The sequence below is a fragment of a genome, unplaced genomic scaffold (assembly GCF_019419815.1).
Source record: "Pyrus x bretschneideri cultivar Hongxiangsu unplaced genomic scaffold, Pyrus_bretschneideri_v1 Contig20, whole genome shotgun sequence".
Taxonomy (NCBI): Eukaryota; Viridiplantae; Streptophyta; class Magnoliopsida; order Rosales; family Rosaceae; genus Pyrus; species Pyrus x bretschneideri.
In genome coordinates this window covers 5,821,676-5,886,231 of record NW_025999502.1, presented here as the reverse complement: position 1 = coordinate 5,886,231, position 64,556 = coordinate 5,821,676, and the positions used below count along the sequence as shown (strand labels likewise).

Below are 64,556 nucleotides of genomic sequence, written 5' to 3'. Positions count from 1 at the left end.
GGATAGAAGGACGAAGGTGAAGAGGTTGCCAATGAACGACGTCGTGGCTTGTCATAGCACATCTAGTATTATACATTTTTGGTCATTTCACACAATCATAGCTGTTTTACATAAAAGTTTACCAAACATTATCATACTACTTTTTTTTTTCCAAAAGCACTTTTACAAAAACGTTTACCAAACATTCTGTTGCTTTATTTCGCAGATGCTTATTCTCACAGCACAGCAGAAGCAGCTTTTTTTCAAAGCACAGCAGTACCAAACCAGCCTTAACAGCAAGGCCAACAATTGTGGGCATGTTTGGTAATAAACTTGTAATAGTTTATTTGAACTTTAGAGCCATTTGATAATCATTTCGTTTTCAATTTTTAATTTTTTTTAAACTAAAACCCAAAATGTAAAAACCAAAAATAAAAAAATTGAAAATGAAATAGTTATCAAACAACTCCTTAGATTTATATAGAATGTTTAAATACAATGTGGTGATATCCACATGCCTATTGTCATCTTCCATACCCCTTGTTAATTTATGTCAATTGATATTATTCAATTCATTTGACTCGACGCTCAGAAATTGAGAGAGATGTTTAAAAGGTAAAAAAGAGTGTGTAGATAGTACCACCCTAAATATATATAAGTAGATTTATGTTTAAACTATAAGGGTTTATCTCTTACAAACCCTCACATTTTATGACAGCCGACATGTATAAAGTACGTAACATGGGAATACGTAGATTAACAAACCCTCAGATCTCTTTTGAAAAGCTTGAAGTTATCCCTCGGAAAGCTTATTAATGGGGGCAACAACTTGCCTCTAAAATCCAAAATATACAAAGAATACTTCATACATATAAACAAATAATTTTATCATGCCGGGGCGGCCGCAAATTTTAAATAAGTCATGGATAATACAGTACTTGATTTGTTGTTTATCTTAACCATAAAGGTTTATAGCAAGGGCGTGGCTCCACGTAATTAGGCCTTCTCTCCAGATTTATTCAGTCTAGTGCGGTTCACGTGCAACACCAAAAGAACAAAAAGGAAAGTTCACGTGTCATCCCAAAAAGGAAAGAAAACAAAATTGACCACTCAAATTATTAGTAGGAGTTTTTACTCAAAATTTTTTGTAGTCAGTTTGAAATTTTATATTTATGTTCAAAACTATCCATATTATAGATGATTTTATATAGATTGTCTTTACAAAAAAAGAATTAAAGCTAAGGTCGTTTACTTGTCGAACTGTATATGAATAAATAGTTAGAATTGGTAAAAGCATTTCTATCCGGGTATTTGCTATAGTAGAGTGACTAAACGACCTTAGTTTATTCATTTTTTTACAGAAATGATCTTTACAAAGTTATTTATAATATGAACAATTCTGATCATAAAGACAAAACTTTGTGATTCGAATATGAAATTTTTTTAATAGGAGTCCCTATTCGTTAGTTGTTTGGGAAAAAAAAGTTAGACGTTCAAGTGGATTTATGGTTCATAATCTGCTTTTCTTTAAAATAAAATTAAAAGATTAATTAGAAAGAAAGTAAAGAAAAAGAAACAAACGCAAACGCAAACGGCACAAAACCTCTTGCGATCATCAAGTTCTTTTTATATGACCAAAAGAAGATAAAAAGACTGGGAGCATCTATTGGTTGAGCAAAAAAGAAAAGCAGCAAGTTGAATTTAGCTCAAACGAAATAAAAATTTAGAAAAATAAATTAATTTACATGAAGTGTGCTGATAATGTGTTGAAAATATGTGACATCCCACATCGTCCAGGGGAGTGATCCTTAAATGTATATTCCCATCCCTACCTAGCACGAGGCCTTTTGGGAGCTCACTGGCTTCGGGTTCCATCGGAACTCCGAAAGTTAAGCGAGAAGGGGGTTAGAGCAATCCTGTGATGGGTGACCCACTAGGAAGTTGCTCATGAGTTCCCAAAAACAAAACCGTGAGGGAATGGTAAGCCCAAAGCGGACAATATCGTGCTACGGTGGTGGAGCGGGCCCGGGAAGTGATCCGCCTCGGGCCGGGATGTGACATTTGGTATTAGAGCCTAACCCTGGTCGTGGTGTGCCAACGAGGACGTCGGGCCCCTAAGGGGGGTGGATTGTGACATCCCACATCGCCCAGGGGAGTGATCCTTAAATGTATATTCTCATCCCTACCTAGCACGAGGCCTTTTGGGAGCTCACTGGCTTCGGGTTCCATCGGAACTCCGAAGTTAAGCGAGAAGGGGGCTAGAGCAATCCCATGATGGGTGACCCACTGGGAAGTTGCTCGTGAGTTCCCAAAAACAAAACCGTGAGGGAATGGTAAGCCCAAAGCGGACAATATCGTGCTACGGTGGTGGAGCGGACCCGGGAAGTGATCCGCCTCGGACCGGGATGTGACAAAATATATTAGTAAGAACAACAGAAAAATTGGGAGAAAATCTAACCGTTCATAGGCTTAGGGTTTATATGGGGCCAAAGCTCAACTTTCCTTATTTACATTGTAAGAAATTTAACTATTAATATGTTAGATAACGATCCAAGTGGATGGTCACATAATGAACACCTAAAAACATAGTGGAACTTAGAGACGAGAAACCCTATGAGAAGTAGGATTTATGAGCAACCAATAACAAACAGCATTAGAGTAGTAGATCTAAAGTACTAACTTAGGGATGAAACTTAGTCCTATGAGAAGTAGGATTTATGAGCAACCACTAACAAAAAGAATTAGAGCAGTAGGTCTAAAATATCAATTTAGAAATAATACTTATGTACGTACTTATACTAACTTTTTGATTTGGCTCAATCAAAAGATGTTACATGTTTCTTTTTTTTTTTAACTCAAGAAAAAAGGCGAGTATATAGAATACTCACCAGTGAATACCTGATTATTATCCTTAATTTAAGACTAATATTAGACCGTACTACTAAAGTGTCGAACTAATTGAGTTTTTATCAATAATAGCCAAAATTTAACACTAAATTTTATATATGTCACATTTTATAAAATCGTACAAAAATATTAGCAAATTCATTTAAATAGACTTAAATACCCTCAAAATTAAAACCAAATAAACATAAACTAAATTCAATGAATTAAACCCTCAAAATTAAAACCAAATAAACATAAACCTAAGAATTTTAATTCAGTTTGCATGATTCTTTGGGTTGTTTGGTCGGAAAAAATTCTAGTATGTGGAAAGGCAGGATCAGTCACCCACTTGATGTTGTTCAGCGGGCTATTGCATGATTACAGGAATTTATGGTAGCTGTCTCTTGCTCGATGTCGTCGCGGCACCCGTCGCGGCATTGGTAGAAGACTCTTAGAGAGGGTTGGGTTAAGGTGAACGTGGATGGAGCTACACGGTTAGAGAATAGTCTGGAAGGAAATCGACAACGAAACTGCATATATCCACCATGTTCGATTATTCACTTGATCTTTTAGAAATTGATCAATAGGTCTCCATGAATTTCCACTCCAAACAACCTGCACAAGTTTGATATTACCAATTTCGCTAGCGGCCTTGCACTTTGAACAACAATGCCAAAGAGAACTATTCAAGTGTTGGGTTTTGGATTTTAAGGGTATTTATGTCTATTCACGTGAGTTTTCTGCTATATTTGAAAGTTTTTATAAAAAAATGACATTTATGAAATTAGGTGTTAAATTTTGATTATTAATGATAAATACCCGAAGTAATTAATACTTAAATACAGCATATAAGATAGGCAGGGGAACTCACTTGTAAAACAAAATGTAAAACAGCAGACATCAAGTAGAAAGTCGACACAGAAAGGGGTAGAAAAGTTATGGACATTTAATAATATCTTCATATACATTATATATATTGTTGGGATTGTATTTTAGGATTACAGTAATATTATATATGAATGGTTTCCAATTCCATCACAATGGGAGATCCAAACAATGACGAGGCCTTCTGTGTTTGAACAGTCTAGTCATATCGTTTGTCTTAATGCGTAAATTGGGACGGTGGTCAGAGACAAATAAATTAAAGGGACATCTTCCATACAGATTTGTCTAATTGTCTCTCGCACTCACAATCCCATGTTGAAGAATATTTGTTTGTTACGCGTCGCCTCGTACCAAATTTGACCTTCCATATCATGATTTAGACAAAACATATGCACATGGAGTACAAAGATCAAACAAAATGTAGATGCAAATTTTTTCCTCTTGTTCTTAGATAAAATTGTACCTACAAAACAAATAGCACATTAGGTCAAGGTTAAAAGCTTCACGCGCCCACGATGAATGGGAGGGTTTTGGCCGAAGAACCTTCGATGCCAAAATTAGATTTAGAGAGAAAAAGTGTTTGGAAAATTTTGAGTATTTAGCAAGAGTGTAGACCTAGGTTTTTAGAGAAAATGGGGTGGTATATATGGGGCATGGGGGGAGAAGGTGGCCGGCCCTTTGTGGTGTTTTTGAGTGTATTTTGTAGTTAATTGGTAGTTTAATTAGCCATTAATAGATTAATTAGGTAATAAATCTATTAATTAGCTAATTAACATAATTTAAAAGGAATGTTTTGGGGGTTACCTTGTGGAGAAGATGGATGAAATAGGTTTTGAATAAATACCTATTTTGGGCACTTTTAACTTGATTGTGAGATGATTGTCCACTGCTCGCGTGTGGGAATTCCAGTGCTCCTCAAGGGTAATTTTGTCTTTTCTGCCCAAAAATCCACATGTCGTCTCTTGATTATTTTTGGCTCCACACAAAACATATACATATCTATTAACAATGATGCAGCTGATAACTAAATTTTGTAGAGTTAAGATCACATTGTTATATAAAGAATTAGAATAAAAAATAAGGATCACCAAATTAATATCAAGAACAATAGGCCTTCCATGTCGATCATTGGTTGTTGCTGTTCAACTATTTCTTAGACCTAGCAAATCATCGATCCATGCATGAGGAGTCTTAAGTGGCCTCGGCGCCGCGGCTCAATACCCTACCTCCCATCCGCAATTGAACGCAACAAATTCTGCTTTCTTATCTACCAGATTATTGACTAAAAAACCCTAGCAGATTTTCTACTTCTTATTTTTACGGCCCTAGCAAATTTTAAACTTCTTTTTTCCTTTATCCAGCTCCAAATGCTTAATTAAGTTGTCTATTAGTTTTAGTTTTTCTATTTTTTGACAAGCAACAATAGAGTGATATCATAAATAAGAACCAAACAAATGCATTTCAACGATTGAATGAAAAAACTACTGCAAGCAAAGTATAATTCATTTGGAGATCGATCGAGCAGCATTGGCTGCAAGTATACACACACACTCAACAAATCATTAATTTGTCTAAAATTATATCAATCTTTTAATTTTAAAGGTATAAGGATCAGCCCTAATACATGAGAATCGTCGTGGAGATTTGTATCTAAAGCTACAACCAAGGTAGAGCATACCTTTGTTTCAAATTAAAATGATAAAAGAAGAAGCAAATGTTAGATATATATAAGCTGCATCTAAAGCGACAAATGAAGATTTGATTTCTTTCCTTTATAGGATTTGACTTTTGAGATTAAAAAGTAGACAAAGTACGCAGCTTTTTTTTTCAGATTTGACACTTGAATCTTCCCTGACCACTTGGGTTGGTTTGGAATTGGATATAGAAGGTGGAAATTAAAGTAAAACTTTTGTTGCCTCACCCTGCCAGTCGGCATTTTAAATTTATTTTAAACGAGTATAAAAAGTACTCAAAGCATTAGGTATTCCTTGTAGGAGCTTTGTTTTTATTTCATGATGATAATTTAAACACGAGTTTTTCGAACATTGAAACGAGAAGTGTTACTAGACTATAAGCTAGTTGAGACTTTCTAAAAACTTATAATAGCCAATTTCTGCTCTCAAATAAAAATTAAAAAAATTAAAAACAAACACTCCCATTTTTTTAGTTATCATAAAACACCACCATATATTGGATCGATCAATATATTAGTGATGCTGAGAATCTGGTCCTCCTGGTACGCGTCTATCAGTACTAGAATCCAATTGCACTCTTCCATGATAATGCGCAACCAACTGCTGCAAAAGACGTCGGCTGTCTAGCAGGCCTTGTGGTCGTGCATGCAAGGCTTGCTGCTGCCCTTCAACAATTTGCCGGCCGTCGGCAGCGATCAGTAAACCTAAGAAGATCACCAAGACGAGTATCAGTAATGTGAGACGTGCCATTTGCTCTGCTAGGTATAGAGCTGCTGTTATAATGGGGATAATTAGCAAATGAAAATTAGTAGAGGAAATTAAGGGAGGGACTGAATGATCGAGAGTAGCTCAAATGGTATTGAGTAGCCCTAATTTATAGGGAGATTAAGTATAGTGGGTCGAGGATAAAACATATTATGGTTGTATTAATTGAACGACAAATTGGCATCACCACTTGGTCATCTAGTCATACATGGTGTAGCTTTTAGCTGTGGATTATCGGTGTTTTTCTTCTTTTGACTCTCCCTTTAGCTTTTGTTTTGTCCTCTCTGTATCCTAATTTTACAATGCCCCTTCTCGTTCTCGGCCTCCCCTCCCCAAAACGATCGACAGGACAAGGTGCAGCTTAGTCATCATCTGCTATTATTTATTTCCACGCTTGTACATTATTGATTTAAAATTGAGACAGAAAAAAATAAGCAATAAATCCAACAAGATTACTGTATAAATACGATCCCCCATAATCCAAAACTGCAAAAGATTTGCTACCTAGTTTTTTTTTTTTTACTTGCAGGATATCATTTTTATATTTTAATATGCTCATTGCCACATGGGTCCGATTACTGATTTGGAATAAATCTCAAATCTCATGGATTATGAAAAATAATTCCAACGGTTTCAGTTTGTTGTATGGATTCTTACTCAGTGATTCATAAAACTTCTTTTTTTGTCGTTTATATTCATTAGTTTAATTTTGTCGGCTATTTTTTTTATCGAGGTGTATATTCTAGTTAATGTATTAGACCCTTTTTGATTTGTTGATTTATATCTCTCTCTGCGCACAAAATATAACATGATAACAATCATCAGAGATAATCATTTCAAAGAAAAAGATGACCACTTTGCTTGTCTTCATATGAGTATTTGATTAGATTACAATTCCTTATGAACTAGTTTGATTATTCTGGTCTTATCACCGATTGTCTCATAAAATTATTTTCATTGGTTAAAGTTATTAATTACATTGAGAAAGAATCAAAGAGCAATAAGGATTGTAGGAAAATGAAGAATTTGAGGGAGAAACAATTGAGAGAGAGAGAGAAAATAAGTAAACTGTATGAATTGTAGTTCAAACATAATGAATTGGATCCTCACAATTACAAAACTTTTATCCACACGTATATTTCACTTAAAACTTTCAACAAACTAACTAATCTTTTTAACAACCTAACAACTTTAGTATGACATGACACCCTCACTAATTAACCAATGCTGAAATGTCGTTTATTGATACTCAATAAAAGTGTTTCAAACCCGACTAAATTTTAATGGAATCAACAAAAACCCTTTTAACCGACCACCTGATAGCACTAAGTCGAACGTCGATCTCCATTGGAGGAGCCACTTTCACGGTGGAGCAGCACACAGTTGAGCTCTTAGAGGAAATTTCAAATAGGGCCCGCAGTCAAATCGTTTAAAGTGTACCAATCTTGGCACATTGATATCCATATTGTACGATTATAATATAGCATCATCACGCACATTGACATCCACCATTTGAAACCAAAATCTAAAGGTCTAGGCCTTTGGAACTTGATGGCATGTTTCTCTTTTTTTTTTTTTTTTTTTTCTTTTTTTAATATTGAACAGTGAGAAATTTCCAAGTATTGTTCAATCAACCATATGAAGTTTTGACCGCAAACGGCACATACAAATTTGAACTCCAAACTAGCTAATGCAACAACGACAGGCTCCAGTAAACGCTACTAGACTCACTTCATTGTCTTATTTTCCCACTTACGTTATATTTACACCCATTGTAAAAAGTTAAAAAAAATTAAAATATTATTTTCCCACGCACTATTATTCCTAAAATATCTCTTAATAGATATATATAATTATAAACTTGTCTCTTTAAAAAAAGAACATAAACAAATAATATATAAAACTAAGGATATGGTCATGATAGAATTTCATCTGCTTCATCTAACATAAGAAAAATACATTATTGTTTTATATTAAGACAAATCGTCTAAACAAAGTGTGAGAGTTATCACACCAAAACTAAACTAAGTTTATTCTTTTTGCTTTCTCTGAATGAAAGGAGATGAGACGATGAGTTAGGGTTTGAGGGAGACAAATCGTTTAAACAAGAGAGTTATTACGCCCGAACTTTTGTTTTTAGAAAAAAAAAAAAAAAAACGCAAAAGGAGGTAACTAAGGTCCTTGTTAGTTATTTTACAAATGAACAAATTTGTGATTAAAAAATGGGAGTTTTAACAAAACACTCCCGATGCTGTTCACTTTTAACAAAAAACCACATTTATACCTTTCACTGGTACTATTCACTGTACCTTTATAAAGGGCTTTTCATTAAAAGGGAAGTTTTTTTGGATTTTTCGTTAGTTTTCCTTTAAAAAAATTATTAAAAGGTAGGTTGGAATATAAGACATTGAGGTGGGAATAACAACGCTCATAAAATAAAATATAATTTAGTTTGAAAATAATATAACAGCAGATCATTTTTAAGTTAAGCAAATTTATTACTTCGCTTGTAAGCAAGAATACAACCATTAGATAATACACCTGCGATACTAAAATATTAGAATTTTAAAATAAAATAAAAAAACTAGTTGAAATTGAAGGATAAAGTGTTCATCCAAGTTAAACGTACTGGGAACGAAAGTTAACAGAAAACCCAAGATAAGAAAAATACCGAACTACAGGAAAATAGCCGACAAGATTACTAGTGTTAATTAGCACCTCGTAATTTCAATCCAATTTGTCTAAACTATTGTGGACAGCAATTTTGTAGTGGTAAGCATCCCGTCTTCGATCTCACACGAAGTAAAGCCTTGCCAAGAGAAGACACATCCTGATCATCATTAGGATTTGATAACCCAGTAATCCAATCAAGAAAATTGGAAGGTACATAGAGGATCTGCATGATGAACAATTGAGCTATTCTAGCTTTTATTTTTGAGTCTGCATGTTAACAACATAAGTTTTCAAATGATTCTCTAATTTCACATAAGTTTTCCTTCACCATCTATAGTATATTCAAGTTTATGCTATTTCAATCTAGGATGATCGAAGTGATTCAATTCGCCTATAGCAAGAATCGAACCTAAGATCTCTCACTTACAAGTAAACAAATGCACCTTTAACATGAAGTTATGATATATATATATATTCTTTTAGTACTTGCTAAAAAAATTGTATGATTCAATATCTTGAAAGTGAGAGCCTTGAATTCCACACAAGAGTAGCCCCTTGTGGACCGCCTAAATCCTACAAATGAATAAAAAGTTAGAGCTACATTGAATCTCACCTGAATAGCCTCATCTATCATGGCTTCTCTACAACCAAGAAAGAAAAGACAAGTGAGACGTCGCACCGATGTAGTGTGAGCCAAATGTTCTCCGATGCTTAAATTAGATTAATCGTAGTAACAATGAATCTCAAGCTATGAGTTTCTTGGTTAGGCATGATCTTGGAGATAATTCATTACTGTACACGTTGAGATCCCAGAGTGGTTCATTTGAACTATATGTAATCACACCCATGTAGCCAAACCTGGCCATCGCTAACCCCCGTCTATTCCGAAGCTCCTAATTTTGTCGCTCTCTCTCATGAGCGCAATAGCCAAACTTGGAAATCAATTTCCCATTCACATGATAATGATAGATCTCACAATTTCATGTACAACTCATTAACACGACACAAAAATAATAGATTTTGGATCAAGACATGACATGTTAAAATAACAGATTTGACACAAACACGAAAAATACAACTTAGTTGATTTATTTAATCCGACGGCTAAAGAGAGTTATGTGAAAAAATATAAAAGGTGTGGGAATATCACCCTCGTTCTCAAATCCAAATACTTGGACGGTTTCTTCAACCCGATTGTGCAATCACCAACATCGAAACTGGTCCGTAAACCCCACCCCTACCCCTCCCTCTCACCGTAGCCTCCCTGAATAATCCAAGGGGCAAAATTTGGTCGACTACTGAGCTAGCCAGCCTCACAAGAGAAATACCAATTTCCAAATGACAACCAAATCAACCAGAAAATCACACACACAAGTATGAAGCTTGTTTAAGCCCTGTAATATTGCTACACCATGAACAATTCATCCGCGGACGAACCAAAAGAAAAATTAAAAACGACTTCCGGTTCTTTCCAACACTAACAAAGCATTAAAGAAGAGAGAAAGAAAGAGTGTAGCAGTTATTCGGAGTCTTACTCCTGATATTGGTGAGATTCTACAACTGCAAAGTGCATACAAATCTACCAAACATAGCAATCTCATGGGAATACAAGAGAATTCATATGAATGAAGTTGGTTTACAGGCTATCTAATTTTGTATCCACCAAAGCATCCTCAATCTGTCAGCACCAAACCAAAAAACAAGTCATCCAAATTTAGACGGGTCGCAGACTCGCAGTACTTAGCAATGTACATGTGCTATGCAAAACAGACCCAACTGTATCTATTTATCACCACATTCTACCAATATTATACAAATTCTAACAAGACCAACGGATGAGAGAGAAGAGAACCCCATTCTATACTTGCACGATGGTTGGAGGCCTTGGAGAAAATTTCCACTATACACCAATCGCAGATTCAATTCGAAAATTTGTCTGAAAAGCTTCCAATCACCATCTACCCTAATTTTCAGAGATCTGCCATTTAAGATAATCGTCATTAGTAATTCAGTTACATAGTTGCTTCCATCAACCATTACAAATAGCAATCATTTGTAATCCAAATTAATAAGATGCCAGATCATATATTAACAAGGTTGCATCTATTCTCTTCACCGCAAAAATTACACTGCATGCCCAACCATCCATCAAAGTCCAAACAAAAAGCAGGAGAGAACTCATTTCAAGTTTCACCTAATATACGACATGAAAAGATTTACTTTTTAAGTATGTATGTGCTATAAAACTATAGAGTATATGAAAGCCCAAGGGCACAAATAAGAACAAACAAAACTGATGTAAAAAAGGGCTGAGTAAGGTCACACATGGCCTGTAAAGCAAAAAAATCTATGAAACATGCACTTATGCAAAGCTTAAATGTGATCAAATTACTCGAACCCTGACTTGCTCACTTAACTGATCTAGTGTTGACACCCTCTCCCAGGAGAAAGGCAGGGTATTCCCTTATAGCTTGCCTTGTAATTGTTGCATAGACTTGCGCTATACAAAAACAGGGAAAGCAGAAATATGCAACAAACAAAAGTCAAGCATGACTTGCTCGGTACTGCAAGCTCATGACCCAATACACAAACAAAAATGATCCATCTTACTAACTTCTTTGAAATAATCCTTCCCTACCAGGAAAACAGTAGATAACCACCATACTATGGTGACTGGAATAGAAACGACAAAAACAACCAAGACATTTCAGACCCATTTCCAGTGGACACATTCTCACTGGTGAGATACACAGCATCTATTAGTTAAAGGGCTAGTTGAGCTCAGTAGTAACTTGTTTGGCAGTCTTGCTGGGATCCCCAGATCAAATATCTGGTTTACAGGACACTCTTAGGGAGTCATGTCTTCTAGGATTCCAGCTTTTTATTTCTTACAAAAATCTTTGACCTTACTCCCTAAACAGAAATGAACGCTGTATACAGGTAGTGGGCTGATGTACACTGAAGGGACTCTGTACGCTGAACCTTTCTTTTTAAATAAAACAGCCTTAGAATGTACTAGAAAATTTGGCGGGAAAAGGACCAAAGAGCAGAAACACAATCTCCCATTGAGCAACATCAAGATTTTTATTCTGGGGACAAGGACAGTTGGAGTGGTGATACATTCCTTAAAATTTCTAGAGAGGGAGAGTCACTGGGTGAAAATATGAGATGATATTTGATACCAGATGTGATTGTTACAACAAAAACTAATAGTAAGTGGTAAACTTGAACAGCACTTTCTAACTCAAGAAGATAGAACTACTTTGACATGGCAGGCTTTACAAGCAACACATGTATACAGCCGGTATATACGCAACCCTCAACTTCATGTTTAACAAGAATGCATATGGTAATGCAAAGACTATTAAAAGGATTAATCTAAATTGGAATCAACAATTAAATCTGTCATTAATGTTTTGGTTTCCACTCAGTAAAACCTCAGTCGAAAATTAAAAAGAGAATTTTAATTTCACTCTCAGTAAAAACTGTGTGATTTCCTGCTCCCACACGCCAACTCCATCTCCTTCTCTCTTCTCACCCCCTTCCTCTCTCCAAATTCTGTTCTATGAGCAATTTCCACGCACCATTTTTCTTCTCCTACAGACCCCTGTTTATTTATGGCCTTCCATTGAAGAACCTAAGGAAGAATCAATGAACATAGATAAACAGGTGTGTGCAACCATTTCCCTATTTTTGTTATAAAACTCTCTTCATATTTGAAACAAGCTGGAAAGTGAAAGAAAATTCCGAAAATGTTGACCCTGGCAGTAATTTAAATTGCTACACATCTATATAGCAATTGAAAACAAAGAGTTTGAGTTTTATTTATATAGATGTCATTCAAAAATCTTAAACGTCAACGACTAAAGGTGGGGGTGAACAAGTAAGCAGGCAAGGGGGTACAACACGTAGGAATATACTTGCTCCTCATCTTCTTCAATGACAAGTGATTGAAGAAGAAACGTTATCTTCAAAAGGAAAAAAATTTGAATTTTGAGAAATGTTTTGGAGAGAAATTTAAAGCACACTGACCGTTTTAAGTACTAATACTTCCAATGTATATAATACTTATTGCAATTACGCACACACACACACACATATATATATATAACAGCTTCACCCTGTAGCAAGAAAAAGTAAGCAACCCCTCATGAATGACACATTTTGTGCTATCATCTAGAGTTCTTTTACAACATATTCCACCATTCACAGCTCCAAGGTGAATCATGCATCAATACTAATAAATAGTCTGGTCCATACATAACATAAGAACCTACACATCTGCTTCCAAACCAATAAAAATTAAAATAATGGGGCAGCTACTGCAAAATGTTGGTCAAGTTTAATGTCATTGATAATATCACTTCAGTCAAATGATGTAGTTTACAACCCCAACTAAACACTATAAACGCACTTGATTACATAACAAGGAAGAACAAAAACTGCAAAATGCTTGGAACAAGAATCAAGTTGATAGAATCTTACCTCAAAAGAAAATAGTTAAGTCCTAGGCGAACCTGCATCTGATCCAGATGCTGACGAACTATCACTATCTGAGTCTGCAGCAACACGGCAAGAAAAAGAAACTACTTTACTAAACAAGAACTTGCATAATTGCACACCATATGCTCAGCAATCTGTGAAATAACTTTACATCTACGAGCACAAAAATGTATTATAGTACCACTTGAGGAAGATCCAGAATCACTGCTAGAGCTGCTTGAACTACTCGACCTACTTCTATTATCACCCTGGTTATCCCCTTGAATGGGTGTTGAAGAGGAAATAATCCTTCCATCTGCTCAAAAAAGGAACGAGTTTCAATTTATCAGTTTCTCCAAGGAAATCACCGATTCCAATGCCATGAAACATCGCATTCTGAAATATTTTACCTGTCTTGGGTTGTTTCAAAACCTCTGCTGCAACTGGGGCCTGGGTCTGTAAAATACAAAGAAAATTAATCATTTACCAACGGCCGTTACCACAAGAATCAGAGGTTAGAATGTAGCATGAGTCAAGACATACCTGCTGCTGGACATTCTGCTCAGCTTCTGCTCTGGCTTGCATTTCAGCTTTTCGCTTGTGTTTGCTCAAACTCTTCTTGTAATTGGTTACAAACCTGTCCAGCTCCCACAGGGTCTCGGTATCAACGCTATCTATGTCCACTTCAATTTCATCATCATGATGGAAAAGTGCCGAATTCCTCCTCTTTATAATCTGTATAATGGCATCCAGCTTCTCTGAAGGTAAACTCTGGAGTTGTGTGCTGAGCTTTTGCTTTTCTTCATAAGTCATGTCCCTTTTATGAGGATCTTTAGCTTTAGGCTTCTTAGGAGCGGGGGTCCTAGGAGTAATAGTCATGGATTTAGGCTTCGGATCAGCGTGACGAGAAATGGACTCAGACCTGTCCAAAATCCTTCGCATATCAAGATGAGGTGGTAGCAGTGGAGGTGCCTTTCTTGGTGTAGGAGTTGGAAGATTAACCCCATAATCATATCCAAACCTCAGCTCACGATTGTAATCTGACTCTATGATGGCCCACCTGTCCTCAAATATTCTGGATAACTGCTCTGCCATTACATGAACATCCTGCCCTGGGGGGTTATAGGTCATGGCATTGTGAAATGTAAGTCTCACATCCTCCGCAAATTCTTTCGGAGACTTGTACCAATTCTTGTTCAGCCTCGACTTGATGGTACCCAAGGTCCATTGGATGCTTGATAATGATATGATAATCGTGCAAACCAAGCTTGGCAGCATCAACAGGTTCATTAAACACCCAACCATGCTTGTGCTTCATCAATTTCTCAAGCAAAGAACTGCAACTCTTGAAAAACTTGCTTCCCATCCCACCGAACCCTTGCCACAATTCTCCTCCACCATGTCTCTTCCCATTCGATTTCGACTTCTTGTTACTCTCAGCAGGTGGAATCTTATCCTTGGCAAGCAAAAACTCAGAATTACGATAGAACTGGTTCGCCTTGGGGTTCTCTTCTCTTTCTCCACAATATCACTCATTCCCTGACTATTCTCCAACACGGATATACTCAGCTGATGCAAAGGCCTGGTAGCCTCTCGAGGAACACCTACAGAAGCAACCTCAGAGTGAACCAGCCTCAGCCCTCCACCTGCACTATTCGCCCCATCATTCACTGAAACATGGGAGTGACTAAACCCACCAATCTGCCCCTGTTTAGCCTCAATTCTCTTCACCAAACTCCGCACCAAATCGAGCTCACTCTCAAGCTTCCTTCGAAGCTCCCGCTTCTCCTGCTTCGACCTTGAAGCCAAATTAATCTTAGTTCGGCTATCCAAAGCCGGCTTGACCACCCCATTCTCTTCAGGTGAATTCCGACTTTCCCGCTCAATAGTTGCCTCAACCACTGCCTCTGCTGCTGTCGCCGCAGGTTCTTGCCGGTTCAGGCTCAAGGAGTCATCAGAGGCAGCAGCACCAGACTGTGAAATGAGCGGCTGAGTGGAATTTCCATCCTCAGACAGAATAGTCTGAGCCGGAGGCCGAGTGGAATTCTCATCATTCCCGTTATCCTTGTTCTGACTCTTTCTGTCCTTCTCGTTTTCGTTGTTGCTGTTGTCCTTCTGTTTCTGGTTGTGGTTGCTGTCCTTCTGGTTCTCTTTGATGTTGTTGTCCTTCTCGTTCTCGTTGATGCTGTTGTTCTTCTCACTAATGCTGCTGTCCTTCCCGTTGATACTGTTGTCGATCCCGTTGATGTTGCCGCTGGTGGTGGTTGGGATAGCGGCAGAGGCAGGGGCGGGGGCGGGGGCGGAGGGGGCAGCTAAGGCGGTGGTGGTTGTGGCGGTTGCGTTGGTATTTGTGTTTGCGTCGGTGTTGGCGGTGGTGTTGACGATGTTGTTCTTCTTGAGGCCTTTGAAAGCTTTTCGAGTATAGACCTTGCTCTCCGTGAACCTCTGTTTCTCTCTGGCTCCATCACCTTCTCCTACTGTAGGCCCCGAAGCCATACATGTACCTCCCAAAACCCTAATTCCCGTTTTTCCCTTTCACAAAGATCCAAGATGCTTAGGGTTTTTTACCGCTATCCGCCCAAACAAAAGAAATATTAACAAAACCCTAATTCTCCCCCCAAATCTCACAAACAATTCACAAAATCCTAGGGTTTCTTTCCCCTAATCGCCCAACCAAAACAGAGATCACCAAAACCCAATTTTCCGCCCAAATCTCACACATAAATCAAGAAAATCAAATTAGGGCTTCCTTACAACAAACCAGTGAGAGAGAGTTAGGGCTTACAAGTTACAACATCGACAACCATATGGGTAGAGCTTCGAGCTTCGTTAGCCTTTCTCTCCGATCAGATCTCGCTCCTTCGCTTTCTCTCTCTAAAACGTTTCACAGTCTCACAGTTTCTCTCTCTTCCGTCTCCCACTCTCTCTCTGTATCCTTATCTTACAAGTGTACGGCGAGGGAGGGGTTCGTGAGGGAGCGGTGGGTGACGAAACGTGTGGGAGCACCAAAAGAGTAGTGACCGGAAAGTATCATAGCACGGGTGGGGGGTTTGACTCACGCGACATACGAGGGAGTGACATGCAACGGACCAATGGGAGAGCGGGAGAGTAGGGCGTGAGCATCACGTTGAGCTTGAGTTTATTGGGGGATTATGTGGCGGGGGACTTGCTTTGTGGAATAATTGGAAGTGATTCCCCACGCGACAAGAAGGCGCGTGTAATTCAGTTTCGGCAATTGTAAAATGTGATTTGGTGATGATGACAGTCTCCGGCCGGGTTTATTATATGCCCCGATGATGCGCTCATTGCTGCCGTTTGCCTGGTGGTGGTTGTGGTTGAGGAGAGTGTCAACTTCCAAGTTCTTTGTTTGAGGCCAGATTTGAGCCCAAATACAATGCTCTTCCAAAAGGCTTTATTATTTGGTAAATTTTGTTTATGCTAGGGGATGGCTTCGATTTTATTCAGTTCGGTTTTTTTTTAAAATTAAAAATCAAATTGAAATTACTATTTGATTTCGCTTTTCTTCGGGTTTTTTTTTGTGTGGTTTAGTTCAATTCATTTTTCTTATTTTTTAATAAATTTGTAAATTAGTTTGAAAATAAAATAAATAAGTATTCATTTATGTATTATTTGGTTTCGGGTCCTCTAAAATCAAAATCGAACCTCGGTTTAATTGGGTTCTTTTCGGTCTCTGAGCCATAATCAACCAGAAAATCTCATGATAATAGTTTTAAGTCATGACATTAAATTTTTGTCTGTTTCTAAATGTTTTAATTTATTTATTTTGTATCAAAACTCGTAAACAAATTTTGTTCTTATGTTATAATCAGCTTAATATTGAATTTTTCATACAAAATTTAAAGCTTTACCACTCTTGTTTGATTAAAATTTGAACTTTTAATTTTTCTCATGTTAATCATATTGCAATATTTTGTCTAATTTCTTTCATACGACTTAAAGGCCCTTTTAACCTGAATTTCGGACTTCGCCACTGATTATTTCTCTTCCTTCTATCATGAGTTTTGTTCTTGCTTTCCTTCTCTTATTTGTTATTTGATTGTTTATTATTTATTTCATACCGTAAAACTATGAGATTTAGTAGAGGAGCTGATGAGCAGAGGGTGGACAAAATATGACATTGACGAGCGAAGGCAGTGCCAAGTACACAGCGACGAAGAATGTTGCGAATAGTTGAGATGAACGGGCTGGAGAAAAAGAAAAATCATTATAAATGTGGCACAGTATTAACTGTTTAGATTTCTTGAGTTAAGAATAGAAAGTGTTTGAAAATCCTTCAAAATCTACAAACAAAATTGGACTCGTTGGATCATTAGTCTCCTTAGTAATAGGATAGTTAAAGATAGCCTATGTAGTGAAAAAATTAGGACAAAACAAACTTTCTGTTAATTATTAGCACGTAAAGTTTACATGTGAAATTAACTATCTTTTTAGTCTCACATGCGAGCCTTATATGCTAACAATTAACGGAGAGTTAGCAAAACTTTCAAATTTTGGGCCTAAATCTCAATAAACTTTACTAGAGAGACTTACATCCTAATTTTTTTACCATAGGGGCAATTTTTTGACTACCTTATCATCACAGGACTATTGTGACATCCCACATCGTCCAGGGGTGATCCTTATATGTATATTCCTATCCCTACCTAGCACGAGGCCTTTTGGGAGCTCACTGGCTTCGGGTTCCATGGGAACTCCAAAGTTAAGCGAGTAGCGCGCGAGAGCATTCCCAGGATAAGTGACCCATCGGGAAGTTCTCGTGTGAGTTCCCAAAAACAAAACCATGAGGGCGTGGTGGGGGCCCAAAGCGGACAATATCGTGCTACGGTGGTGGAGCGGGCCCGGGAAGTGGTGCGTCCCGGGCCGGGATGTGACAACTATTAATCCTATTAAGCCAACAAAATTTATAAGAATTCTCCGCTTTCCATATAAAAGTTGTTGGATTTTACAAATGTCATCAAATTCATTATTTCAAAAGTATTTTAAAATTCTCGTTAATCTTAATTTGTAAAGGTAGTGTTAAGGAGATCAAATTTCTAAATTAAATTTTATAAATCAAATGATGTAGTTATTGATGATTAGATTATTAGTCGAGTGATTAACGTGCTTATTTTTTATTGGTAACACATCATTTGATTTGTAAATTTTGTTCAAATATTTGGTATAAGGAAAAATTGTAAAAAGTAAATATTATAATTAGAGAGACGCCAAAGGAAAGCGGGGAGTATTTATCATTAATAGTCAAAATTTAACACTCAATTTCATGAATATCACTTTTTATAAAAACTTTTAAATATAACAGAAAACTCACATGAAAAGACCTAAATACCCTTAAAATCCAAAACCACCTACATAGAAGTGCTTCACTGCTTCCCGAGAATTCTTAGGTCATCATTGTTGTAACCTTCAATTGTGAAACTTCATAAACCCTAATGTCGTCAGTGACAATCCCCACAACCACAGGATTCTTGTTATCCTTTCCTTGCATGTACTTAATCAACCTCGAGAGAGAAAGTGGTGCTTTGTTGACTTTGCTCATGAACAAACATTTAAGAACAACATCATTCAACTTGCTTCTAGTCCTCCGGACAAGAAAACGATACAAATGGGCGAGAAGCTTGAGATAGATATCATCGGACAACGCTTCATCTTCTTACTCTTACCTCCTGCCACAAGATTGATCCCCATTATTACTACTAGCATTGAAGCTCGGTTGCTCGGGACGCCGCTTCGAAAACGTTAGGACTTTATCTGGTCAATTCATTAAACAAATATGGATCATGTACTTCCATATGGTTGAGCCAAGGATGAAGACAGTGAGAGAAAAAGAGTGATTGTTCTCACGATCTTATACCCATGAGAAGGGCTTTTAATGGTACCTTCATTGTTGGCAACAACTTTTGTTGGTGGTGGGTACGACAAGGAGGTTGGGAACAATGATATGGATGAGGGTTGTGCAGATCTTATTGCTTATGGTCCTTGGTTCTTGGTTAACCCAGAATTCTTTAGTTTATGTTTATTTAGTTTTAATTTTGAGGGTATTTAAGTCTATTTAAGTGGATTTTCTGTTCTTTTTAAAAGATTTTCTAAAAAGTAGTATTTATGAAATTTGGTAGTAAATTTTGGTTATTATCGATAAAAAAATCAATGGAAAATTCGGATTCCCGGTAAAACGCCACGTGCCGTGAGTCGCCAACTAGGGAATCGAAGTCTTTTGTCCATTATCCTTACGGAATCGAAGTCTTTCAGTCTTTGTCCATTATCCTCTCCCTCTCTCTCTCTGTCTGCCACTTTGAAGTGCGTGAGGGTGAAGCAGAAACAGTAGTGGAAGGAAGCAGAAGCAGAAGCAGTTGTTGAAGGAAGCAGAAGCAGCAAAATCGGAGAAATCAAGCGGACGAAGTGAGACAGAGAAATTCGAAAATGTGCTCTTCAGAGGGTGATTGCAGGCCTTTGGGCTTTCTACTGGGCCTTCCGTTCGCCCTTCTCTCCCTCCTCATCTCCATCGTCGGCATCGTCATCTGGATCGTCGGGTATAAATATGATTCCTTCTATTCTTCCTCTCTCCAATTCATTGATTTCTCTCTGAAATTTTCAATTTGCAATTCGATCGATCACCTCATCTCATCTTTGTATCTCAAATTGTGATTGACTGATTGTTTGGTGCTTTGAATTTTGAATTTGTGATCTGATTTATTGCTTGTGGTGGGCGGTGCCGTCGTGGTGGCGGTGGTGGGTGGCAGGTTGTTGCTGACGTGCATATGCCCGTGCTGCTTGTGCGTGACGGTGATGGTGGAGCTGGCTCTGCAGTTGGTGAAAGCTCCAATTCATGTGATGGAATGGTTCACTTCTCAAATCCCCTGTTAATCTCTCCATCTTTTCATCTCTTTCTCCTCTGCTTGCTTGATACTCGCAGCTACTCACTTTTTTTTCTTTTATTTTATTATTTTTATTTTTACCATAAGTCGCTTTCTTAGATACATATTTCATTGTGAATGAATGCTTATGTATGTTTGTATGAGCGTTTTTGTTTCTAACCGAAATTGCGGCACAAGCTACAGTACTTACAAGTACACATTACTATCATCCCGTAGTCACATGTTCATTAGAAGTCGTTACAGCATATATTACCGTCAAATGATGGTGGTATCAAAATTAGACCAGGAAATGTGTTACACGTTTTGTTAACACGATACTAAATGATATGAAAGTAACGAATTTCGAATCAATACGATAATTAATCGTGTCTTTATCGGATCACACGATAAGAATTCGTTAATAACGAATTCTTAACAAGTTTACACGAGAGCAAAGAGTGACACGTGAGTATAATATTAACATTTACATCGATACTCTTTGTATTTTTTCATTTTTTTGATAGAATTGTAGTTTATCATATTAACATTTACTTCGATACACTATTTTTTTTCTTTTTCTTTTTCTTGGTATAACAATCTAAATATAATCTGGGATTAGACTTCCAGCGGCAGATAGTTCTCAAAGCAGTTGAGTCCATCCAGCTCCACCGCGAACCTCGGCGGCGACCTCCGGCTCTGCTTCTTAGCCTCCGGCAAAGACTCCATATTTCCCTCTTGGTTTGCTGTACTAATCGTGTTATTTGATGGAACGTACTCTTCAGCTGCTGTGTGGGGAAGGAGGACTTCACCCTCTGGTCCGAGAACCCAGCACACAAAGCATCAAACGAACTGAACATGGAATTCATGATTTCTTTGAAGGTATATTTCTGATCAGATGAACCAAAACTTGAAAACCCAATTCGCAAATCGATAATTTGAGAGTGTAGAGAGAGAATTTGAATGTTTGATTGTTAAAGAAAAAAATTATTTTGATGAATTTTGATTTTTTTTAATTACTAAAAAAGAACTTATTATCAAATATAATAATCATAGGGTGTACGTATATATCGTATATTAAAATATCTATTATTATATTATTGTTTTATATAAATTTAAAATTTTAAGTTTTATTTATATTTATAATATAAGATAGGCAAATAGTGTCACATCCCGGCTCGGGACGGATCATTTTCCGGGCCCGCTCCACCACCGTAGCACGATATTGTCCGTTTTGGGCTTATCCTCACAGTTTTGTTTTTAGGAACTCACGAGCAACTTCCCAGTGGGTCACCCATCATGGGATTGCTCAAGACCCCTTCTCGCTTAACTTCGGAGTTCCTATGGAATCCGAAGCCAGTGAGCTCCCAAAAGGCCTCGTGCTAGGTAGAGATGGGAATATACATGTAAGGATCACTTCCCTGGGCGATGTGGGATGTCACAATCCACCCCCCTTAGGGGCCCGACGTCCTCGTCGGCACACACGCGATCAGGGTTAGGTTATGATACCAAATTGTCACATCCCGGCCCATGGCGGATCATTTCATGGGCCCACTCCACCACCGTAGCACGATATTGTCCGCTTTGGCTTACCATTCCCTTACGGTTTTGTTTTTAGGAACTCACAAGCAACTTCCCAGTGGATCACCCATCATGGGATTGCTCAAGCCCCCTTCTCGCTTAACTTCGGAGTTCCTACGGAATCCGGAGCCAGTGAGCTCCCAAAAGGCCTTGTGCTAGGTAAGGATGCGAATATACATTTAAGGATCACTTCCCTGGGTGATGTAGGATGTCACAAATTGTGAGATTAAAAAATATATAACATATTAAAAATAAAAACATCAAGTAATTTAAAAATATTAACCACATTAAAAAAATATAATAACTAATTTACAAGTGCGAAAAATGTGAAAAAAAAAAATATACAAATGCTCTACGCTTTAAGAGTGAGTACATCATTGTTTGAATTTTTAAAACAATACAATACGAACTCTCATGAATAATATTTTTAAGGGAGTTTAAAATAAACCTTACCCATTTGGTATCGTGTAGTAATGTACTAATGTTTTTTCATTAGACTCCTATTTTGGATATGTAATACTTAAAAGACAAATGTTGTTTTTATGTTTTGAAATAATATTTATGTGATAATGTGATATATATATATATATATATACAAATTTAGTATTATGTTTTCAAATTTTTAGGGGTCAAATTATGTTTTCATTTTCATTATTTATTAATGTAAAATATATTTTCCTTAATAGGTAATGGGTCGGGTCAATTACCTAATAATATTAACTTGTCGATTTGGGGTTGGGTCATGTTACCCCTTTACTTTAATGAATGTCACACGACACGACCTATTAATATATCAAGTATGTCACGAAAACGACACGAACATAGAAAACACGACATGAATGTCAGGTCTAATCAAAATACTTGTAGAGTAAATTATAGCAATGGTCCCTCAATTTTTCCTTCAACTAAAAATTCATTACCATTGGTTTCTCAACTCATTAAAACGTGTAACTATGGTCATTTTCGTCAATTCCGTAAGAATTATATCAAAATGAGTTATGTTAGAATGATCATTGCTCCAATTAGGTAAAAGTTGAGGGACTATTTCTTTAGTTGGATTAAAGTTGGAGGGACCATTGATACAATTTTTTTATTTGATTTTCCATATTTGCCCCTTGATTCAACCTCACATGCATGACACGTGACTCATTTTGACGGAAGTTCTAACGGGTTGACGAAAAGAACCATAGCTGCATGTTTTGATGAGTTGAGGGACCAATGGTAATGAATTTTTAGTTGAGAGACCATTGCTTCAATTGGGTTAAAATTGAGGCGCTTTTGCTACAGTTTACTCAATCCTTGTAAGTTGCTAAACAGGTTACCAGAGAATGCGAAAGGAAACAGCCTAATTTACTAAACTGAGTTTGGCATAATTTTAACGCTTACTAGAAAATTATTGTGGAAGCGAATCACTCATTGTTCTGTGACCAATGTTCTAAGACCAGATAGAGCCGGGGATCTTCTTGAAAATGGGAAGATCTAGGATAGGCGGCCAACCTCCTGGAGAGAGCGATGTGCATGGACCAGGTGAGTAGGGATGCAGCTCCGTGGGCAAGTAGTCGGACGGCACAGAGGGGTCTAGCACCTCATGTTAGAACGTAATGAAATTAAGTTAGGTTTGATATATCAGTGTCGTAACACGTTCTTCTCTCTATATCATAACACGTTCTTTAGAGAACATGTACTCCGAGTATTTTATTCTATGTTTTGTATAAAGGATAAAGGTTTATAAGATTCGATACTTCTTTCGTATTTTTATAGAAAAATGGTTAAAATATTCTTGAAACACTCGAGAAAGTCGCGATGCAACTCACTTTCATGTCTTCTGATATTCGTCTATAAAACACATCTTAAAACGTGGCTTCCTGTATGCTTTCTCATTTGGTGTGTGGGGCTGCAAGGGCGAGACTACGGATAATTACTTCAATTGTTTCACAGCCTTCGCTTGTATTTGTTCGACACACTTTGCTCGTTCATTTGGGCCCTACCCTCTTGCGTATTTCTCTGTGTGGGCTTTTGCCCTATTTCAATAAAGAAATTTAAAATATAAAAAAAAAAAAAAAAAAAAAAAACAACAACAACAACAAATCGTCACGATTCCAAGGTAAGGAAGGTGGTTTTTACTACATAAACACTCAAAATTATTCACCAAAAACATCAACCAAACCCAAATTATTAACACAAAATATAACTCGCATATATATATATATACACACACACACACATATATATTGTATCTGCCTTTTATGCACTCGCAAAATATCTACACCGAAAAATGGAACCCAAAACTGAGAGTAGAAGTAGTCGTGCATTCATACTCGGTCACCCCTTGCTTGCTTTGCTATCCTCAATTCCTCCTGGTCATCCCTTGCCTGCTCCGTTCATCCGTCGACGTCTTCCACTGCTGTTCCTGGCCACCACTCAGTTCCTCCTCCTCCATTCCGTGCTGCCCGCCGATCAGCATGTCTTTTGTTGTCTGACCAATCTCCAGTAAAGTCTCCGTGACTGCTCCCAGCACCCCCTCACCAACCTCTCCCACCTGAGAGCTGTCCATGCTCATCATGTACTCCTCGTTGCTTCCTGCCCCAGCGCCACCGCTCCGCGACTTCATCCAACTCTCATCCCTGCCCTGATCCCGACTCGTGTCTGGCCCTCGCATGAGGCCCTGAGATCGATTCTGGGATTCCTGTCCACCTTGATAACCCTAATTATCATTCAAGTACAATCAACCCATTAAACTCTCCTCTCAAATACCAGCTTAATAAACTAATATTTCTAGCTCAAATTTTAATTATCTGATTCCTCACATCGATAATATATATTAGATGTATATACAGTCATGTTCATGTAATTCGAAGAGGAACCATACCTGAGTTCCCTGAACGCTAACATTCTCATGAGCTTGCTTGTTCCATGTCGTGCCTTGCTCCCATTCGGATCCTTCTCTTTCTCCTCCTTGGAGAGACTGTTTCAAGTAAAATAAAACATTCAAACAACTCATCTCTCGCTTGATTGGTAATGAAGGCCAGTAATAATTGTTTGTAATTTAATTAATAAATTTTTTTTTTAACACTTGAATCAATTTAGCTAATCGGTGAGCGGTATGTAATTAAATAGCACTCTTGACAAATATATACCTGCTGCTTATTTTGCTCTTCAGCTGATCTCTTGGCCTCCAGTTCTCTCTGCGCCTCCTCCTTCTTCCTCGCCGTATACTCCTCAGCCCTCTCCCCAGCCACCGCAGCGGCATCTTTAGCCACACTCAAAGGCTTCGAAACAATATCCACTGTTTTATGCCCAGCATATTCAGCTGCCCCTATCACAACCTTCGCTGCCTTTTTAGTCCCCTCCACTGCAGCCTCTGTGGTGTAATGCGCTGCCGTCCAACCGGCCACAGTCGCCTTGTCCTTCAAGTCCACTGCCACATTACCTGCATACGCCGCCGAAGTCTTCCCGCCCTCCAAAGTCTTGTCCTTGGCCTTCACAGCCCCTTCTTCCACGTAATGCACAGTGGTCTGACCGGCGGAGACAGCAACATCTTTGGCTCTACCCGCTAGTGGAGCTGTTTTTTCGACGGCGGTCTTGCCTGCACCAGTGAGAGTCTCTTTGGCAGTTTGTGCTCCTTGGAGGAGAGTGTCTTTAGCTTGTCCAGCTTTCTCTGAGGCATACTCGGTTGCGCTACCAAGCCCTTTCCTGGCCGACTCTTTAGCCTTGGCGTAACGCTCCTCTGCAGCCCTTATCGCCTCCATTGAATTCTGCTGAGCTGTGCCTCTCAGCTTTGAGATTTCTTCCAAAGATGGTTGTTGTTGTTGTTTGGTTCCTTGACGTCGACCCTCTTCTTCTTTGATTCTCTTAGTCTCCTCTTCAGTAGTGGTTCTCTCCTGTGTGCCCATTCTCTCTTGTGTGCTTTTCATCTCAGACTCGGAGCCTCGTCTTCCTTTAGAACCTTGCTGCTCCTCCTCTTGGCCCTGCAGCTTCTTGTCTTCCCCGGTAAGAGTCATTTTCTCCACACCCTCGTGTATTTGTCTGCGTCTACTTTCTTTCTGAACTTCACTAGTTTCTCGGCCTTTATCGGTCCGACCCTGCTCTTCTTCCCCACTCACTTCAAACTTCCCAACTGTCTGATGACCGCGATCACCACCACTGCCTTCTCGTTGTTGTTGACCTCCACCATGGGCTCCTTGACGCTCTTGAACCTTCCCAAAAGATTGGCCTTGCCGTCCACCATGGGCTTGTCCTTGACCTCCTTGACGCCCTTCAACCTTCCCAGTAGTTTGGCGACCTTGAGCTTCATGGCGCTCTTCAACCTTCCCAACAGATTGACTAGTTCCACCTTGACCTTGGCCTTGACCTCCAACTTGACCTTTACCTTCATGGCGCTGTTCAAATGAATGAGCTACACCTTGAACTCCGCCATGGCTTTTAGTTTCATGGCCCTGTTCAAACTGAGGGCCACTACCTTGACGTTGACCATGAGCTTGACCTCCGCCTTGACTTTTAGCTTCATGGCTCTGTTCAGACTGAGGAACTCCAGGTCCACCTTGTTGGCGGCTCTCTTTCTTAGACTCAGCTTCTTTGTCTGCCACCATGTTTTCTGTCCTCGCCTTGTCTGCCTGCGATTCTCTCTGTCTGTCCTCCCTCGCCGACGCCTGAGTATCTTTAAGAGACTCGAGCTTATGAGACCCGATCTCATGAGTCTCTCTTGCCTTCCCCATTCCCACATCGCCCACCGTATTCCCACTCCTCATCGAGGCAGCTTTATCGCCTTCGTCCTTCGATGACTGCTTGCTGCCGCTGTCGAGAGGAGTGTCTTTTCTGCCAGCACTCGTATCAGTAACATGTACCGTCATAGCCTCAAAGTGAGTAGTCATTTTGGGCACCTTGTCTTTCCCTATGTGCACCTCCCTCTCCGGCGTTGTGTTTTCCCTTCTTTGCTGCTGCTCGGAAGCCATTTCCTTCCTTTCCTTCTTTCTTGATTCAAACCAAAGCGCTAGCTGTTTGATATGTATACACACAATATGTATTCAATGCAATAACACGATCGATCAGGTTATATTCAATACAGAGATTTTGGGTTTCGGGTTTTTTTTTTTCCGCTAGAAAGATTTGATTGGCGTTTCAGAAGTGGAGAATGATGTTGGGCCGGATTGGGTTAAAAGCAGGAAGCCATGGCGGTGCTGAGGAGGTGGGTAACGACGTCGTCCATGCATGGAGGGCGACATCTGTTGGGTGGGAAAGTGCCAAGTGGTGGCTTCTTGACACGTTTGTTCTTGAGAGTCAGATTGCCATGCTACCCGGCAACTCACACGTCCAACTATTTCAGGTTTGCGTTATCCAACCCAACATTGTCTCTATGTCTACTGACACGAGGGAGAGCCATGGGCTGCCACGCATGTCAAATTCTTCAGTATGTGCTGAATAAGGATCGGGCACTTCAATCCATCCTTTATCCTTATCAGTTCAGTTAGCTGTCTATGTACCAAATGCATGCATTTAGAGATGATATTTCAAATGAATACTTGCTTTCATTTTTCCACTACACTATTAAATATATATAGTACATATGACTATTGAAATTAAGGTTTCCTCTACATATTATAATTTATAATAGTTAGTAAACCGGCTAAGGGTCTGCTGTCCCGTAATTATATGTTTCATTTGTGTCTTTTTATTTATTGCTTCCTAATTGCATGTCTCATTTGTGTCTCTTTACTTATTTCTTGACACTTGTTCCTCTAACCAGCTAAAGATTTGCTCTCCCCTAATTACATGTCTCATTTGTGTCTCTTTACTAGTTTCTTGACACTTATCCCTTCCCTTATTCCAAAGTAAGTTCACAAAATTAATTAAAAATTAAAACATAAAATAAACCGATGTTTTAATAAACCGATAATTAACTTGGAATAAGTGAAGAAACAAACGTCAAGAAACTAGTAAAGAGGCACAAACGAGACATGCAATTAAAAACCACAACCCTAATGTCAATTTACCTTTTAGATGTGATTTTCTCTTAATTTTCATTAACCTCGGACCAAGAACGGAAGCCAATAAACAGGAAAACCTATTCGTTTCAGTTGAGAACTTCGACATTTTGTGGTGAAGAGCATAACTATACAATCATGACAATCTATTTGTTCCAAAAAGAAAATTTTGTTTCCTTCTTTTAGATGAGTTATTGTCTTAATTTTCGTTAACCTTGGATTAGTTTTTCAGTGAAGTATATGGAATTGTTTACGATTCCAACCATTACCATGATATTCTTGGAGGAATTGAATTAAGTGCATAACCTTGCAGACCAACAAAGACTGAGTAAATCAATCGAAAGAGATTAAGTTTTTTTGATTGGTAAATTTGATGAAGTTCGGGTTTCATTTATCTGGGTTTTTTATTCCCTTGTTTTCGTCATACTTTTTAGGATGATAGATCCTAGTATTCCAATTTCACTCTTCCCAAACAATCAGAGCAATAGTTTACCGATCACCAAGTTCCAACATTAACCACAATATAATGTAGTCAAACTTATGTTTTCAAGGCATTTGAGACTATTCAAGTGATAATTTTACTAGGAGACTTTAGATTAAATAAAGAGCTAGGTAGGTTCTGGGATGTATGCGAGAATGTGTGAAGAAGCAATACGGCTGAATATTTCATATATTTTGCAGAGGCTAGGTAAGCCATATATATACAAGTACAAGATAGAAGAGTCAAACCCTAATTCTAATCCTATAAAGATTCTATCCATAATTCACGGGATAACCTTTCCTAGTACAAACACAATATTATACATTGATTACAATATATTCTTAATACTCCCCCTCAAGTTGGAGAGTGAAGATTAAGAACACCCAACTTGTCTCGCAGCTTCATAAATTGATCCTTCCCTAAAGCCTTCGTAAATATATCAGCCAACTGAAAGAGTGTAGGCACATACGTAGGACGGATTATTCCAGCTTGTAATTTTTCACGAACAATGTGACAATCTATCTCAATATGCTTGGTACGTTCGTGAAAAACAGGATTTGCTGCGATATACAAAGCTGCTTGATTATCGCAAAACAATGAAGCAGGAGATTTCTGGGGAACTTGTAAATCCTGTAATATGTATCGTAACCAAGTTATTTCTAGGCAAGTATTTGCCATAGCACGATATTCCGCCTCAGCTGATGATCTGGACACATTATCTTGCTTCTTGGACCTCCACGAAATGAGTGAATTGCCGAGAAAGACACAATATCCCGTAACTGATCTTCTTGTGGCACGACATCTTCCCCAGTCAGAATCACAAAAGGCTTTCAAGTCTAGATTATTGTTTGCTGAAAATAGTAAACCTTGACCTGGAGTGCCTTTAATATACCTAAGAATCCTCATAGCTGCATCCCAATGTGGTTTTCGTGGCTCGTGCATGAACTGGCTCAAAGTACGAACGGGATAAACGATGTCTGGTCTAGTAACTGTGAGTTATATTAACCTCCCAACTAACCTTCTGTATTTGGTTGGGTCATTCAACAATGCACCATCAGTGGATGTAAGTGCTAAGTTTTGTTCCATTGGAAAAGGATCTGGCCGTGCACTAAGTAGTCCAGAATCCTGTAGAATATCGAGTGCATACTTTCGTTGTGACATAAAAATGCCCTTTTCTGAGCGAGCGAACTCAATGCCCAGAAAATACTTAAGATCGCCAAGGTCTTTGATGCGGAAGCGTTTAAGAAGGAAAGCTTTGAGTTGTTCCATCTCTTGGAGATCATTGCCTGTGATAAGTATGTCATCAACATAAATAAGAACAACAGTGATTGAGGTACCTCGGACCTTGGTGAACAAGGAATAGTCTGCTTTCGATTGATGATATCCGGCCTTTTGAACAGCATTTAAAAAAGTAGTGAACCAGGTTCTAGATGCTTGTTTGAGTCCGTAAAGAGACTTGTTGAGCCGACATACAAGAGTCTCCCCATGTCGGCGAAGACCTGGAAGGGGTTCCATGTAGACTTCTTCAAGAAGAGTGCCATGAAGAAAGGCATTCTGAACATCTAACTGGTGGATGAACCAAGAATGGGCAGCAGCAACAGTAAGAAGACAACGCAGGGTGGTGAGTTTGGCAGTGGGGGAGAACGTTTCTTGGTAATCAATACCTTCAACCTGGGTGTATCCTTTGGCAACAACACGAGCCTTGTAACGATCAAGAGAACCGTCAGACTTGTACTTCTTTTTGAAAACCCATTTGGAGCCGATAGGCTTGTGACCAGTAGGAAGGGGAACCAAATCCCAAGTGTGGTTATGGTGGAGGGCATCTAATTCAGTGTGCATAGCTTGTTGCCAATGTGGATCGAGGATAGCTTCGGCATAAGTGGTGGGCTCAGATGGACCTGTAATGTTAGCTAAAAAGGAGCAATGGGCAGGAGAAAAACGAGAGTTGGAAAGAAAATTAGAGAGGGGATAACGAGTACCTGGGGTAGAACGTGGCGCCAGAGAAGGAAGATGGACGGAGTGAGACATGTGGTAGTCTTTAGTCCATGTGGGGGGTTGTTTGGAACGAGTGGAATGCCGAAGAGAAGGGAGGAGGGGCAGGGAAGAAGTGGGAATGTCAGTGGCAGGTGGAGGGGGGTCAGGATGAGGGGAGTGAGGCACGGGTTCTGGAGAAAGTGGCATGGGCTCTGGAAGAGTGTCAGGGAGGGAGGTAATAGGTGGGGTAGTGGGAGAGGAAATGTCGGCCGGGGAATGGGCAGTGTCAGCAGGGATGGTGGAAGGGACATCAAGGTGTGGGGGTAAAGTGGAAATGGGAGAAAAAGACGTAGGGTCTGGAGTAGGAGGGTTAAGGGTAGGTGGAGGGAAACTAGGAGAGGAAATATTATAAAAAGGGAAGGAAGTCTCATGAAACTTGACATCACGACTGATAAAAAATTTTTGTGTTTCCAAATTGTAGAGTTTATACCCTTTGTGACCTGTGGGATAGCCAACGAAAACACACCGGTGAGCTCGTTGTTCAAATTTGTGGGTAGGATGAACAGTGGTAGCATAACTGAGACATCCAAAAACACGAAGATGTGCAAGGGATGGGGGACGATTGTACAAGAGTTCAAAGGGTGATTTGTTGGAAAGTAAGGGTGAAGGTAAACGGTTGATAAGGTAGACGGCAGTGAGGACGCAATCACCCCAAAATATGAGGGGTATGTTGGACTGAAAACGCAAAGCACGGGCCACTGTAAGGATATGGCGATGTTTGCGCTCAACGACCCCATTCTGTTGGGGGGTGTAAACGCAAGTGCGTTGAGGTTCGATGCCAGTGGATTGAAAATAACCTCTTATGGATAGGAATTCAGACCCATTGTCTACGCGGATGGCTTTAACAGTGGCATTAAATTGGGTGTGAGCAAATGTGATAAAGGACTTTAAAAGGGTTTGTGTTTCAGATTTGTGAGACATTAAAAATACCCAGGTGCATCGACTAAAATCATCCACAATGGTGAGAAAAAAACGAGCCCCAGTATGAGTGGGAATTTTGTAAGGACCCCATATGTCACAATGTAATAAAACAAATGGTGCAGAAGTTGATATTGAACTTAAAGAAAATGGAAGTCTTGTCTGTTTGGCCAAAGGACAAACACTACAATTATTGTCAAAGGAAATATTATGAGAAGATAACAAGGAAGAAGCTAATTTGAGACGATAAGGGGATGGATGTCCAAGGCGTTGGTGCCATAAATGGGAGGCATGAGAGACTTGATGAGAGGCCGGTGGCTGTGGAATAGGTGACATGTAGTAAAGACCATCACGCATCTTACCCGAACCAATCATCTTCCCTGAAGCCAAGTCCTGCAAAACACAAAATGAGGGAAACAAAATAGCACAGCAATTGAGAGAGTCAGTCACTTTGCTAACGGACATGAGATTGAGGTTGAAGGACGGAACACACAAAACATCGGCCAAAGGAATGTTAGAATTAAAGGGTAAGGTGCCAGTGCAAGTGATGGGAACTGAAGAACCAGTGGGCAAATTAACAACAGGTATAGGTGGAGGTTTGATGGTGGTAAATAAAGTAGAATCAGAAATGATATGATCTGTAGCTCCACTATCCAAGATCCATGGCTTAGTAAACGCAGAATTAATGGAAGTAAAGGATTTCAAACCTGCGGCATGTGCATAAGCGTTCCCATTATCAGAGGAAAGCAAAGAGAGAGCATGAGTTAATTGTTGAATCTGATCCGCAGAGAGGGCACTCAATGGATTGGTAGTGGTGGATGCAGGAGGGCATATTGGTTGCGGCATTGATGGCCCTTGAGGACTTGAGATGGTTTTTGCTGCATGAGCGGCATGCACGGGACGTGAAGAAGGGCCTCGTTGTTGTCGACCGTGTTTGTTGCCGTGTCCTCCATTAGGGTTAGGGACCCACGTGCCATTCTTAATCTTGCACCTATCATCTGTATGTCCCCGTTTGTCACAGAAACTGCAATGGTATTTCAGAGTACGGCAATTGTCGATGGTGTGTCCCTCTCGGTTGCAATGATCACAGCGTTGGGTAGAGTTGCGGGTCTGTGCTGCGGCAACAAGAGAAAAATTATCGGATGGCGATTGTTGATGTTGTTCTGATGTCAACTGACGTTGTTGCTCATGATTGCTAACAAAGGAATAAGCTTGATGAATGTTGGGCAATGGTGTCATCATGAGGATGCTAGTGCGAACGGTGTCGTGAACATCGTTGAGACCCATAAGAAATTGCATAATCCGGTACTGTTCTCGTTGCTCATGATGTTTATCCATTAGGTTACAGATGACGGGGTCTTCATAAGCATCGAGTTGGGTCCAGAGATGCTTAAGTTCGGTAAAGTATGCTGAGACAGTCATGGAGCCTTGAGATAGAGAGGCAATCTGTTTCTGGATTTGGTAAATTGTTGGTGTGTTTTGCTGGGAAAACTGATGCTTGAAATCTTCCCAAATCTTGTACGCAAATGTGGCATGAACAACTCTGTTAGAGAGATGAGACTCGACTGAGTTGGAGATCCATGACAGGATCATGCTGTTGCAGCGTGCCCATAAGGCATAGTCTCCTGGTTGTTTATCTTCCGAAGGGGGTTGAAGGGAACCATCGATGAACCCGATTTTGTTTTTAGCACGTAAAGCATGGAGCATGGACTTGCTCCAGGAGGAATAATTAGTGCCATTCAGTTTTTCAGAAACAAGGATATGGCCAGGGTGATCTGAAGGGTGAACGTAGTATGGATGTGATAAATCCATACTAGGGTTTTTGTTTGTGTTGGTGTCGGATGTTGAACTGTCTGTCATGGTGTTGGAAACTTTGCTAGGGTTTGATGAAGAGGAACTTTGCTAGGCTTGATACCAAATTAAATAAAGAGCTAGGTAGGTTCTGGGATGTATGCGAGAATGTGTGAAGAAGCAATACGGCTGAATATTTCATATATTTTGCACAGGCTAGGTAAGCCATATATATACAAGTACAAGATAGAAGAGTCAAACCCTAATTCTAATCCTATAAAGATTCTATCCATAATTCACGGGATAACCTTTCCTAGTACAAACACAATATTATACATTGATTACAATATATTCTTAATATTTAGATGTCGTTCCTTATTATAAATGTTTTTTTTTCTGAAACCTTAATGGTTTTTAGTTTTTATGAAAGTCTCTGATATTAATGTAATAATGTATTTCTAATTTTTTATGTAGGTTACTGTATTTTTTAAATTAAAAATGAAATTCTAATTATTTATTTAATGAGATTTTAAATAAACTCCAAATTTGTGGGATTAAAAATGTGAAAACATAATTTATACTCTCCAATCTATTGTATACACATAAACATAGATCCATTTATCAAAATTAACAAAAAAAATTATTGTACCAAAATACGGTACATTCTTCAAAACCACAAAAAATAGATATTAGGTAAATAATATTAGTAAATTTTTTCAATTAAACTTGACATCAACACATTCTCAAATCAATGAAAAAGAATGTACCCATTTAAGTTTAAAAAATGGATTAGAAAAAAAATTGAATGGTTTTATATATATATATATATATATATATATATATATATATATATATATAAAAGTAGTACATTTTACGATAACAAATATATTTAAGAATGGGTAGATTTAAAAAATTGAAAAATTTATCTGAAAGGGTATATTTTAAAAACTTGGAAATCTTTTTATAAAAAACTAATAGGTACAAACTTATTTTAATTTTTTCTTTTCTTTTAGAAATGTTTTGAATTGAAAATTAATTAGGACTTTAATAAAGGTGTGAGTATTAAAACCCTGAATCAATTACCAATTTTATTTTTAAAATTATGTAACTGACATGTAAATTCATTATTACATTAAGGCTTTTTAGCTAAAATGATCCCTGAGATTTGCATAACTCATCACTTTGGTTCCTGAGATTTAAAATCATTAGAAGTGGTCCCTAAGACTGTTTATCATCGATCATTTTGGTCATTTTGTAAAACATTATGTTAAATAAGGATTCAAATGTCAAAAATACACTTAATTTAATAAACAATAGGCCAAAATGATTTGACAAAAATTGAAGGTATTTTTGTCATTTTAATGGCTATTTTTTACGAAATGATCAAAATGATTAATGATGAACAATCTCAGGGAATAATTGTATTGATTTCAAATCTCAAGAACCAAAGTAATGAGTTACACAAATCTCAAAGACCATTTTAACTAAAAAGTGTTACATTAATACTAAAGACTTCGATCAAAATTTGAAAACTAATAATAAAATCCTAGTTAATAAACATTAGTAACTCAGAACCGGTTACATGTCATGAGGCCCAAAAAGAATCACCAAACAGATGATGCAAAATGCTGGACCACCAAATTTGTTTTTCTAATTTGAGGGATCAATTAAACTGTATTCCAAACGAAGTAAATATACAGTTGAATCACCACCGAACCCTCTTATTGCTCAAATGCATGCACAAGTAAAATGCAGAAAGAAAACAAAGAAAAAAAAAACCCTACTTTTTCCTGAAACAATGAGAGTTTCTTTCAGGAACGAATGACTAATGAAATACAACATTATTGCTAATGGCGGGTAATATTTTCAAGCAAATAGAGCAGCATAGAGGAGCTGATTCCAAGTATCCGGCAGACCGGGAAGGCACCAGTGGCTGCAGTCCGTGCCGCCGTGGTGGCCGCTGTACTTGGATGGGTGTGCATCTTTGCGGATTTGTGAGAGAAGCGTGATGTCGAGAAGATAGACTGGCTTCTTAATCCTAGCCAGCACTTTGTTGACTACAACCCAAGACAATGGTACTCCTGCTGGATACTTTTTCTCAAAGAATGGTTGCGTTTCACTTGCGCATGATCTTGTTGGCTGATTCCACTCCTTGCCCCTAATTAATTTCACAAACAAATAAAATTTAGTAATTGCCACTTAATCACTTATAATTTACTTTCACAAATCAAACTGGCTTTAAAAAAACATAATAATTACAACTTGAGATGCGCAAAACAACTCATTAGAAACACAAACAGAAAAGTCTTTTTGCACACTTGTCTACTGCCATTTGTAGGTAATGATCGATGAATGGCTCGTCTTAGGTAATTAGGACCTGATTATTTTTCATTCCCTTTTAAGAGTCTGTTGGACAATATATAACTTGTCAAATATCTTCAAAATAGTTTTTGTCCTATGCACAAATGGGTCGTGCGCATAGGTCGCATGACTCAGAGAGCGACTTGAACGTTGCATATGATGATATTGCAACTAAATATTGTCGCCCACGTTGTCCAAAACGCTCATCCGGATCATGCATGCACACAACCCACATGCGTAGGGAAGAAAAGCTGATCTTCAAAAGCATTGGAACAAAAGCAGATTTGAAGATGGAGTTACTCACTCGTAATGGGTAGGAGAAATGCCTTGGAAGAAGACTTTGGTTTTGGAAGGATCGACATTTTGGTCGACCCATCTGCCCCAAGTTGTCATTCCTTTGTAAAATGCGACCAGACGGTCCATATCGTTGTACAATTTACCCCTTTCTTCCAGGTAGTCCCATCTGCAGTACTCTTCGTACGTTAATATAAAAAACAGCAAAACAGTGCATGTGATGGCATGAAAGAGATTAGATACTAGCTAGGAACGTACGGCTGTGTTCTTCCGGTGTGCGTCCACCAGTGCCACGTGTCGAAGATCAGCATGTCCATGCCTCTCCACGCGTTGCCATTCGTAATTGAGTCAAGCTTCAACACTCGTCCCACGTTCTCGTTGACAAGGTCTACCAGGTATGGCGTGCGATACAGCAGTATTTGTACTCCATAGTCCTGGAGTGCAAAATAAATTAAGAGGTAATCCATTGTAGTCAATTATATAACATTCGTACTTGTTTAGAAATGCTTTTAAAATAACTGTAAACGTTTTTAAATCATCAAAAACAATTTTAATTATGTTTGGCATAAAAAGTTAGTAAAAAATGAAGCTAGATCCTCTCCAGATCTAAATAAACAGAGCCTAAGGATCAAATGATTTGGACCGTTGAAATTTGATCTAACGATTACAATTATTATAACTTTTAGATGGGTTTCCTGTTTGTAACAGTTGGATCAAATTTCAACGGTCCGGATCATTTGACCTTTAGGCTCAAATTTTTTAGATCCGATTATTATAACTTTTAGAATAGTCATTTATTTATAACAGTTGGATCAAATTATTATTTCATGATACACTTCAAGTAAATTGCTAAATTGCTTTTGAATAAAAATGCTTTTTAAAGGAACAGTTCTTAACCAATTTTTTATGTCATTGTCATTTGAAATTTCTACAAAAAGACATAGCAAGCAAATGCTTTTTTGTTTATATTTCCCACATAAGAAAGAATACAAGCTCTGGCATAACCCCGGCACAGTGAAAAGGCCTAATAAGCACCAATCACGCTCCACTTTTCAATGCTTTCACACACTGCACTCCACACACGCACAACACATTGGCTAAGATAATCAACTCAATAAATCTCACCACCTCATGTCAATCATATACTAATACTTACTAGAAGTAGCACGAATGACGGATTTTTTCTACAGTACACTAATGGATATACTGCATCGATATTTAAACAGTTAGAATGCCACCGTCAAAATCCAATCATGCAAATCCAGCTAACATAGATTGTGACTGGCTAAAAACTTACTAAGATCATCTCCAATGGTTGGACTAAAAGTCAAATTTTTTAATCCGAAAAATTTAGCTTTTAGCCCAAAAACAGTTTTTCTACTTCAACCATTCTATCCTAAAATTTTAACCCGAGATTATTAAAGAATGAATTTAAGCTATTTTTTTTTGTTAAATTAAATTTTTTTTAAAAAAATAAATATGTAGAATATCGTAAATTAATTTTATGAACATTTTAATCTAAAAAAATTTAAATTCCGATAAATATTGGGTAGAGTCCACCCCGATTTCTGGGCTAAATTTCGGGAGGAATTTGGCATTGGTTTAGCATTTAGCATGTAGCTCAAAATTTCCCCTTGGGTTGGAGTGCGTTTGGGGAAAAATTTTAGGGGATAATTTGGCTTTTAGCCCACCATTAGAGTTGGTATAAGCTCAATTTCTTCCAAAAAAAAAAAAAAAAGAGTTTGAAAGGGAAAAATACTTTAATTACCTTTTCTTAAAAGCTAAAGCTGAAAAGGGACAAAACATGCACGCACTATTTCGTCTAATGATTTTATTCTATTTATTTAGAGCCATTTTAAACATAATAAAAAATTAAAAAGTTGAACAAGAAATTAAGCAGTTAGAATTTACCTGGAATGTGACGGCAGATAAACTATTTGTCTTAACATATGAAGTCCTGGAATTTGGCACCCAGGCATGAAGCATACATGTTAAAGACACCCACTGATTGAAACTCATTGAGTCACCCACAAACATGATCTTCTTCCCCCTCCATTTCTCCAAGAAATACAACCCATTGAACCTGCACAAAAAAATAGTATTTCCTCAAATTAATCATGACCCTTCATTTCTCGTACTACTGAGTAGTCCGGATTATTAAAGAAAAATTACAGACAACTGAGCTCGGCTTTAGTCGAGTTTGCATTTCAATTACTGCCGGCTCGGCCCGTTGTACACCTCTAACGCTGAATTACCGAATGGGGTACCTGGGAAGGGCGCAGGAGAAGGGTTGCCATCTGTATTTGAGGAAAGCGGTGTCGCGGCGGCCGTACTTTAGGCAGTCGAACTGCGGATCTAAGAAGGGACAGGTGGAGGAATAGTAGGATGGTTTAGCAGAAGCATCGTAGACCCATGTACCGCGGAACCAGTTGCATTTTCCTGCAAGCTTTCTGGCGACTGAGCTGGTAGTACTAGCAGTGCTGGTAGCAGAAGCAGAAAAAGCATTATTGGAGGAGAAAGAGGAATTGAATTCCTGTGCTTTTGTTTGGTGGGAAACTAAAAACAGAGTTAAGAGCAGAGCTCTGAATAGGAAACCCATTTTTCAAAATTTCAATTTTCAGGACAAGGAATCGAGAGGGAGAAAAAAACAAGGACGAGGAGTGAGGAAAAAGGTTTCTGAAGGGGCTCTATATATAATGTATGAGAGAGAAAAAGAAAAAAAAATAGGATGTGCTATCCACACACCTCATTTTACTTTTTACACACCCATTAATAATTTATGTCCGTTGATCTTTTTCCATTCATCTAATCCGATGATCGAAAATTAAAAAAATGTATGAGAAGTAAAAAATTGTGTGTGAATATCACACCCCAAAAAAATATACTTGGGTGATCTGGAATTTTTTGGGAAATGTCAAAAAGACTTTACGTTAAATTATGAGTTGTTAAAGAGCCTTATTTTGAAAAAAAAAATCTCTTTAGCATTTCTTTTGACATATTTTAAAATTTTGAAATTTGTATTATATATATAGATCTAATTATTAAAATATCCGAAATGCAATGTACTTCGGAGCACTAAAAAAATATATCAAGAGAGATAAGATGAGAGAAAGGGATCTGGCTTCTCTGCCCTCCTAGTTTTCATACATTCTCATCTTTTCCTATTTTATGCGTTCACGGTTAAGCTACATCAACATTTTATATTGATTTTTTTATACAGATAGTAAGACAAAAAATAATAATGATATAAATTGTTGACGTAGCTTAACCGTGACCGCACAAATAAAAAAGAATGGGAGTGTATTAGAACTGGGAGGCAGAGAAGCCAAGTCCGAAAGAAAGATAGGGGTCTTCACATGGAATGAGAGACAGACTGCATTTTCAACATTTTGACAGACTGCATTTAACCTCAAGTTTTTGACATAATTTTTATGTTAATATTATAAAATATTATGATAAAAATATGAGATGACAAACAATCTATGAAAAATCTCATTTCGAGATAGCCTTCTTAACCGATCTCTTTATTTATTTGACAGCGAGCGGCGGGCAGGCAGTCAGTGTGATTGGTGAAATGTATGGATGAGCTCCTTGAAGAGTGGGATGTGGGGTTGATGCAGCCTCTTGTTTTGAAAACTTTGGAATCACGATGATTTCGATTCTTAAATAATGGGAAACAGTTTCCCTACCAACAAAGAAAGGCTGGGAATTACTTTTTCAAGGTTAATTTTTTGGGTGGCTGATTCGACAGCTTTTTTTCATATGGTGTGGTATATTACCAAATCTGCCGTCCATGTTTGTACAGCAAATATTGTTGTACTCATGTCTTTTGGAGGACAGATTTTTATGGCAAGAATTAAAGAGTTTAAGTGTAAAAATATTCTTCTCCAAGTGAATCTATAACGAACAATTGCTCTTTAAATTGATAGTCACTTTTCCTATGCTAAATGTTAAAAAGTTAATAAAACTCAAGGAGAAACGGAAGAAAGAAATTGTGGTTTTAGAAAATGAGTGAGTAAAGCGTCAGTTTGGAATTGCTGTGTTTTTTTATATTTTAAATTGCTTCTATTAAGCATTAAGAATAATTAGTCACAAAACAAAGCAATTGAGCGTTTAGTAAATTTATGTAAAAGTGATATAAATCATATATAATGACAAAAATAAACATGATAGTATATGTGATGACAACGACAACGGTGGCGAGGGCAATGGCTGTGATGGTGGTGGTAGTGGTGCCAATAAAGGGGTGTTGTGGTTGGGCTGCATAGGTAACAATGGTGGTAGGAGCGACGACAAACGATGGTGGTAGCAGTTGTTGTTGTGATTGTAGTGGTGGTAGGGGATGGTTGTGGTGGTGGTGGTGGCGCGATTGTGGTGTGGGGTGATGGTAACAGTGGTGGTGGTGGTGATGATGGCAATGGTGGTGTAAGAGTATAGGGTTTGTAGTGATAAGTGGTAGTAGTCACTTTCATGTCATTTAATTTATAAGATTTTATCTACGAATTTAATCTTCCTAGCATACCCGAGTTTTCTAGTTTTGAAATAATTGATAATAAAATATTTAAAATTTGTTAAAATAGAATGTGGTATTCAGGGATAAAAAGTTAAAAAGGCTAACTAAAAGTAGTTTTTTCACACTTCGCTCCCTAAAGAGTCAAAGACAGATAAACACCCAACATAATGTGTTTTGACTGACGGTCATGTCTAGGTCAAGGACTTTTAACCCACATTTAATTTAATCTTTTAACTCATTTTTTCACTAACCATTGCTCTTTGACTCTTTGACCTGAATAACAATCTTGACTGTGAAGAATAATGCCGATAGGTTACGCATTGAACTTCAACCTGTCAAGCTCTACATTCTTTCAATATTATCACCAAACTACTGAACCCAAAATCAAGCTCTCTCTCTACTGCTAAACCCTAAGGCCAGAGGAACCCCTTAAAATAAGAGCAATTGGTGAGTGATCTTTCAATTTGAGGGCTTTCTTTTGAAAATATATATGAACGTAAACTTATCTCATATTCACTCTATAAATCTATAATAAATTTTTCATACAATGATATTATACATTAAGGAGGTTGGGCTGAGTCGCACAATGTGCACGCTATTATGGTCTTCCGAGCTTCAATAGTTGAATTTATACATTCACTTATAATTGAAGAGAAATATTACTGGACTATTATACTAGTAATATAAATATAAATTGATAATGAATACAAAAGTATAATAATTTAAAGAGATCATGGTCCTAGCATTGTTTTGATGTACAATGTTATTCAACTTTAATTAGGAAAAGAAATATTATACGCTAACTGGACGGAAATTAGCTAAGCCACACAATGAGTTAGACATAAATAAATATCACTCTCACCAAAATTAAATTACAGTCGTGCCATTTATTGTGTAAAAAATGAGACCGCTCACTTACAAATAGAAAAAAATACCATCGAGCTATACTGATTAATAGGTCCTAGTATTTATCGATTTAGATAGAAATTGGTGTGGTTTGAGCGTTTGGACTTGAGTAAAATATTTTGCTCTAACAAAATACCTACTTGAAAATTACAGTATAAATAATTAAAGAGGAATACTATTGAACTATTATATTTATGAAATAAATATTAGTTAATAAAAATAACAAAAGTATAAATAATTAAAAAACATTATGGTCCTAGGCTTCTAGCATTGTTTTTATATACAATGTTATTCAACTCTAACTAGGAAAAGAAATATTCTACGCTAACTGGACATGAAATTAGTTAAGTCACATAATGAGTTAGAAATAAATAAATATCAACTTCAACATAAATATAATACAATCCCACCATCCACATGTGTCGAAAATGAGACCGCACAATTACAAACCATTGAGCTGTACTAGTTGATCGGTCCTAGTATTTTTCGAGATAGAAATTGGTGTGGTTGAGTGTGGACTTGAGTAAAATATTTTGCTTTAACAAAAAAGACTACTTGAAAGCATCAAACATCGCCAAAACTAATAATCCGGAATGAATTTGGATAACATGTGGATCTAAATTGTGAGAATCTTAGGGATTCTCACATTTAGCTATTCATCGCGTATTGTACGGTTAGAAATCATTTAATTTTTTTTATTTAAAATTAAACACAAATAGTACCTAACGAAAACTAATCGCATGATTTACGATGAACGACTAGAATGTGGAAATCCCTATCCTCACAAAGTGAATCCGAAAAGGATCATCTTCCATTTGGTATCAAGGATTTGATAATATTTACGTGGAATTCGGGAATTAAGGATTGCGTTTAAAATGAAGCCGATGGACCTATTTGCACTAATCCAATGTTAGACAAACATTGGACTGGATTACACGTTGGCTAAAATAGCAACAGTCCATATTTGGGGACTAGATTAAGCATTTTTCTTTTATGATACAATGATATAATTATATTAGGGGAAAATAAATTGGTTTTGAACTTGTCATTGACGAGATTCAACTTAAGACCTATAAGTGAAAAGAAATACCAGTTCTTATCGAAAAAAATAATACCCAGTACATCGGAACACAAAATGACAATTGAACCTGTATCTCCTGAGCCAAACACCTAACCATGGGGGGGGGGGGGGGGGCGAAGGGAGGGTGTGTGCCAGAATAAATTAGTTTTGAACTAGCCGTCTTTAAGATTCAACCCTAAGATCTACAAGTGAAATGAAATACTAGTAGTGTTACCAATTTGAGAGATTTTAATTCTTTTAATGAATCTAAAAGTATTCAATCAGTATTTTAAGTGATTTTCTGAAATTTAACGTGTAATCAATCAGGATTTTAAGATAGTTTATTAAAATCCTTAAAAATCCGAAGGTATTTAATTAAGATTTCAAAAAAGTTTATAAAATTTCAGTGTATTCAATTATGAATTTATTTTAAAGAATTTTAAAAACAGTTAAGGAATTTGAGGGTATTGGAAAATTTTCGTAGTAGAATTTAAGCATTCACAAACTCTCCTCTCCTCTCCTCCTGAGATTTCAAGGGAATTGAATAAACTTTTTTTATGGAATCTCTACAAATCAATTAAACTTTCTTAAATTCCATAAATTTATAAATCTATTAAAATCTCTCAAATTTTCAATTGAATACACCACCTAAATGACAACTCAACCTATTTCTCCTAAGCCAGCAACCTAACCCAGATGCAATTGGCAACATTCTAACTAACTATTGTCCCCTTCCAAGTTGTCCTAGTAAAAACATAATAGGGTTAATGAAGTGGTTAACATTTTTGACAAGATATGATTGTTGCGTTCACTCACCAATAAGAGGAGTAGTTGACAAGCTTTCGAAACGCACAACAAAACAATATCGGGGGACTCCCATGTTCGATTTACATGAATACGACGAGAATAATACATATTTATAATGAGTTCTGTACTGTTTTTCAAAAAAAAAAAAAAAAAAAACAAAGAGTTCAGTACCACAATAGTGGAATTTTCCATGTAAATTTGTATCTTACGGTTTTTCAAATATGAAAAAGATAGATTGCTTATACTTTATAAACCAGACCTCAATCGAGCTCAACACCTCCAGCCATGGACAACATATCCCCCGTTACTCGAGGATGGAGGCTCTGCATGGTTGCAAGCTGTATAAGCTGCATCATTCCGATATTCTTTCTCAAACACAGCCACGACAGCGTAAACCTATCAATTCTTGGGAGCACAGACATAGCATCAACAATATCGATCAATGAATCAGATGCAAACGTTCAGTTCTTGCAACAAGGATACTTCGAGGAACATGTGACGCAGTTGAATGAAGAAGACAAGTGCAACATATTTGATGGAAAATGGGTTTACGATCCGAAGGGAAGTCCTATGTACAAAGGGGCACAGTGTCCGTTTCTTAGTGACCAGGTCAGCTGCCAAAGGAATGGAAGGTCGGATTTCATATATGAGAAATGGAGCTGGGAGGCCAAGGGGTGTAAGATTCCAAGGCAAGTTAACTGATTACTTAATCCTAGTATATGAATTAAATGTTGTATGTTGCCTTAATTGTACCTAACATAAACACGGTCGTTGTGGTTGGAAGGTTTGACGCAACAGACATGTTGGAGAGACTAAGAGGAAAGAGAGTGATCATAGTTGGAGACTCACTTAACAGAAACCAGTGGGAATCCCTAGCTTGTCTTCTTTACTCAGCTCTACCTCCCTCTCAAACCCTAGTCGACGTGAAAAGCGGCATCTACAAGGTCTTCACAGCTAAGGTAGGTTGAGTTTTCATTTATACAAAAGATCCTCCGTCACTGAACTACTTTCTTCATATATAGTGATATTGAGGGGATGATGAAAATAAAAAATAGGACCTTGACTTCTTAACTGTGGTGGTGTTGCTTGTTTCTTTAACTGCAGACGTACAACTTTTCTGTTGAATTCTACTGGAGCCCATTTTTAATGCAGCAAAATGTGAACCAAGATAGTGGTGCTAGAATTCTTAGGCTTGACAGAGTTGCAACCTCGGCCATGAAGTGGATAGGGGCAGACATTATGGTGTTCAACACCGGTCACTGGTGGGTGCACCATGGGAAGAGCAAGACGTATGTCACTTGTGATCTAATAAAGAAAATGAAGGAATATTTTTCAAGATATTTGTCTAATGGAATTGAGATTTGCAGGTGGGACTTGTTTCAATACGAGGGCAAAACAGTGGAGAATATGGATATTGAATCAGCATTTGATATGGCAATGAATACCTGGGCACGTTGGGTTGATCAAAATGTGGATGCGACTAAAACAAGAGTCTTCTTCCGCAGCATTTCACCAGAGCACAAGGGAAAGCATTGGTGTTACAACAAAACCCAACCCATTGAAGACGATTCCTACGGAACAACATTTCCGGGGAAAATTATAAAAGTTGTTGAGAGAACAATGCAGCGCATGAAGACCCCGGTGACGTACCTGAACATTACAAAGCTGTCTCAGCATCGAAGAGATGCGCATCCAGCAGTTTATGCAACAAAGAAGTGGAAGCAGTTGTTAGCTTTGCAAAATAGAAAACCGGAGACTTATGCTGATTGCAGCCACTGGTGTTTGCCTGGCCTGCCAGATACCTGGAATAGGCTATTGTATGTATCTTTGGTCTTGGACACCTCCAAAGTCATTCTTAGTTCTTAACCTCTTCTTTGATCTGCCATCAGTGTTAGTAAACTTAGCATACTTCATTCTTCATAAGGTTGAATGAAATTTCAAAGAGAAGCGAAATGTACAGAAACCGTACCTGCCGTTGATTAATAACCTGAACAGCAGCCAAGACACGTCGGGGTAGTCTGTCCAAATAAGCAGACAAACCAAAACCGAGTATTCTAAATCATGAGAATTTACCTTCTGTGTGGATGTAAAGTTCCAGAATGTATGCATCCACAGTTGTTCCAATCAGTTGCACAAGCACGAAACTACGATCCATTATTCCTCTCTGGGCACTTATTTGAACCAGTAACACAGGTTCAACAGATTCCATTTTCAAATTCCAACATAAAAACAGAAAACTTAAAAGAAAAGAAAACGAGGAACAAAAAATACAGCGTAGCAGCACAAACAATAGCTAACCATAGACAATAATAGTAACCATCTTTTTAACAATGGTGACCATAAAGGTAGGACTCTATTGGGTCACACCCATTTGTAATGTAAATTTCAAGTACTTAATCTTATGGACGTTACAAATTGTTAACATACTCGAGACTAGAGCGGAAGACATTCTTGTTTATTTCCCACTATGGTACAAATTTTAGCCTAAGCTAGGAATTTTGAATGGCACCATGATCACCAAGGAGAGGCTGCAGTGAGGCGGTTTATTTACACAAGCTTTTACTAGGGTACCTAGAGAATCTCCCATTCAGATTCACAAAATTCATGAGCTGGTGATTTCTGTGTCTCCTCCACAGTCGGAGAATGCCCGAGACGTTCTCCACTTTCTAAATTTGATTTTTCATCATCCCCATACCATAATGCAAGCTGCTCATATTCTTGCTTCCTTGCTGACCTCTTCCTCAAAGCAAAGGCATTCTGAATTTTTTTCTAGAAAAGAAGTCCCAATTAATGCCAATTAAAGTAGGGAGAAGAAGGGAGGGCGAGAGAGAGAGAGAGAGAGAGAGAGAGAGAGGGAGGGAGAGAGAGAGATAACCTTGTCAGGCCTATGTTTGCTGTCCACGCGAGGAACAAAATGAACGTCCTCACCAGTCACCATTACACAAGTCTCCTCGAGCTTTGCCCTTTTCAGATTGTTGAATGGTTTCCGTTCCATGTACAACAGTATTACTCTCAGTTGCATGAAAATTGGAGTCATGCAAACCCCCTGGGAAATTGAGTCATTGGTTACTAATAGGAGAACAAAATAACATTCAATTTATCATGCACCAGTAACCCCATCAAGTACACAACTCTACATGTGAAAAAGAACGAGCAATTTTTCATGAACTAGTGTAAAATCTAGACCCCACATGAATGTAAATCAGTTATGGTCCACAGTTGAAAAAACACTCTCCTTTATTTTCTCAGTGTTATTATCTGCATAATCATTTTCAGTCAATACTTGTCAATATAAATACTGTTATCAGATTATTGTGCATCTGAATGAGATGTACTGTGTGTTACCAGGATGAGACGCAGAGATTTCCTTGGCAGCAGATTTTTCAGAGTGTACTTGTCCACTTGGAGAGGATCCTAACAAGGAAACAAACCCATTGTTCAAACAATTGTCTGCAGCAGCCAACCCGGAAATCAAAGAGAACAAGTAGGAAGGTTGGTGAAAACAAAACACTTTTAGAGGGTTAAAAAGAATAGTCACCATTTGATTCTACTGAAGCGCCACCAAAGGATGAATCCGGTATTTCGTTCCATTCTTTTGCTTCCAATTTATCCAAAACAATCATATTAGATGTTCGGCTGTCAACTGAAACATCAGCTGTACATTGGCTTGCATTTGCAATCACACAACTTTCCCTTGTGGACTTACATGTCATACCTTTGGTTATAGATGGGGTTATAGCTGTATCTCTACATTTCCTCGAAACTTCATGGGTATCATTCAAATTTACACAGCAGGATGATGATGGCCATGCCCAAATCAGATTCAACCAGAGTGATTGCCCCGGGAAAGTTCTCTTTGATTGGGTTTTCTTTGACAACCGAGTTTGAATTATTAAAATTACTCCCATCATAGTCTTGTCTTAAGTATACATCAGAGCATGCTCCTCCAGCACAATTCCCTGAGGATAGCATGCGATATTCATCCATGTGCTGTCCACGGAACAATGATTTATGGTCCATATCCATATTCAATGCAGCAATCACCTCTGAATCCCCACTCAATTTTTCAACATCAACTTTTACCGGCTCTCCTTTCTTGCTAACCTTTGACTTTTTAGAATTATCAACATGAAAATTATTTTCTACAGGGTACCCAAAGGCTGGCATAATATCCAAATCCACTAAAGAGTGACAGACTAAATCTTGCATTACATCTGCGTAGAACTTTTTAACACTTGCACCAACAGTCTGTACCTGATTCTCCACAAATTTGACTGTGTCCTGTTCCAAATAAATAGAATGATCAACAAAATAAGTTAACTGGACTACGGAATGAAATTAACATGACCACTATCTCATATGATCACTGAACCACATAAACACCATATTTTATTCCAAAGAAAAATGCACAAAAGATAAATATGTTCATAAGCACTCAAAGTGAGAGGATGATGAGGAAGAGGAAGGATAATTGAAAACTTATGATCAACACTTCCAGACCAGCAGTATGTGGTCATTATTCCTTTTATATAGATGAGGACCTCAGTTTAGGAATCCGGGAGACAAGAAAGGACTTCCAAAGGGCTTTACCTGGTACATATCTTCTTCTACCTCCAAGCACATAGTCTCGAATTTCTGGTATACACCCCCAACCCAGGTTACATCTTTCACATCCATAATGATCATAAATTAAACTTTACACAGTCGTTGTATGTCTCCTGGTATTTTGTAATTCCCCCACTCAGTTTCTACATCAAATTGGTAATTATCTGCAAGAAATCATATGAATTTAGTATTATTAGCTCATAAGAATGCATAAAAATGGTTCTTAGGAAGAAGAACCCCATAGAACGTTGAAATCTTCCATCTCCCAAAATGACACTAAGAATTACACTATGTTTCTTTAAGAATTACTGTAAGTGTTCGATATCAGTAGCACGTAATAGTTTCACCCCGTGAACCAAATAAATCAGACAAGCAACGAAACTGATTGAAAGAGATCAAATTCAACAGTAACTTTTTCCAGTGACCAACTGTATACACATACTGTATATCACCTCAAAAAAGGATTATCATCAAGCATCACGGCACAAGGGTTGACGGGTATTCGGTACAATTTAGTTTAGTGAAATACAAGTTCAAAAATTAATGAGTTGAGACCCTATCATAATATGAATGCAAGTCTCAGCATCCTATAATTTCTTCCAAATTTCCAAAGCAAACCAAATGCCAGAGTGTTTGATAGAACACCAAACAAATGATTAAATATAGTTTAAAAATATAACAAAACCAATTTATTTCAGGAAGCAACAACACAAACGATCCCTAACTTGAAAGAAAAACAACCCATCTGTAAATAATAGAACCCTCCAATTAATTTACAAATTCTCTCTCATAAGGCAAAAAGCACGAAAATTGATACAAAAAAGTAGCTAATTCATATGAATTTCCAGCAATTTTCCTGGTAACCAAACAGGTAAATGAGAAAGGAGCTTGCTTTTAACCATGATCAAAAGCAGCAAAGTTTGATGATTGTGATGAAAAATGAGGGTTGAGAACTTACTTGTTGCTGTGAATTGTGAGTGCTGAAAAATCTGATGATCAACTAATATTAAACATACCCAGAAGAACAGAAACCCAAAATCTCAGAGAAGAGACCTGGATTAATGCATAAACCCCCCAATTTTGTGTTTGGAACAATATACTACAGCAGGAGAGAGGTACAAGAAAGTAAGAAACGTAGAGACACAGTTCCTTTCATTGGAGCTTCTTCTAGCCTCCACGTGTTCAATTAAATATGTACAATACTTGGATACAAGTGACAGCATCTCTGAAAAAGATGTTAAATTTTAAATATTAAAATGATACTTGATAGCGTATGTGACAATTTGACATTTTGTACAATATTTTGTTCCGTCGATATGTCTAATAATAATATCATTTAGTAAATTTTTATTTTTTGGTGAAGTCCAATGATTAAAGTAACCAATCAAATATTTCAAATATATAACAACATTTATTATATATTATATTAATTTATTAAAATATCATTTAATAAATTTGATATCTGCTATCAAATTTGATAGCAAAAGGCTTTGCCTTTAAATGACTCAGCGCCACTTAAGAAATTGAAGGCTTGTTTGGAGAGAGTTTGCTGCCATTTTTTATTGTTGTATGCTTATGTAGCAATTTTGACATTTCCTTGGGAGATGCTCTGAGGATCATAGAAATTCTTAAATCACATCCGTCATTGTATATTATACGATAAAAAATCATTGCAAATTTTTTTTACTTACAATTGAATATAAACAGTATCTGACGAAAACTGGTCGCACGATGTATGATGAACGGATATGATTGGAGGATCCCTATAATCCTCACAAAGAGAATCCGGCGAAAATCCTCTCTCCTTGGATAAGGTCAGTATCCAAATTTAATGACATCTGACATGGCCCAATGACATGAAAACACATGTAGTTTTAAAGACTCATTATTCTTGAAACCAAACACCCTTAAAAAGAAGAAATTTTTCATTGTAACCGGAACACAAGTGATACACTACGTGTTTTCATAGAAGTGGTGAGAAATTTTATTTTTTAAGTTATTAACTTTTTAACATACATATCTCACCATTTGTATAGTGACATGTGACGTACCACCTTGTATACCGATTATACTGAACAATTTCTCTAAGGAGATTTTTGCTCATCACCATAACTATGATGTATGTTTACCATACACCTAATCATTTGTCACGTGTATTTTTTCTAACTCTAGTTACCTTTCACAATAAATGTTACCTTTTCAATTTTGAAAAAAAATAAAATTTAACCAAAGTTGAATAAAAGGATACATGGCAAATGATTAGGCGTATCGTAAAGATACACCATTGTTTGCGGTAGTGAGCAAAAATGCTCTCCACCCTTAAACCCATAACAAAACACCATTTTTCTCTCTGAATTGTAGTTTTTTTAATCTTGCACGTAGTCTATGGCCAACAAACCGTTGTTTCATCAATTAAAGTTATATTTCAATCGATGTTCAAGAACGGTGGGAGCTGTAAAATGAATTGAAACTGTTTGAGGCATCACTGAATTTGAGGAAGAGCAAGACTCCCAAGAGTGACTTCTACAAAATCTGTATAGATTTCGAAAGATTTGAGAATATTTATATAACAAATTTCTATGAATTTTGATAGATTTTGCAGCGCTGAATCTTGACCGTCAAAACAGTGGTGATAAATGTACCTTAAACTGACCAAATTTCAAAAACAAATACAATTTCATTTGATTTTTGACAAATACAAAATTGGGCATGAGATAAAATGATCACAAGTCTATGAAAGATTGGTGCTTTTTGCACAGATTTGAACAAAATTGGGCATGCGATAAATATTTCTGGTTTGAGTTAAATTAAGCAAAATTTCAAAAATGATGCAACCCAGCAACGAAATGATGCAATCCAACATCATATTTATCCATAAATGACGGAACCTAGCAACCCATATCTAAAATTTATAGAGATGAAGGAACCCAACAACCCATATGAGAAATGATGCAACCTAGCGTCATATTTATCCATAAATGATACAATCCAACAACGAAAATTGAAGAAAAAATAGTAGAGATAAAGCAAATAAAATGGCTGGCAAGCAGTGAGAGAAAGAGAGAGTCAGACATTCAAAGAGGTCTATGGATTTGAAATCTTATGGTGTGAGGTAAGATTCTATTTGATCTTGGTGATGTATACTAAGATTTTATTTGGTATTGGTTATATTCGAATGGACTTCTTGCTCTCAAATCTCATAAAATCCACAACTTAATGAAATTCTACAACTTTTTTTTATTTTTTAATACACCTACATTTGAATGAACTTTAAAAATGACTACTAAAATCTCATTAACTACACCTAAATTGGCATAGATTCCAAAAATCTTTTAAGATCCTTTAGTTGACTACACTAAACTTTTAAAATGCTCTCAAATCTAAATTTGTATACACCCCCTTAGTATAGGTTCGAGCAAATTGCGAATGAAACTCAACACACGGATACAAAAGGTAAACATTTTGGAGTTTTTGAGGTTGGTGTCAAAAATGATCATTTATCTAATGCGCGGATTGCAAGGTTAGAGAGGAAATTTGTTAGAATTTATATATTATAATATTAATAACTATAATATTTAATTCAATATTTGAATGGAAAATGCTTTAACCGTTGTTTCAAACCGTATCTTTATATATAAAGTCAAGGGCTTAATGAATAGTGTTTTTTGGCGTCACAATCTTCATAAAAATAATAGGACAAAAATGCTCCTTAAACAAAAAACTTCAAAAGTAATCCAAAATAATGTATAAAATGTGGCAGGAGTATTTTCTCATTTTAACAGTGTTTTTTAATAATTAATTTGTTTTGTACAGTTTTTTTAATTTTTTTAATTAGTACCTCATAATAGCTAGCAATAATGTGATTCAATCAGTTATTTATTAAATATTATTTTCTCTATTTTTAAACACGTTCAAAACATTTTAAGGCGTGTATGCCGGTTATAAAAAAGGTATTTCGCACGCGGATAATAATATGATTAAATTAGTTGTCAAATGATTTTTTTTTAACAAACGATATTATCTACACTAAGGGGGAAGAGGTTGGCTTAGCCTCACAATGAGCTAGCAATAATGTGATTTAATCAGTTGTTTATTAAATATTATTTTCTCTATTCTTAATACAAATTCAATAGAGACCGATTTTATTATGTGGATTCAGCTACTTTAATTAGGTTATGAGGAGTTTACTCTAACATGATCTAAGATTATTCATTTACTTTAAATATTTGACTTTTATTTTGTCAATTTAGGCATTTAAATACATTTAAAACGTGTCAGTCGTGTGTAACACGTCGTGATTTAAAAAATGTCTTTTGTATGCACGTGAGCGCGTGCATGAAAGCTAGTTTGTTATTAAGTGGGTGTCATCTTATACAAAGTGGCGCCACATTGAGTATGGACCTTTTAAATGGTACCATCTAAAAGATGTATGTATGCATCTCTTCATTAATCAATGTCTTTGGTTTTATTTAACCTCATGAAACCATGGCATTAAGCAATAAAAAATTAGAGTTAATTCTTACTATTGAGAAATAGGGTTTCACCACTCTGTTTCCTTTGTTCTTCGTTTGTCAAATTTCGAGTCGTGTCTTAAGAGTACGGAGTATATAAAGTTCACTAGAGTTCGAAGATTAAAGTGCTTCAACTTCGGATTATAGATTATTGAATCCTGAGAAACGGACACCTACCGAACTACAAGCACAAGAGTAGAGGCGAAATTCTGTCTTTAGAACATTGCATTTATGCATGCCTCAATCTCTAAGTTTGTCAGTCTTTCTTACTTTCTCTCTAGTTGTTTATATTAATCTTGCATACTATTGATGTTGTGATTTTCTTTATAATTATTATCATTGAAGTTCTTGTGTTATTTTCATATTTTATAATATTGCTCCAACAATTCGATGCTATCCTTTCTATGAACTCCATGACACAATCAAATGAAGTTTGTGCTATGCGTGAGGCCTACCATTGCATGCCCATTAGGAGCTGCTTATCCAGCCAACATGGTGATCGCCTACAACCGAGGCCCCAGTGAATAACTCTAATACATACCATCAGGGTTGGAGGAATCATCCTAACTTGTCACGTAAGGATAATCAAAATCAAGTTCAACCGGCTCCTTTCCAAAAGCCTGAGGAATCATCATCATCATTGGAGAACATTGTCAAGAATCTGGCACTTAGCACAGCGAAACTTGAACAACATACTTCAAGATTACAGCAAAACGCATAAGCTGTCATTGGGAAATTTGGAGTTCAAATTGGGCAGCTTGTTGATCCAATTGGTCAGAGAGAGCCCGGAAAGTTTCCAAGTCAAATAATGGTGAATCCCAAGAGACCCCATGGTAATTTGATATCTTGATTTTTTTTTTCCAGGTATGAGAATGTACGTATAAGATATCCAAAGTTTATTATCCACTCACTTTTTCATTCTTTAGATGTTAGTAAATGCGTGAACGAAAATCATCCTCATTCCTTTCAAATATTTGGTTGCTAGTGAATGAAATAGGTAGAACAAGAGATTGTTCCTTTGCCTGAATGGTATTTCTTCTTGTTTTCAAATTCGGTATGTTTTGATAGTATCCCTTGCACGTATCTATGTACCATTGGCACGTGTCAATGAACTTTTCCTTTTAGCTAGAGAATAGGCTTGTAGTTATTTAGTGTCACTAAATGATAGCTCTAGAGTTATCTCAGTGTCACACAATGACAATTTCGGTGTTATACTCGGTCGCGTCTATCTCCCGGCCGTGACACTAGCATAACTAAACAAACTAATTATATCAGGAATAAGTAGTTCCTAGAAGTTGCCTGTTATTTGGTTGCCAACTTGCCAAGTTACCCAGCTGAGCCAAACAAGGAAAGAAAAGCGGAGTTGGTTTCGCGTATTAATTAAATCTTTGACATGTCCATCCCACTTGAATCTTGTTGTTAAGGAATTTCTTGATTCCAATCCAATCAAAGTGCTAGTATTGTTCAAGAAAGGAAAGCATGGGAGCTGCAAAATCAACAAGCCGCAGTAGACGGGTGCAACCCTTGTTACCCTTTCAATTCCGTTATCGTCGGCATTCTCCTTCAGACTCATCAGTTTAACCTCTGCTGGGCAACCAAAACCAGGTATCTAATATATATATATATGTGTGTGTGTGTGTGTGTGTGAATATATATATATATTACGATACTGTAGAGACTTGATCGAGTAAGTACATTAATCAAATGATTTTATTAAGCAAGCATATATATTTTCTCTACGTGCATGCGTAGTTTATGGAAGAAGAGGTTGCAGTTGCACTGGAAGCCAATGGGGAAAAGAATGCATGTCTCGAGAAAGAAATTCGTGACATAAAGAGCAACCTCTGCAGGCTAGAAGCCAAGCTACACTCCCACAGGCCACAGCCAAAGCCTCAAACAGCTCAGCTTTCGGTGTTATATCGAATCATCATCAACCTTCATCAATAAATTAATTTGGGTCACAAATCAAATCAACCAACTTTTCATGCCCCTTTGATAGGGAATTATAAAGCAACGTCGATTGCCTTCAGTGTGTTTTTTTTTTTAATTTTTAAGATGTATTACTTATTTATTTATATCATATATAGATGATGAAGAAACAAGGAGAAGATTATGAAGAACTAAAGAAATTAAATGCCGATTTGGAGGATAAGTTCATAGAGATGGTAAGTACTATTGCTGATATCAAGTGTTCCTTATCTGGTCTAATGCTGCAGGTAATGTATATTTTTATGAATTAAAACTAGTTATAATTTCTTCTTTTCGTGATCAATCAATCAGCTTCTAATTAAACATGTCGATCATCACATTTATATGTGTGGTCGTGTGTCTGTGTGTATATATAACAGATGCCTGCAGCGTCCAGTACCACGAGTAAGAGTAGTATGAGTGTGAGCGGCATATATGCAGAAGAAGATGAAGATGATGATCAGATAAGCGAGTTTGTTGGCGAATATTTCCGCGTTGCTTATCGTTTTGGTATTTTTGATCTCTATCCTTATCGGTTTCAGCCTATAGCTCTACCAACTTGTAGAATTTGCAATTGGCATGCACTGCAACATGCATGCAGCAAAAGTAGTAAAGTAGTTTGAAGTATCTTTGATTTCGATGATATGGCACATTCTAGTCTCGATGTGCTCTACTCATCATGTACATCGGAATAAATGACAGAGTAGGATCCTATCCGGATCCTCTTTGTAAGGATTCTAAAGATTAGTTTATCATATTTGTTCATCAATCTTTAAGTCAGAAATCATTTTGAATATTTTTTTTAAATTGAAACATGAGCAGTGACTAACGAAACTAATCATACGATGTACGATGAACGGTCAAGATGAATTGATCCCATGGATCCTCACAAAGAGGATCCGAGAGGATCCTCATCCATAAAAGGCCAGTGATGTTCCTCTTTTTAATGTTTTTAAAAACAAATTAAGCACGCACGAACTATCGATTAAGTACTTAGAAAAATTGATAAATTATTGTCATATAGTAATTCGTATTGTATTTTGGACACACTGAAAAAGCTCTCAACAAAGTGAACCTCCGTACCACACCGGTGGTGAGAGGGGTGTGGAAGGAATGTATGCGAAATTTAAATGGTACGCAAAATTATGCAAAAAAATAAAAAACCATAAACAATTCAAGTTGTTTTCACAAAATTACCTGCAGTGCAATTTTAAAGATCTTTCCATAAAAGTTTCTTTTCTTCCCTCTAATTTTTATAATTTGCAAGTTTTGCTTTCTCAGTAACTTCACTTTAGTATACACCAGATCAATCAAATTTTTGTACAAACAAAATCTAAACCGTCACAAACGCGCAATGCATCAAAAAGCAAACGACATCTTCAGGCGTTTAATATCTCATATCAAAGTTTATCGATTCGTATTAAACAGCCGTCTGAAAATCCCCAAAGTCGTCATCTGGTATATCTTGAGTGCTTTGATTCCCGGAAGAGCTTGTTTCTTTCGACTCGTGTTCCGTTGATTCTAAGGCCTCGTGCTTAGAAGTTCCCTCAAGGTTGAGATTTGAAGGCAAGTTTGAGTAAGACTTGTCAACAGTAGCAGAAGGCGAAAGTGGTGCCAGGGGAGGAGGTGGTGGTTTGATACAAATCAAGGGTTCTTTTTTGTTAGCCTTTTTCTCTGGTGAGGAGTTGTTCTCAGAAACCTTGGACTTCACGATTTCGGCAGTTTTCTGTTGACACCGAAAAGAAATTCAATCAGCATGCTCCAGTAAGTAGCATAAGTCAAAATCACACATCTTGAAAGAAAATGCAATGCAGATCACTAACATTCTTTAATTGTAGTACAATAGTCTCCCCCTCTTTTAAGCTGTAATCAACTGAGGAAGTTTGCTGAAATTTTTGTTCCATCTCTTCCGCAGTTTTCTTTTTGTCCAGATATCTTCAAAACAATTTAGAAAGGTACATGAGCTTGATAGACGGAAATTCATCCTCTGATACACATGCATTAAAAATCAAATCAAAAGCTTCTAAAAATGTTATGGTAGAAAATGAAGAACAAGCAAAATTGTCACTGTACATATAGGACATACTTCATGTGATCATGCAAGGCGGCTTGGAAATCATAAGCTTCTGTTCTTTCTCGAAATCCAAGGCCAATGAATGCATGCCGAAGTCGACCATCTGCATCAATTTCAATGTAATGAGGATCATACATGACATGAACAAATCAATGGAAATACAAATTTGTCTAAGAAGCCCGAAATTGCAGTGCTGTCTGGCACAAAACTTTGGGAAACAGGAATACAAGAGGTAAGAAAAATAAAATGAAACAAAAGAAGTGGCATAATACTTAGATACGAGTTGTAATTCTTGGTCAAATTCCTGGTCTATGATTTTGTGGCAAAACACCACATGATGATAGCACTAATTAACTTCAACGTTCTGGTCTACTCTTGTCCAAGCCACTACGGACAAATGGAAGGCTCGTAATTACTAGCCCTCTCCCACTACAGGCCATCTATTTGGAAGTTTAAAAGTCATGCACGCAGTAAAGGAAAGTTCCCATGCCTAGAATGGATATGTATCAGAGGATGAATTTCCATGGTTTCTCTTGATCTAAGGCAATATTTCACCCAACATCTTCTAGTTTCTAGCTACGAGTTATAGGTCAAATGCACAACAGTAAAATGGGCAAGGGGGGACATCTACCTTGGGAGCCAATAACGGATGGAAATACAAGCTAAAACACTCTTTGAATTGTTCCAACAATAGGCTAATAGGATTCACTAAATCATTAGAGATTGCAACAATGAGAAAGTATATAAGCTCACCAATGTTCTCCTCTACACGTAGAACAAAATATCTGCAGAACAAATAACATTCAGTCACCCTCTAGATACTAATCAAAATGCATAAATTAAAACTTACATAAGATTATGCTCCTCGATAAACTTAATGCAAAGGAATCTTCTTGTAAGTAATGTAGGCGCATGATGTTTTAACATGAGAAGTCCAATAAAGATGCGCTAGAGTTAGTGAGAATTAGGATAAACCTGCTGCTATCAATTACAGGTTCCACTGGATGAGGTTCTCCATTTCTCAAAAACGCCCGAGCATATAGTTCACCTGCAACGATATATCACCTTACATTTTAAATAACAAAATGTCTCATGCTACAAAAGGAAGGCATACAACACAGTTTACATCTTATATAACAACTAAAATATCCTCACTGGTGTTCTTATCTTCAAGTCTGATAATGCACTCTTCTCCTTTGCTGATTACTTTCAATATCCCTTCCCATACCCATTTGTTTACATCCCATTCATCAGCCCTGAAATAAACTTCAGAGACGTAAAACTCATCTCCAACACATGCAATAAAGAGTTCTGCAAGTAATCAACGCCAATAGATAGATTACTCTTCTGTTTGTTTGTTCGTTCTAACTTCTATGGTTAAGAAGCACCCAATATCCGGACTAATAAAACTCATCTCCATTTGTTTATCTATTTATTTGTTGATTCCTTGGTTTTGTGTCAATCTAACTCAATCTCAGAAAACTTATCCCCAAAATAGATTACGAAAAACTCATACAATCTATCCTAATTGTAAGCTTCATTTCGAGGTAACTAATCGATGTGTGGACCGAATTAAAATTACAAATAACTCGTATCAATCATGATAACAGATGGCATCGTATCAGATTAATCATAAACAAACTGTCAGATGAATATCCTATTTTCTATTCCATGAGTTGAGCAAAACCTGTATGAAGCTGCACTTTTCCTCGGCGGTATCTGCAAAAGTTACATTACAAAATAGCTTAACACCACAAATAACTTCAAGAACCGCCATACAAGAGTAACCAAACATTTCTCGAATTATCGAATCCTTAAGATTACTTGTAAACTGAAAACCAAGAGCCATGATTTTGTGTTTGATGGCAGATCGAAAACAAGCACTGAGTGGTTACTAACTGAAAGGGGTTTTACTGTCAACACTTGAAGTAGCAAAACAAAATTAAACTATTCCTCCATTACCCTAATTTTGCACTCAATTTAACATAAATTAAACAAATCATAATTAACATTTTACTCCGGAATTAACCAACATTGGCAATTGCACGCCTGCACTATTCATTCATTCAACTAATACATGCATCAATGTTCATCAAGAAATCTAGTTGAATTATGCATCCCCAAGATACCCATTAACAGAATTACTCAAAAAATTCAGAAAAGCACAAGGATTCGGGCACATGATGTATGCATGTATGGATGTATGTGTGTATGTATATTACCAAGTATACGTAACATTCAGGCACTTGAAAAAGAACAAGCTCCAAAGCTTCAGCTTCCGTTTCTTCTTGCTCGTTCGGTACCACCGGTTCCTTCTCCATCTTCCAGATTTGGGATCAGGATTCAGAACCACTGAGATGAAATTTGAATCTGAAGCTACTGGTTGCTGAGGGTTGGAACTTGATGGGAACTTGGTAAATTAATTTGGTAGGATTAAAGATTGATAATTTGGTACTCTCTCTCTCTCTCTCTCTCTCTCTCTCTCTCTCTCTCTCGGTTTTCTCTCTCTGTGTAAAAGGGACGATCACAGAGCGAGCTCTTCTTCCTCGTTCAGTCATTTTCACGAGTTTCCTCGTCAGTAATATTAAGATACAGCAGGAGCCGTTGGATGAGATTACTTTTTATAAGCGTACGGTTAGGATCGTCAATGTAGCTATTTATAAAGAGTAAAGTGAATAGTACCATGATTGACTTTTTAGTGTAAAAATATGATTTTTCGTTAAAATGAACAGTACCGTGGGCTTTTCGTTAAAACTCCCTTGTCGAAGGCTTTTACTGCTTGCTGATTAAGCGAAAAATGGGGATTTTTCGATGGTTGCGATGAGAGTGGAAGGTCCAATGGGAAGATGAGAGTTCTAGCGCGTTTACTAATCCGTAATTGGAATGAGAGTAAGGAATCCAATTCCAATTACAGATTATACCTGTGTTTACTAAAATTGAGAGGAATCAAAAGTGCGTGAGGCCCACACAAAAAATGGAATCCAATTCCTGAAATTGGAGGATTTGGATTCCCAACGTATATAAGGTATTTGAATTCCGGATTGCCCAAGCAATCGGAATGATAATTTTTTTCCCTTTATGCCGTCACTTACTTTCATTATTTCCAAAATTATCCTTTTAACCCTAGACTTATTTTTCTGAAAATGCTCCTAATAATTTCTTTCCATGTCCTTCTAGCTCATTAAACATAATTCTATGCTCATTGAACTTGAGCGAGAAAATTTAGATATTAAAGTCAATACTTCAATTTATAAAAAAATAAACAAAATCATTTTAGTATGTCTATGAAATAAAAAAGCAATTTAATTTTTCTTACTATTATATACCATATCAAATTTTATTAAAAACAGTTTATGAAATATTTGATTTGAGACAAAGACATTTTAGTAATCATACTGGTTTATATTCCGATTCTGTAGAATTAGTAAATAACTTTATGAAATTGTATTCTGATTCCGGACAGTTTTAGTAAACTCAACTTCAGCAGGAATTTGATTATGATTCCATCTTATTTCAATTCCTCCTTAATCCAATTCCTCCTCAATTCAATTCCTCTCAATTCAATTACGGATTAGTAAACGCACTATTAGTTTTTTACTTTTTATTTTTTACAAACGGTGTTATCTACAGTTCTAGACTAAAGGGAGGAGGTGAACTTAGAGCATCTTCAATGGAAGTCCTATTTAAAGATTCCAACTATCAATTTTGAGTACTTATTTAAGGATTTAAAAGGAATTTTTGTGTCCCTAAAAGAATATTACCTCCAATGGTAGAGTCTTTATATTGGACTAGGATTCTCTCCCCTTCATCTTTTCATTCTTTCCTCTTACAATCTCTATTTTGTCTTTTTCTTTCTATAAAAAATTAATATAAGATGTTAACATAACTTAATCGTGACCGTTCAAATAAAAATGAAGGGAAGGGGAGGAAAAAAAAAGAAAAGAGATAATCTTTCTCCCTTCATATTAGTATCCCTAAATTTGAAGTTTTTATGGTTTTACATGATAATTTGATTAAATGGTAACTATTTTTTAATTAACTAAAAACATTAAAATTAAAAGCATTAAAAGAAAAATTTTCAATCAAGATTGTGGATACGATTTTCCACTCAAAATGCACATTCTTTTTTGTTTATTTTAACTATTTTCTACTTAATTAAAAGCATTAAAAGCTACCATTATGATTGTGGACTTCATTTTCCATTAAAGGTTGTCCCTATATGTGCGGACATACACTATATCTCTGATGAGTTCCTATACCTCCCTCTCAAACCCTAGTCGACGTGACAAGCGGCATCTACAAGGTCTTCACAGCTAAGGTAGGTTGAGTTTTCATTTATACAAAAGATCCTCCGTCACCAAACTATTTTCTTCATATACAAGTGACATTGAGGAGATGAAAATAAAAAATAGGACCTTGACTTCTTAACTGTGGTGGTATTGCTTGTTTCTTTAACTGCAGGCGTACAACTTTTCTGTTGAATCCTACTGGAGCCCATTTTTAATGCAGCAAAATGTGAACCAAGATAGTGGTGCTAGAATTCTTAGGCTTGACAGAGTTGCAACCTCGGCCATGAAGTGGACAGGGGCAGACATTATGGTGTTCAACACCGGTCACTGGTGGGTGCACCATGGGAAGAGCAAGACGTATGTCACTTGTGATGTAATAAAGAAAATGAAGGAATATTTTTCAAGATATTTGTCTAATGGAATTGAGATTTGCAGGTGGGACTTGTTTCAATACGAGGGCAAAACAGTGGAGAATATAGATATTGAATCAGCATTTGGTATGGCAGTGAATACCTGGGCACGTTGGGTTGATCAAAATGTGGATGCGACTAAAACAAGAGTCTTCTTCCGCAGCATTTCACCAGAGCACAAGGGAAAGCATTGGCGTTACAAATTGTTAACATACTCGAGACTAGCGCGGGAGACATTCTTGTTTATTTCCCACTATGGTACAAATTTTAGCCTAAGCTAGGAATTTTGAATGGCACCATGATCACCAAGGAGAGGCTGCAGTGAGGCGGTTTATTTACATAAGCTTTTACTAGGGTACCTAGAGAATCTCCCATTCAGATTCACAAAATTCATGAGCTGGTGATTTCTGTGTCTCCTCCACAGTCGGAGAATGCCAGAGACGTTCTCCACTTTCTAAATTTGATTTTTCATCATCCCCATACCATAATGCAATCTGCTCATATTCTTGCTTCCTTGCTGACCTCTTCCTCAAAGCAAAGGCATTCTGAATTTTTTTCTAGAAAAGAAGTCCCAATTAATGCCAATTAAAGTAGGGAGAAGAAGGGAGGGCGAGAGAGAGAGAGAGGAGAGAGAGAGAGGGGGGGGGGGGGAGGGAGGGAGGGAGGGAGAGGAGAGAGAGAGAGATAACCTTGTCAGGCCTATGTTTGCTGTCCACGTGAGGAACAAAATGAACGTCCTCACCAGTCACCATTACACAAGTCTCCTCAAGCTTTGCCCCTTCAGATTGTTGAATGGTTTCCGTTCCATGTACAACAGTATTACTCTCAGTTGCATGAAAATTGGAGTCATGCAAACCCCCTGGGAAATTGAGTCATTGGTTACTACTAGGAGAACAAAATAACATTCAATTTATCATGCACCAGTAACCCCATCGAGTACACAACTCTACATGTGAAAAAGAACTTGCAATTTTTCATGAACTAGTATAAAATCTAGACCCCACATGAATGTAAATCAGTTATGGTCCACAGTTGAAAAAACACTCTCCTTTATTTTCTCAGTGTTATTATCTGCATAATCATTTTCAGTCAATACTTGTCAATATAAATACTGTTATCAGATTATTGTGCATCTGAATGAGATGTACTGTGAGTTACCAGGATGAGACGCAGAGATTTCCTCGGCAGCATATTTTTCAGAGTGTACTTGTCCACTTGGAGAGGATCCTAACAAGGAAACAAACCCATTGTTCAAACAATTGTATGCAGCAGCCAACCCAGAAATCAAAGAGAACAAGTAGCAAGGTTGGTGAAAACAAAACACTTTTAGAGGGTTAAAAAGAATAGTCACCATTTGATTCTACTGATGAGCCACCAAAGGATGAATCCGGTATTTCGTTCCATTCTTTTGCTTCCAATTTATCCAAAACAATCATATTAGATGTTCGGCTGTCAACTGAAACATCAGCTGTACATCGGCTTGCATTTGTAATCACACAACTTTCCCTTGTGGACTTACATGTCATACCTTTGGTTATAGATGGGGTTATAGCTGTATCTCTACATTTGCTCGAAACTTCATGGGTATCATTCAAATTTACACAGCAGGATGATGATGGCCTGCCCAAATCAGATTCAACCAGAGTGATTGCCCCGGGAAAGTTCTCCTTGATTGGGTTTTCTTTGACAACTGAGTTTGAATTATTAAAATTACTCCCATCATAGTCTTGTCTTAAGTATACATCAGAGCATGCTCCTCCACCACAATTCCCTGAGGATAGCATGCGATATCCATCCATGTGCTGTCCACGGAACAATGATTTATGGTCCATATCCATATTCATTGCAGCAATCACCTCTGAATCCCCACTCAATTTTTCAACATCAACTTTCACCGGCTCTCCTTTCTTGCTAACCTTTGACTTTTTAGAATTATCAACATGAAAATTATTTTCTACAGGGTACCCAAAGGCTGGCATAATCTCTGAATCCACTCTAGAGTGACAGACCAAATCTTGCATCACATCTGCGTAGAACTTTTTAACGCTTGCACCAACAGTCTGTACCTGATTCTCCACAAATTTGACTGTGTCCTGTTCCAAATAAATAGAATGATCAACAAAATAAGTTAACTGGACTACGGAATGAAATTAACATGACCACTATCTCATATGATCACTGAACCACATAAACACCATATTTTATTCCAAAGAAAAATGCACACAAGATAAATATGTTCATAAGCACTCAAAGTGAGAGGATGATGAGGAAGAGGAAGGATAATTGAAAAATTATCACACTTCCAGACCAGCAGTATGTGGTCATTATTCCTTTTGTATAGATGAGGACCTCAGTTTAGGAATCCGGAGACAGAAAAGGACTTCCAAAGGGCTTTACCTGGTACATATCTTCTTCCACCTCCAAGCACATAGTCTCGAATTTCTGGTATACACCCCCAACCCAGGTTACACCTTTCACATCCATACTGATCATAAATTAAACTTTACACAATCGTTGTATGTCTCCTGGTATTTTGTAATTCCCCCACTCAGTTTCTACATCAAATTGGTAATTATCTGCAATAAATCATATGAATTTAGTATTATTAGCTCACAAGAATGCATAAAAATGGCTCTTAGGAAGAAGAACCCCATAGAACGTTGAAATCTTCCATCTCCCAAAATGAAACTAAGAATTACACCATGTTTCTTTAAGAATTACTGTAAGTGTTCGATATCAGTAGCACGTAATAGTTTCACCCCGTGAACCAAATAAATCAGACAAGCAACGAAACTGATTGAAAGAGATCAAATTCAACAGTAACTTTTTCTAGTGACCAACTGTATACACATACTGTATATCACCTCAAAAAAGGATTATCATCAAACATCACGGCACAAGGGTTGACGGGTATTCGGTACAATTTAGTTGAGACCCTATCATAATATGAATGCATGTCTCAGCATCCTATAATTTCTTCCAAATTTCCAAAGCAAACCAAATGCCACAGTGTTTGAGAGAACACCAAACAAATGATTAAATATAGTTTAAAAATATAACAAAACCAATTTATTTCAGGAAGCAACAACACAAACGATCCCTAACTTGAAAGAAAAACAACCCATCTGTAAATAATAGAACCCTCCAATTAATTTACAAATTCTCTCTCATAAGGCAAAAAGCACGAAAATTGATACAAAAAAGTAGCTAATTCATATGAATTTCCAGCAATTTTCCTGGTAACCAAACAGGTAAACGAGAAAGGAGCTTGCTTTTAACCATGATCAAAAGCAGCAAAGTTTGATGATTGTGATGAAAAATGAGGGTTGAGAACTTACTTGTTGCTGTGAATTGTGAGTGCTTAAAAATCTGATGATCAACTAATATTAAACATACCCAGAAGAACAGAAACCCAAAATCTCAGAGAAGAGAATTGGATTAATGCATACCCACCAATTTTGTGTTTGGAACAATATAATACGGAAGGAGAGGTACAAGAAAGTAAGAAACGTAGAGACACAATTCCTTTCATTGGAGCTTCTTCTAGCCTCCACGTGTTCAATTCAATATGTAAAATACTTGGATACGAGTGAGAGGATCTTCAAAAAAGATGTCAAATTTTAAACATCAAACTGATAGTTGATATCTTATGTGATAATTTGACATTTTGTACAATATTTTTGCTCCATCCGATATGTCATTTAAAATTTTTTTATCTTTTGTAGAGTCGAATGATTAA

The 64,556-nt window shown here is 37.2% G+C and overlaps 8 protein-coding genes across 12 annotated transcripts; 2 read left to right on the top strand and 6 right to left on the bottom strand.

Moving 5' to 3' along the window:
* Window positions 1-10,393: 10,393 nt before the first annotated feature.
* On the bottom strand, window positions 10,394-15,899 carry LOC103945435 (transcription factor GTE4). Its single transcript, XM_048583967.1, is given in 7 exon segments — window positions 10,394-10,860; window positions 13,368-13,441; window positions 13,567-13,680; window positions 13,775-13,820; window positions 13,908-14,585; window positions 14,587-14,870; window positions 14,873-15,899. Coding segments are annotated over 6 exon segments (2,169 nt in total). The 5' UTR covers window positions 15,861-15,899; the 3' UTR covers window positions 10,394-10,860; window positions 13,368-13,382.
* Window positions 15,900-19,636: 3,737 nt separating this feature from the next.
* LOC103945434 (signaling peptide TAXIMIN 1) lies at window positions 19,637-20,465 on the top strand. The gene is made up of 2 exons (XM_009356005.3): window positions 19,637-19,912; window positions 20,123-20,465. The coding sequence occupies exons 1-2, from the start codon at window positions 19,803-19,805 to the stop codon at window positions 20,244-20,246; spliced, it is 234 nt and encodes a 77-aa protein (XP_009354280.1). The 5' UTR covers window positions 19,637-19,802; the 3' UTR covers window positions 20,247-20,465.
* Window positions 20,466-23,874: 3,409 nt separating this feature from the next.
* LOC103945426 (seed biotin-containing protein SBP65) lies at window positions 23,875-27,351 on the bottom strand. Its single transcript, XM_048583793.1, has 3 exons — window positions 24,952-27,351; window positions 24,684-24,779; window positions 23,875-24,518 (listed from the first exon to the last, which is right to left on the bottom strand). The coding sequence occupies exons 1-3, from the start codon at window positions 26,764-26,766 to the stop codon at window positions 24,162-24,164; spliced, it is 2,268 nt and encodes a 755-aa protein (XP_048439750.1). The 5' UTR covers window positions 26,767-27,351; the 3' UTR covers window positions 23,875-24,161.
* Window positions 27,352-34,543: 7,192 nt separating this feature from the next.
* Window positions 34,544-38,343, bottom strand: LOC103945427 (protein trichome birefringence-like 39). The gene is made up of 5 exons (XM_009355997.3): window positions 37,942-38,343; window positions 37,586-37,757; window positions 35,933-36,108; window positions 35,685-35,843; window positions 34,544-35,177 (listed from the first exon to the last, which is right to left on the bottom strand). Exons 1-5 carry the CDS (start codon window positions 38,271-38,273, stop codon window positions 34,886-34,888), a joined length of 1,131 nt encoding a protein of 376 aa, XP_009354272.2. The 5' UTR covers window positions 38,274-38,343; the 3' UTR covers window positions 34,544-34,885.
* Window positions 38,344-43,245: 4,902 nt separating this feature from the next.
* Window positions 43,246-44,826, top strand: LOC125477063 (protein trichome birefringence-like 33). Its single transcript, XM_048583831.1, has 4 exons — window positions 43,246-43,649; window positions 43,745-43,919; window positions 44,065-44,222; window positions 44,328-44,826. The coding sequence occupies exons 1-4, from the start codon at window positions 43,246-43,248 to the stop codon at window positions 44,824-44,826; spliced, it is 1,236 nt and encodes a 411-aa protein (XP_048439788.1).
* A 409-nt stretch (window positions 44,827-45,235) lies between these two features.
* LOC103945428 lies at window positions 45,236-48,731 on the bottom strand. Of its 3 annotated transcripts, none has more exons than XM_048583966.1 (6): window positions 48,524-48,731; window positions 47,551-47,729; window positions 46,499-47,241; window positions 46,306-46,374; window positions 45,836-46,006; window positions 45,236-45,717 (listed from the first exon to the last, which is right to left on the bottom strand). In XM_048583966.1, exons 3-6 carry the CDS (start codon window positions 46,499-46,501, stop codon window positions 45,532-45,534), a joined length of 429 nt encoding a protein of 142 aa, XP_048439923.1. In that variant the 5' UTR covers window positions 46,502-47,241; window positions 47,551-47,729; window positions 48,524-48,731; the 3' UTR covers window positions 45,236-45,531. The 3 variants fall into 3 exon arrangements, with proteins under 3 accessions (XP_048439923.1, XP_048439922.1, XP_048439921.1); XM_048583965.1 differs by having other exon boundaries at window positions 45,236-45,729; window positions 48,524-48,730; XM_048583964.1 differs by lacking the exons at window positions 45,236-45,717; window positions 45,836-46,006 and having other exon boundaries at window positions 46,028-46,374; window positions 48,524-48,730.
* A 6,511-nt stretch (window positions 48,732-55,242) lies between these two features.
* On the bottom strand, window positions 55,243-58,637 carry LOC103945430 (uncharacterized protein At1g03900-like). Its single transcript, XM_009355999.2, has 8 exons — window positions 58,341-58,637; window positions 57,806-57,837; window positions 57,274-57,374; window positions 57,094-57,166; window positions 56,872-56,903; window positions 56,131-56,221; window positions 55,868-55,979; window positions 55,243-55,770 (listed from the first exon to the last, which is right to left on the bottom strand). The coding sequence occupies exons 1-8, from the start codon at window positions 58,437-58,439 to the stop codon at window positions 55,465-55,467; spliced, it is 846 nt and encodes a 281-aa protein (XP_009354274.2). The 5' UTR covers window positions 58,440-58,637; the 3' UTR covers window positions 55,243-55,464.
* Window positions 58,638-60,934: 2,297 nt separating this feature from the next.
* On the bottom strand, window positions 60,935-64,292 carry LOC103945431. Of its 3 annotated transcripts, none has more exons than XM_018647011.2 (6): window positions 64,156-64,292; window positions 63,215-63,393; window positions 62,169-62,910; window positions 61,976-62,044; window positions 61,507-61,676; window positions 60,935-61,374 (listed from the first exon to the last, which is right to left on the bottom strand). In XM_018647011.2, the coding sequence occupies exons 2-6, from the start codon at window positions 63,308-63,310 to the stop codon at window positions 61,177-61,179; spliced, it is 1,275 nt and encodes a 424-aa protein (XP_018502527.2). In that variant the 5' UTR covers window positions 63,311-63,393; window positions 64,156-64,292; the 3' UTR covers window positions 60,935-61,176. The 3 variants fall into 3 exon arrangements, with proteins under 3 accessions (XP_018502527.2, XP_048440078.1, XP_048440079.1); XM_048584121.1 differs by having other exon boundaries at window positions 60,935-61,362; XM_048584122.1 differs by having other exon boundaries at window positions 61,253-61,383.
* Between the last annotated feature and the right edge of the window lie 264 nt (window positions 64,293-64,556).

Bases quoted from the DNA above. Each gene is read 5' to 3' on its own strand.
- LOC103945426 (XM_048583793.1), bottom strand. From the start codon at position 26,766: ATGGCTTCCGAGCAGCAGCAAAGAAGGGAAAACACAACGCCGGAGAGG. The intron at 24,780-24,951 runs GTATATATTTGT...TACTTGAAACAG, and splicing joins AAGAGCAAAATAAGCAGCAG to TCTCTCCAAGGAGGAGAAAG. The intron at 24,519-24,683 runs GTATGGTTCCTC...AATGATAATTAG, and splicing joins TTAGCGTTCAGGGAACTCAG to GGTTATCAAGGTGGACAGGA.
- LOC103945428 (XM_048583964.1), bottom strand. From the start codon at position 47,646: ATGATCATTATGGATGTGAAAGATGTAACCTGGGTTGGGGGTGTATAC. The intron at 47,242-47,550 runs GTAAAGCCCTTT...TATTTGGAACAG, and splicing joins TAGAAGAAGATATGTACCAG to GACACAGTCAAATTTGTGGA.
- LOC103945427 (XM_009355997.3), bottom strand. From the start codon at position 38,273: ATGGGTTTCCTATTCAGAGCTCTGCTCTTAACTCTGTTTTTAGTTTCC. The intron at 36,109-37,585 runs GTAAATTCTAAC...TTTGCACTCCAG, and splicing joins TATCTGCCGTCACATTCCAG to GACTATGGAGTACAAATACT. The intron at 35,844-35,932 runs GTACGTTCCTAG...AGAGTACTGCAG, and splicing joins CACACCGGAAGAACACAGCC to ATGGGACTACCTGGAAGAAA.
- LOC125477063 (XM_048583831.1), top strand. From the start codon at position 43,246: ATGGACAACATATCCCCCGTTACTCGAGGATGGAGGCTCTGCATGGTT. The intron at 43,650-43,744 runs GCAAGTTAACTG...TGTGGTTGGAAG, and splicing joins AAGGGGTGTAAGATTCCAAG to GTTTGACGCAACAGACATGT. The intron at 44,223-44,327 runs GTGGGTGCACCA...TGAGATTTGCAG, and splicing joins GTGTTCAACACCGGTCACTG to GTGGGACTTGTTTCAATACG.
- LOC103945434 (XM_009356005.3), top strand. From the start codon at position 19,803: ATGTGCTCTTCAGAGGGTGATTGCAGGCCTTTGGGCTTTCTACTGGGC. The intron at 19,913-20,122 runs GTATAAATATGA...GGTGGGTGGCAG, and splicing joins ATCGTCATCTGGATCGTCGG to GTTGTTGCTGACGTGCATAT.
- LOC103945431 (XM_018647011.2), bottom strand. From the start codon at position 63,310: ATGATCAGTATGGATGTGAAAGGTGTAACCTGGGTTGGGGGTGTATAC. The intron at 62,045-62,168 runs GTGACTATTCTT...TTTCCTTGTTAG, and splicing joins CTCATCAGTAGAATCAAATG to GATCCTCTCCAAGTGGACAA. The intron at 61,375-61,506 runs GTTATCTCTCTC...CTTCTTTTCTAG, and splicing joins GCAAACATAGGCCTGACAAG to AAAAAAATTCAGAATGCCTT.
- LOC103945430 (XM_009355999.2), bottom strand. From the start codon at position 58,439: ATGGAGAAGGAACCGGTGGTACCGAACGAGCAAGAAGAAACGGAAGCT. The intron at 57,838-58,340 runs GTAATATACATA...TAACTTTTGCAG, and splicing joins CTGAATGTTACGTATACTTG to ATACCGCCGAGGAAAAGTGC. The intron at 57,375-57,805 runs GTTTTGCTCAAC...AGTTTATTTCAG, and splicing joins AAAAGTGCAGCTTCATACAG to GGCTGATGAATGGGATGTAA.